We start from the raw sequence: 72,089 nt of genomic DNA, 5'->3' as shown, positions 1-72,089 counted from the left end.
TTTTTTTGGGCCGATTACTTTGTCAAGTACCGTGTCCGGTCGAATCCTTATTCTATCATGTGGATCTAAATCCAGATTCAGATTTTAAGCTTCAAGGGTCTTCAAATTATTATTTTTTTTGTTGGATAATCTAAGGAAAAAACTCTCCCCATCACATTGACTGGCCTCCAATTGGTAAAACCCTTGAGGTCCCCCTAATCATAGGAGAGCATGCTCAGCTTTGACCTTTCAGCGAAAAACGCCACCTGTAGGTTTCGAACTTGTGATGTTCCATCAACTTGGTGACATTTATAAGTCTTCGTTACTAGATGAGCCAAGCCTTTGTAGGCTTCAAGGGTCTTGGATAGGGATGGCAGTGGGGCGGGGCGGGGGACAAGGTCTCCACCCCCACCCCGCCTTAAGATTTTATCCTCCACCCCCGGCGGGGAATGGATTTTATCCTCCATCCCCGCCTTCATCCCCGTTTCATGTCCTCCATCCCCGGTTCAAACAGGGATGAGGCGGGGCGGGGCGGGGATATTGCGGGGAAAAGTGGTCGGGGCGGGGAAAAGTGCACGTCCATCCCCGCCTCCACCCCCGGAAGGGGATGGATTTTAACCTCCGTCCCCGCCTCCATCCCCGTTTCATACCCTTCATCCCCGGTCCAAACGGGGCAAGGCGGGGCGGGGCCCCACTTTCCCCCCGGTCCACTGCCATCCCTAGTCTTGGAAATTGCTGGAGGGCTCTTCTGTTATTTACTTACCCTTATTGTTTTGTTGGCAAAGCCACAGAAAACCCGTACTCATCAGCTGCAAGAACTATATTTTTGGGTATGGTATCGGGACTGAACTAAGGACTAATTAGGTCTACTATAAGAGAAACCATACCTGAATCCTATAAAAACTACATGAACCAGACCCAGACCATACCCAGTAAAATAATATTTTTTTTGTATCATTTTTATATAGAAAAATGAAGAGTTTTAATCAGAACTTGGGTCAGGTCCAAGTCTGGTATAAAATTTCACAAACTATACCCGGGTACATGTATTAATCAAACCTTTGGGTCTGGACCCGGGTTTTAATCGAGTCTTTTTATTTGTCACCATACCTGGACCATATAAGGTTTGGCCCGGGTAAACCAGACCCGTTGACACCCTTACTGATAAAACCCTACAACAAGCACAATGTTACAAATCTTCTTATTGGGCCTTTTTTTCTAAGGCTGGTAAATAAGCTTTATGAGATGATCTTGAATTGTTCAAAGCTTGGCTCATTCTTGTGGCGAGCTAAGCCGAGTTCGACCCAACTTTTTTTCGTAGAAGAAATACATTGTTTTTAAACCAGAAGAAATAAGATTACAAAATAATACATGCAAATTATATCTAAACAATATTTCTTATTACCTAGAGTTTATATGGATTGGGCTAAGCCAAGTACCTATTGTTCATATTCAGCTTGCCGAGCCTATTTTACGAGTTTGAATGAGCGCTTTACGGGCCGAGCCATGATCAGCTTGGCTTCTTTCCCAACCCTACTTGGTAGAATTTTTTTTTGCACCACATTGATTTTTTTTTTGTGTTTTTATAAGACAAATATAGGTAAAAACATCAGCCTATGTTCTATCTGAAACACGTTCAAGAAAAAGTATTGAATTTTATCATTCATAAAAGAGATTTTAAAAAGTGAAAACGTGAAAAATCACGATATGCTAGAAATATCATTCAAATGATCTTGGTTTCATCATGATTTTATCGCTTTATATAAATACCGAGTTGAAATTGAATATTTACAAAATATCGACGATATTTTTAGTATGGGACACGAACTGAGACCAATATGCCATCTTTATTTCTTATAAAAAACCAAACGATAAGAGACATCCGATAAAATTGGAACTCTACACAGAAGATTAGCATGCTGCCCAAGGATGATACTCACACAGACTACTGCATTTCATTTATTTTTGAAAGGCAAGCTGAGGTTAGGCAGACTCCTGCAGTTATACAGCTATACCATTGGGATTTGAACTTGCAACGTTCTAACACAATGTGACGTGCACTAGCTGCTCCTACCAGACAAGCTGAGACCCCTTTAGTTGCACTGCAATTCATTTGTTATAACCAGTCTGAGTTAGGGATGGCAGTGGAGGGGAAAAACGGGCCCGGGTGCGCCTCGCCTCGTTTGGACCGGGAATGGAGGACATGAAATGGGGATGAAGGTTAAAATCAAAACCCGTGTGGGGAGCACTTTTCCCTCCTCAGCTCTGCCCCGTCGCCTCCCGCCCCCTCCCCAATCCCCGTTAGTAAAATAACTAAAATACCTTTAGAGATGGCAATAGACCGGGGAGAAACGGGGTTTCACCCCGCCTCGTCCCGTTTGGACTGAGGATGAAGGACATGAAACAGGGATGAAGCTTGGAAGCCAGGTTGAGGAAAAACCCCATTCCCTTCAACAAGGGTTCCTCGTTTATTTAATAAAAAAACCCAAATTTTAAATCTTTCTAATTGGAACTCACATGGGAAAGTTTCTTTTGACCAAATCTAACTTCATAGATGTGTTCAGCATGATCTAAATACCCAGAATCGACCATTGGATATATCATTAGTTTTTCAATGTAAAAACATGTTTTTTTGAGATTTGAAAATGTGGTTTATTGTTGACCGTTGATTTTTCGACCTTCATAAAATCTGATATATACATCAAAAAAATATGATTCAAAAGTTAGTGGCTATTAAGTTAATAATATGTAGATCACATAAAGGGTTAGATTGAAAAAATTAAAATATTATAAGGAAAAATATTTGTATTCATGTAATTGAAAGTATTGATGAGAGATATCACTCACTACAACTATTTGAACCCAATTCCTGGATAAAAAGATCATTTGTCCATCAATTTGAAGTGAATCCTAATCAGTAATTCACAGTGAACTACTACCGAGGTGGTATCCCATCTGGTAATCGGGTCATGTGTCAAGCTGAAGGCCCAGTATCCAAACCATCTGCCACATGGGGCGGTTGTTGTTTTGGTACGGGTCCGCCAGACCCGAAGCCTGAAGTATTCATTCACAAATGCACACTCCCAAAATAAATGCCAAGATGATTCCTCCGCTCTTGGTAGGGGTGGCAAAACCTGACACGACCCGCCAACCTGACCCGCCAACCCGCCTCTTAGGCAGGTTCGGGTTTGGAAAAAATGAACCCGCTTAATAAACGGGTTGACCCGCCTAACCCGTTTATTAAACGGGTCGAGTTTGTGTTAGGGGTATGCCAATCCGCCAACCCGACCCGCCAACCCGACCCGCCAACCCGACCCGTCAACCCGACCTGCCAACCTGAGAACCCGTTTACCCGACCCAACCCATTTATTAAATGGGTTGGCGGGTCATGTCGGGTTACCCGTTTATTAAACAGGCCGGGTTCGTGTTTGCCACAGTCTACCCGTTTAATAAATGGGTCGGGTTCGGGTTGAAGTATGCTGACCTGCCGACCCGCCAACCCGACACGATTGCCACCCTTAGCTCTTGGTCAGGAGATCCATTGAACGTTCAGTGGGTCTAAGTCTAACCATAGTGATAAATATCGTGAGATTTTTACAAAATCTTGCGAGAAATTACCCAAAAGTTAAAAACGGTAATTTCTCGTGAGTTTATCCTGAAAAAACCATGTCAGTTTTTACAATTTTAATTTATTTTTTATTGCCAAGATTTTGCTAAAAACGCAAGATTTTCAAGCAATTTTCAACTTCTCGAGAGTTTTTGGCTTTTGATATTTTGCCGTTTTTAACTTTTGTCACTATGGGCCATTCGGTAGAATGAGGTAAGGCTGAATTAACCATTATAGTAGAATGCTTCCAACATGGAGCATCAGCTGCATGTATTGGCCTTAGTGAGGACAGATCTTTCATGAGGCTCATCCATTGATGGTGAATGGAGTTGAATTTTCCAACCAAATTGCTGGTTCCAATAAAAATTTGATTTTTTCCTTCCTTGCCTCTAGCAGCTCAATGAAGTACATTTTTTCACTACGGAATTCCTTACAAGGAGAGGATAACAAATATTACTCCATATTATAGTGACAAATATCATGAGAATTATGAAAAAATCTCGCGATAATATAGTAAGAAAGTGCCTGAAAGTATAAAACGGGAATTTATCACGAGATTTTCAAAATATCTTGAGATATATGAAAAAACATAAATATCACATTTTAAACGCAATATTTACATTTTAAATGGCCATTTATCATGAAAAAACAGTATATATTTTTTATTTTTAAATGATTTTTATTAATACTTTTTATAAAAACATATTTTTTATATTTTTTAATTTATTTTTTTATTGCCAAGATTTATGAAAAAATACAAGATTTATGAAAAAAAATTAAATTCTCGCAAATTTTTAAAAAAAATGAGATTTTGCAATTTTTAATGTTTGTCACTATGCGAGGGATAAGGTATATAAGGAGGTTTATGATAAGTTGGATACCAAAGATGGTGAGAAGGATATTTATAGGCTTGCAAAGATGAGAGATAGGAAATCGAGGGATCTGGGTATGGTTAGATGTATCAAAGATGAAACGCAAAGGGTTTTAGTCAAAGATGAGGAGATTAAGGAGATATGAAAAGATTATTTTGATAAACTATTTAATGAAAGTCATGCTCAGTATCTTGGAGACTTTTCAATTCCTTTTCATGAGATAAATTGTGACTTCATGCGCAAGATTCAAAAGAAAGAAATTGCAGAGGCTTTGAAGAAAATGAAATCAAGAAGGGCAGTTGGCCCAAATGGTATACCTATCGAGGCTTGGAAATGCTTGAGAGAGAAAGGTTTAGAATGGTTGACAAATCTTTTTAACAAGATTTGGCGGACAAATAAGATGCCTAATGAGTGGAGGAAGAGTACTTTGGTGCCTCTATATAAGAATAAGGGTGATATACAAGATTGCACAAACTATCGTGGTATAAAACTCATGAGTCATACTATGAAACTTTGAGAGAGGGTGATTGAGTCTAGGTTGAGGAAGATTGTCATGATATCGGAGAATCAATTTGGTTTTATGCCTGAAAGATCAACTATGGAAGCTATACATCTTCTTAGACAACTTATTGAGAGAAATAAAGAGAGGAACAAAGATTTGCATATGGTTTTTATTGATTTGGAGAAGGCTTACGATAGAGTACCTAGGGACGTTCTCTGGTGGACAATGATGAAGAAAGGTGTTTCTCTCAAGTACATTAGTATAATTAAAGATATGTATGAAGGAGTAGTAACCAATGTTCGCACTTGTGGAGGGGTGACAACCAATTTTCCTATAATGGTTGGGTTACATCAAGGATCTGCTTTAAGCCCTTTCCTATTTGTTATAGTGATGGATGAGCTTACGAGATCAATTCAAGAAAATGTGCCATGGTGTATGTTGTTTGCTGACGATATTGTTTTGATTGATGAGTCTAGAGCTGGGGTTAATGCTAAGTTAGAATTATGGAGACAGACATTGGAAGCAAGAGGTTTTAAGTTGAGTAAGAGTAAGACAGAATACATGGAATGTCGATTTAGTAAGCAACGAAGTAGTGATGGGAGTGTAGTGAAGCTTGGTGAGTACGAAATACCGGTGGATGATTCTTTCAAATATTTGGGATCTATCATTCAAAAGTATGGAGAAATTGATGGAGATGTAAATCATAGGATAAAGGTTGGATGGATGAAATAGACGAGTGCAACTGGAGTGTTGTGCGATCGTAGAATGCCATTGCGGTTGAAGGGAAAGTTTTATAGGACGACTATTAGGCCCGCTTTACTATATAGTACGGAATGTTGGGCTGCCAAGAGACATCATATTCAAAAAATGAGTGTAGCTGAGATGCGTATGCTGAGATGGATGTGTGGAAATACAATAAAAGATAAGATTCGGAACGAGGAGATACGTAAGAAGGTAGGCGTTGCACCCATTGAAAATAAGATGAGAGAGAATCGTTTACGGTGGTTTGGACATATTCGACGAAGGCCTAATGATGCTCCAGTTAGAAGGATGGAGAAATGGGAAAATATATTAGTTAAAAGAGGTCGGGGTAGGCCTAGGAAGACATGGATGGAGGTGATAAGAAAGGATATGAATGCTTTGAACCTCACCGAGGACATGGCATTGGATAGAAATGAATGGGGAGAAGGATTCATGTGGAAGACCCATAATGATTTTCTTTGTTGGTTTATATCGCCGACCCCAATTGTTTTGGGATGAAGGCGTAGTTGTTGTTGTTGTTGTCACTATGCTCTCTCTCTCTCTCTCTCTCTCTCTCTCTCTCTCTATATATATATATATATATATATATATATATAGTGAGTGGTAGGTGCATGATCACTTTTGAACACGACCAAAATGAACTTTCGTTGCAAGATGGATGCTCAACGGAAAGGTTTCCATGCTAAGACTTTTAGCGGCGACAAAAAAGTCACCGCTAAAGGTCTTAGACCTTTAGCAACGAATTTTGTCGCTGCTAAAAGTCTCATTACAGCTCTTTTAGTGGCAACAAAAGTCGCCGCTAAAGGTGTTGGTTGGCGGAACCTCGCACGGAGCTACCATTATGCCCGCGATGGACGCTTCATCCGAGTTCGTTTTGGTCATGTTAAAAAAGTGATCATGCAGCTACCACCTTTATATATATGAGTGATTGGTATGTCACGAGCTTATTTTTTTCAATAAGCTAATGTGGCGCGACAGTCCTTCCTTACCGCCGCAAGCCTAATTATCACTCTGTCATGGGCATAGAATGCCTCACAAACCCGTGATGCGCCAAGCTGGCTAGCCTAACGCTCAAAGGACGCGTACCAACACGTTTCCATATGCTAAATCATTTTCATTGTCCCTACGCACTGCCCCGTGCGCAACTGCCTAGCGGAAGCTAATCAAACACATTTTCAAATGCGCATTTCATGTAGTTCATGTCGCTTGGTGCATAGCCGTCTCATACCAGCTATCACTTCTGAAAGAGGCACAAATTTTGCCTTAGCCTTGCGTGTCATAGAGCGTATTGTGGCTCTATACACATAACATAGCAAAAACCTCGTCATTGAGGAAACAAGACCTTGCGGCCCCTAGTCCGAAGACCAGTTGATGATTCAACACCATAGCAAAGAGCACCACCCAGATTCATTCATCAGTGCTTAGGCATTTACTCACCTAGCCCCGAGTCACCATACTCGGTTGGAATCACCTAAGGTGATTCCTGAAGGAATTAGCTCTAACCCACACGCACCCTTGTGCATCCAACCGCTACACTTGAGAAGTATCTTGCAAGCCAAGAGGTTCTTAACCAAATCTCCAAAGGCAACATCCTTTGATCCGCTGACACTGCTTAATCGAATAAGCCTCCACATCTGTATCACCACACAGCGATGCACTAACAACGATATTGATGCATATCGCATGCCATGCTACCATCGCATGTCAACGGTCAACCGAACGCATACCGCGTGTTCCTACACTCGATGCATTTTCTACTCAGTAGAGCTCCGCACTGCACATGCCCCATTCTGAAAGATCGGCCCAGGACATTCTCCCTCACCCAAAACCATTATCGTCATCGACAATGCTGGTGCAAGTAAAAACACAGTCTTCACTGATACGTCAGTTTTCCTTTGTACTTATCTTTGGTTTACTCTTTTTCTTCAACCTACTCAACTTGTTCTGAATTACATCTATCATCACCACAACCTTTAACATGCCAAGTCTCATACCTTTAATGCATCATCGATCACTTAGATAGTTGTCTTCTACTCTATCAACATCGAGCATTCTCTGCTCGTGAGACCCCAGTGTAGTCTCAAACACAAGCGGGTCATCCTCGCCAGCATGCCAAACTTGTTGTCTTTATGATCATGGTTGAGATGCCTTCCAACCCCAGCAAAGGCAAGTCCAAGCCCTTCGTGGTCCTCACAGAGAAAGACGACCACCAATACGTGTCGCAGGGATATCAACTCCCTTAAGCAACAACTTGTAGTTTTCTACTGGTTCAAACTAGTCTTGAAGTGGGGGACGCTTTCTTACGTAACACCCAAATGCGGTCTTTCAAAGTGTCTTCCTGAGTACTCATCCTCACAAGGGCACTTTGCCCCAATGTTGCACTCCCCTCTCGAAGTCAGCACGTTGTACTCTCTTTCAGAGTCAGCAAAACGTTCTCTCAAGAACCAATGAGCCACAAACAATAACTTGGGAGAGTATCTAGAAGTTTAATTGAGTATCCCATACCCAAAGGTGTAAATCCATACAACTGAATTCAACGAGTATTCTCTATATGCATAAGGCAAACATCACGCTCCACCTGTGAGCCTAACGTACAACTGGTAGAAATCTTTGGCTTATGTACGTTCCTTTAGCCAACTGAACATCAATAATAAACTTTTGCTTATCATCGACAAGATGTCGCATACCATTCTGCCAACATTTTGCTTCTATGCTCGGCTAACCACACTTCAGTTGTACAAAATTACGTAACCAAGATAAACCATCATTGTCCTCTTCAGTGGCGTTCACAATGAAGAACAAGGTTTTCGTGAATCTTTCTACTCTGATACCAATTTGTCATAGGCTTACTTTTTTCAATAAGCCAATGCGGCGCAACGGTCCTTCCTTACCACCGCAAGCCTACTTATCGCCATGTCACAAGCATAGAATGCTTCGCAAACCCGTGACACACCAAGTTGCTCAGCCTAACGACCAAAAGACGCGTACCAACACGTTTTCATGTGCTGAATCATTTTTATTGGCCCTATGCACCACTCCGTGCGCAACTGCCTAACGAAAGTTGGTCAAACATATTTTTAAATGCACATTTCATGTAGTTCATGCCGCTTGGTGCATAGTCGCCTCATACCAGCCATCACTTTTGAAAGAGGCATAAACTTTTCCTTAGCCTTGCATGTCATGGAGCGTATTGCGGCTTCATACACACAACATAGCAAAACATCGCCACCGAAGGAACAAGACCTTGTGGCCTCTAGTTCGAAGACCAGTTGATAATTCAATACCATAGCGAAGAGCACCACTCGGACTCATTCACTGACGTGTAGGCATTCACTCGCCTAGCCCTGAGTCACCATACTCGATTAGAATCGCATAAGGTGATTCCTGAGGGAATTAGCCCTAACTCACACGCACCCCGTGCATCCAACCGCTACGCGTGGAAAACATCATCTGATTTGTTGGCATCAAGCGAACGCATACCACGTGTTCCTACACTCGATGCATTTTCCACTCAATAGAGCTCCATACTGTACAGGCCCTATTCTAAAAGATCGGCCTGGGACAAGTAGCTGTAGTTATTAAATCTGTGGTCAAACACATCGATCATCCATCTCGCACGTTGATGGACGGCAAGCACAAAACAAAAATATTTGTGTTTTTGACGAGTTTTTTCGCTAAAGGGGCATTAGCGGCAGCTAATGCTCTGGGCAAAAAAAATGAACATTAGCAACAAAAAAAATTGCTGCTAATGACCTTTAGCGGCAAGACCATTTTGGCAAAAGAATCATCATTTTAACACTTTTTTGTGTGTGACCATTCATCAATGTGCGCAATGGACAACCAGCGCGACTGACCACCGATTTAGTACCTAAGCATTTCACAACAATCAATTTTCCTATATATATATATATATATATATATATATATATATATATATATATATATATATAGAGAGAGAGAGAGAGAGAGAGAGAGATATGCATGTTGATGGAAATGTGAACAACATTCTCACTACATGACGAACTAACAATGTTACAGTGGCATACAAATAACATGGTATTTGCTCAGGGTTACATTCTCTCAGTTTTCCAAACTTGATCAACTAGATAAAAGTACTCCATGACTCCGATTGAAATTCTCACCTATATTAAGCCTTACATGTCAAATACCATTAAACAAAAAATATATCAGTAATCTATCAAACAAAGTTTTGTTGTATTTGAGCCAATATTCTTGAGACATTGAGAAGAAAAAGAATTGAAGGCATCCATACCTCCAAGATGCATGTCTTAGTTTGTGTCCAGAACCTCAAGAACACATCATTAGTGGTCAAGATATTGTCATCTAAAGTACCACCACAAGGGCAACCAGTAGAATGTTTCTTGGTCCACCCTTCTCGTCCAGGCCTTAGGCAATTGCCACTGTACTAGGCTCACAAAAGATATGAGCCATGCAATGTTGTGAAAAGCGCTGAGTTGCTGCGAGACGCTCCATCAAAAATTGAGGTGAGGCGTAGCGTAATGCAAGCCTCAAAATTTTCTTTTAAAGTAAAAAAAAAATTATAAAAATATTTAAAATTATAAATAAAAAAATACTTTATTGATGAAACAACAACCAATAAGAAATAAAAAATCTCAAATAAATACCGAAAAATATAAGATTAACATGTAAAAGTAACATTAATGCAACTATACAACATCTCTTCCCATTGTTCAACTGCAAAAATGAATATAAGAAAATATATATTAACACAAAAAATTATAAAAATTCAAACAGTCACATGACACTCCTAAAAAATTGAGTCAATTCTTCTTCTTAGGTGCACGCCTCATATATGCCTCAGGGCAATTGCACCTCAAGACAAAAAGGCCCTCCCCTTGAGGCGTAATTTTTAACAACACTGGAGCCATGTTTAATCCAACAATCAGAACAGCATTCTTGATTGTCTGTCTTTGTGCATCATGGAAGAATATTGCAAGAAGGTATAAGACTGAACTATGAAGTCAGAAACCAGATGGTTCGTAGAAAGAACAGAAAAAGAAAATATAAGAAAAAAAGTTGCAAGAATAAACTCAGAAGCCTAAAAGAGTATATATATTAAAAAATTAATATGAAAAGAAAATAAAAGACTTGCTAATGTTACCTGTAGAATCAGAATGTTGAGGGGTGACACCAATTCTGACCAATATTGTATAATACCAACAAAGGGATCATGTTGGTCATAGTGAATTAAGTTTCAAATGCAACTTAACTCCAAAATCTAGTTTAAAACCAGCACAAAAAAATAAAATCACCAACCAATGAGTCTTTACTGGAATCTTTCACGATAGTTCCCTTATCTTCATCAGAACTATAGTGACAAACGTTAAAAACGGCAAAATCTTGTTTTTCAAAAACTCTCAAGAATTTTTATAAATCTCGTGATATTTGTCACTATGATCAGAACCATGGCACTGATTGCCCATTCTTAATTTTGACCTAGTGTATATGGGTGACCGTCTTTGCTCATAATTTTGTAGGGAATGTGTTTCCTGTTCTTGTGGACCTCCATGTACTCTAATCTGCCAGAGTTCGGTTTTTTTACTGGCCCAGCTTTTGTGCCAGTAAAAGCGTCACTGGTAAGGGTTTTACTGGCGCAATTTACATTAGCCAGTAAATTACGCATTCACTGTCGCAACGTTTGCGCCAGTAAAACCAGTTTTCACTAGCTTAAAGCGAGAGCCAGTGAAACCTATTTACCGGCGCAATATAAGCGCAGCAAAAACTTTTCTCTGGCGTAGTAAAATCTTGTGCCAGTAAAAGGTTATTTTACTGGCGCAGTTCCTGATTTCGCTAGAAAAACTTGTTTCTTGCGCACTATTTAAGTGCGCCAGAAAAAATTGTTTTTACTGGGGCGACGGTTTAGTAAATTTTTCTTTTCACGGACGCTAAAATAAATAGCGCCAGTGAAAATGTACTTTTACTACGCGCCAGTAAAACCCTATTTTCGTGTAGTGAGACTGAACAAGTTCCTATGAACTGTTCACAGCCGTGACCAGAGAAAAGATAAAACTTGATCACTATTTCAATGTGAGCATAAACATTCCAAATTTTTTTAGCAAACATGACACATGGTATCTTACTTTTCACCATTCAGTCTCTTGACAACAAAAATGGTCCTTTGCCTTTATAGCTGCTAATTCTTAGTAGCCTCATTGATCAAGTGTCATGGTCTTTATGAAAGCTACCTAGGATGGAGTGATCCTGTTGCCTTGATAATTGGTTGTGATTCCTAGATGGCCAAACTTGTAAACAATAGCACAACAGTGAACAGTCCAAGGTCGATACCAAAGGATATCCCAATTTGGTAGCTTTTGCTTTTGCAATAGCAAATGTAAAAGACATCCCAATGGAAAAAATTGCACATACTAAATACATAGAACTGCTCTAGCATGAAAATGGCTTAAAAAGTGATAGCAGTCCCTATGATTTATGCTGCTCTCACTTAGGGAGGACCACAAATTAACCACAGGTTTCACCATTTTCCTGTTGGCCTTATAGTGAGATACTATCACAAACTATATGATAGGATCTGCTGTACTTCTTTCTGAAAGGGGGTGCCATGAGGTGGGGAGTGATCTGATTTTGATATAGGGATGGATGTCAATAGCAGGGTTACCGGAAGCGCCATAGCATGTGGGGAAGCGCATTTCAAAAGCGTGAAACATGACACTTTCAAAACATGCGGGAAAGCGCCCAAAAAAAATTGGGAAGCTTGCTTCCCCTTATTTTAATTTTTTTTTCTTACTTTTTTCGCTTTCCCCTAGCTTCCTAGGTCACTTCTGGTTGATTCATGATTCACTTCTAAGTCATCTTGCGCTTCCAACTTTCTAAAATTTTGAAAGTTCCTCACTTCTCGCTTTCCGCTCCCACTTCCTCGACTGACAACTCTGGTCAATAGTATGTTTGGGTTAGATATTCATTGTTCAGATAAAGTGGCAGCATCATATTTAATCTTGAAATGTAAATTCAATTATATAAACTCATAGTTAATTTGTTTTTAACAAAACCTTAACGGATTCTTGAACATTCAAAAAGTGAGGCGCAAATAGGGAACCAGCTAGAAAATGCACAAATGCAGCTAGACACTTGGGGGTGGAATAAATGATGAAGGAGTGATAACAAATGGCAGAGACAATGGATCTTGAGCTGACCTCCCTAAGCCCAACACAAACCTTATTGACTTAAAAAGCCATTTGAGCCAATTGTCCATCTCTGTCAAAATTGAGCCTCTATTTCCATTATCTTTAAATGAATTTGGTTGTGCCAAAGATAGATCGATAGTAAGAGAATTAGAGAGAGAGAGAGAGAGAGTAATGGATTGGTGCTAAACGGCATGCTAAATAAGGTTTTTGGGACTTTTTAATTTTATTTTTTAAATTCTAACCGTACAGATGTGATCTATGTACTTGATTTTATAGGGATCAGCTCTTGAAAACACATGATTCAGGTGTGAATTCTTTGTAAATCAATCATGCCCAATACATTTATAGTGCTGGAACTGCATAAAATGCACCGGAGAAGCTGAAAAACCCATTTAGCACGCTGTTTAACACCAAATGAGTTTAGCATGGACCCATTCCTCTCTCTCTCTCTCTCTCTCTCTCTCTCTCTCTCTCTATATATATATATATATATATATATATATATATATATATATATATATATATATATATATATATGCACACCAAACCAAAACAAAGGTATGCATACTGTCCAAACCACCATAAAAAAAATCATTCGTAAAAGTGTTTCTGACAAATTAATCACCTCTGTCCAAAGTGTTTCTGACAGAGGTGATTTCTATGGATCAAAAACCAAAATGATAAACTCTTGCATCAGAAATTTCTTATGCATAATTGGGATCTTATGCGGGGCTAAAAGTCAACACTTACAACTGGTAATATTTTTCTGATTCTTAAAATTAATGTTCAGCTAATTGAAATTGAATCACTTCTTTTGCTATATAAGTCTTTCCTAATTATATTTTAGTGTAGATAGGAAATGGGTAGAATCTAAAAATGTTTGAAAAATGTAGAAAGTTTCATGCTCATGTATAAGCCAATTTAGTCCAATCATAATCAGTTCACCATGAAACCATTGAAATGCATATCTGGAAAACTATGGATGTTAGCGGTTGCTCCTTCCTCCATTTTTAAGTGTGCCCTTGAGAGTTTATTCTCTTTTCTTCTGTAATTCTGTTTGGCATAGCTTTATCTAAGCTCTCCAGCTTAATCTGAAGAACTGTGACAACCAGGCCATCATGGTCAACCAGTAAAATCAAAATCTTCCAGCCTAAGGACAAAAAATGCCTAGGCCAATAAATAGAGGAATCCAAAAAAAGGTGATGAGTTTCTAAATTTTAGAGGTATATTGTTTAGAAATAAAAATAGAAAAGATTCCAATCTAAGAGAAATAAATAATTAAATGATCTGATGAAATAATATTATATTATTATGGTTCGAGAGGAAGTGCCAACATCCACTCAGGCTAGTGGAAGTGTGTTGAATCAAGAGCAAACAAGTACCTTTATTATGGTTGTTTCATTTTATCCTCACTTATGAAGGGTCACGCTGATACAATAGGTATCGTGATGCAAAGGGCTTTACTTTGAGAACTAGCTCAAAATCTGATAAGGTACCACATTAATATTTACATCCTGAATTATAGTTCATTACATCCTCAATTATAGAATTCAAGAACTAGTGCAAGTGACATCTACATGGTGAAATGCAATTTGCATTTCAATGGTTTCATAGCTTCTACATGGTGAACTGATCATGGTTGGACTAAATTGGTTATACATGAGCATGAGACTTTCTACATTTTTCAAACATTTTTAGATTCTACTCATTTCCCATCTACACTAAAATATAACTAGGAAAGAATTATATAGCAAAAGAAGTGATTCAATTTCAACTAACCGAACATTAATTTTAGGAATCAGAAAAATATAACTACCAGTTGTAAGTATACAGAGTGTAGTTAAAACAATTACATCCTCAATTATAGAATTCAAGAACTACTGCAAGTGACCCCCCACCCCCAATGAATGTACGAAAAGAGGACTCATGAGATTCCTATCCTTTCACAAGGCTGGCAATTATCTCAACAATGAGGCACATGATCAGAACCATCAGCAGAGCCCAACAAGCAAACTCCCAGTTTCTGCAGTTATCCTTCTGGCATTTCTTTGCAGTTGTGAGATGGTTGGCACCGTCACTGATGTACACGCCGGCATGAACCACATTATGTTCAATGTCGTCCATCTTCTCCCCCTGAACCTCCACCAGAACAGCCATGTCCATAAATATCTGATGCAATTCCATCATATGCTTCTGTACTTCTTTTACAGCATCATGCCTCTCCTTCAATTCCTGATTCTGGTTGAATCTGACGGACGACGACTCAAATTTTCTGGCAGAAAGTATATTCTCGATCACTTCTTCGGTTGTGTGTTCTCCGGTGATGCTAAAGTACTTCCTCTTGATCACTTCCTTATGTTCTGAAACAATTTTCTCCCGAAGAGACTGAAAATCCACCATCAATTCCCTGAGTTTCACCCTCAAACCCCTGGTTACTGAAGCCGTGGTCCGATCAACTGGCCCACCTTCTATGTACATTTGCAACTTCCTGTTCATGGCATTCGACTCCTCGAGGGCCTCAAGCATTTCCTTGATGAATCTTGCTTTCTTGAGCACAGTTATGATATCTGCATCCATGGTGTCTTGAAGATGCTTCAGAACAAGTGAGTCATGTGCAGACCTTGCAGCTTCATTCGATTCTTGGAGGCTTTGGAAGAGGTGGGCAATGACCTCCATCTCGAATTTAATGGTGCCCACTTCCTCGAAGAATTGGGAGAGGTGTTCTTCATCGGCGTGGCTGAGTTGAGCCTTTTCAAGATCTTGGTCTGCTTCCAAATCCTTCAGGGCATGCTTCTTCAATTCCACATAACTCAGAAAGGATCTTGTCATCAAATCATTCATCTTGAACGGTTCTTGAAGAACAAATCAACAAAGGAAAAACGAGTAACAACGAAGATGGTTATTCAAAAACTCAGATTTAGGAAGGTAAACACAAATTCTGATAAAATCTGAACAAAATCTTTTGAGAGAGAGAGAGAGAGGAATTGCAAGATTTGTGTAACGAGCAAAAGGCGACCCTTAGGTTTTACAGTTGAACTCGTTTCTTCTGCCCTTTTCAAATTCAAAAAATTGTGACCGTTGGCCTTTTCACCGGCTTTCACTCCAACGTTCATCTCAGAAAGCCATGAACCGAACCTACTCAACCGATTCGTAATGAGCCGTATCAATCCGAATCACGGGTGCCAAAAGATCCAGGTTTATCGACTCACCACCGTTCGTAGCGACACAACCTATTTCTCAAACAAGGGTCCAAAGCCGTCCCCGGTCCCTGTGGAACAATCGCTCAGTGGGCCATCTCCTATGGCTGTTGAACCGCCAAGAACCTGTCCCAATCGAATCGGAAAAGGAATCTGAGGCACAGTGGCAAAGATTTAAAACGGAGATATAGCAGCAGCCAAATTCCCACGAGAAATTGAAATTTTTCATATTTTTCACGCATTATAATCTGAAAAATATGGACAAAAAATTTAAATTATTAGAAGAAAAATATGAAATATATAAAAAAACTAAAATGACTTTTTCTTAAGAAATAGCCCATAAGAAACTAAATGTCTCGTTCTCTGCATAATCTCGACGACCAGATATCTCGAAATATTTTGAAAAATATGGTTTTTTGTGGTAAAACCTAGAAAATATACTAGCATATACCAAATATAAAAATACACACAAACACATCATGATAAAACAAATTAAAAAATATATAAAGTTAACCAAATAGTGCTTTTAAGATGACAGCAAGATATTTTAAACATGTGATGTTTTGGGGGTACTAGTATTACATCGCACATTGAAAATACCGTGATAAAATCGCGACATTTTCAAAATATCGTGATAAAATCGCGACATTTTCAAAATATCGGCTTCATTTGGGGAACATAACCCCAAACAGAACCCTAACCACCGCGTCGTCCCCCACCACACCTCAGTCTGAACCAGTGAACATCATCATCATGAGAGAGAGAGAGAGGTTTTGTTTGGTACCCAAAAAATTAGACGGCTCATATCAAGTGTAACTTATAGGATTCTCGCATTGTGGGGCATGGGAACTGCCATCAGAAGAAGAAGATACCAAAAGCCCCAAAGTAAGCAATGGGGGGCACCCTCAGCCCTTCAGAGGCAATCCACAAGCAACCCACTTGAGCCCTCTCTCTTTCTAATCACAGCCAATCTTTCATGATCTATTCCAAAAACATAAAATGCCTAAACTCTACTTAGTTGAGCAGATGGGAATTATCAAGATGTAGTGATGGAAGAAAAACAAAAAAGGAAGCATTCGAAAAATAGGAATCAAGATGGGGGTAAAAAAACTCAGGGAAGGAAGAGAACTCCACAGCTTTAGTTTTGGTTGGGTTTGTGGGAAGGTCTTCCGCCTCCCTTTGGAGGCCCCCGCACTGAGCCCCCCGCCACCATCAACACGTCGACGCAGCCACCAGGAGGCTGGGTCAGGCTCAGCCGGCGATTGTGGTTGAGTATAGCCATAGTCGGCCAAAGCCAGCCCCAAGTTGGCTGTTTCGCTGCCGGCGGGTGACCGTGGACGACGGCAGCAGACCATCGCCGTCGGCGTTGGAGGTCGGCCGCGGGTGGCGGCTGTTGCCTGCAGGTGGAGGGGGGCAAGACCCCATCAGTAATCAGTTTTTCAACCGCCGTATCCCCCCTATGGATGACCTAGCCTCCCAGTGGCGCGTTTGAAGGGTTTTTATAGGGTTTTGATGTTTGAGGGTTTAGGGTTTTTGGTCCTGCTCGTAATTTCAACTAGTGGAGATGAAAACGGGTCGGGTATGGGTAGCTTTATGATTCTTTTTTGTTCCCTTTTCATGAGGAATTTTTGTAAGCATGTGTTAAAGTAGGGCTGTCAGCAGGTCAGGGTTGTATCGGGTACCCAACCCGAATTTCCAGCTTGCTGACCCGAACCTTACCCGAGCAATATGCGGGCCGGGTTTGGGTCACGATTTTTGTTGAATACCTATCCTGACCCTGATTTTTTTGCGACCTGACCAGAGTATTTTTTATATATTTTTAATAAAACTATAAAAGATTATGTGGGTTTAGTTTTAAAATTCTATTTTTGTGATCCGACAAAACCTGAATCCTGTTATTAGTTGTATAGGCAGGTTCAGGTCAACCCTGACCCGACCCATTGACAGTCCTATGTAAATGGGTCGGACTCAGGTCAGATCTAGGCAATACCAAATCCAATCTAATCGGCTTCCGAGTTGAATAGGATCAGCTAGAACATAGTCCAAATCCAATATTTACATGTATTTGAATTCATGTTCTAGTCCGATTCAGATCTAGGCAATACCAAGTTCGATCTAATCTGCTTGGGAGTTGAATAGGATCAACTAGAACATAGTCCAAATCCAATATTTACAAGTATTTGAATTCATATTCTAGTACGATTCAGATCTAGACAATACCAAGTCCGATCTAATCGGCTTCCTAGTTGAATAAGGTTAGCTAGAACATAATCCAAATCCTACATTTAGATGTATTTGAATCAATACTGTAGTAGGATTCAGATCTAGGGATCTATAGATGTCAACGGACTTCATATATCCAATATCTGACCTGAGTACTGATTGAATCAGTCGGATTTAGTTTAAAAAATGGATTCAGTTTAAGGATTTCATCATTAAACCTGATGGATATCTTCCTACTCAGATTTGGTATTAGCTTTTTTTCTTTCCATCTAAATCTGAATTCAAATCCAAGTCCTATTAGCTAATATCTAAGTAATTGGATTTGGTATTGGCTATATCTAAGGGTGTCAATGAGTCAGGTTTGACCCAGACCAGACATGTACCAAACCCTATAGGCCCAGGATTTAGTGATCAATAAAAAAGTCCGATTAGAATTCAAGTCAGATACGAAATGTCTGATTAATATATAGAGCCTGGTATGGTTTGTGAAATTTTATTCCAAACCCAGAACCTACCTGAGTTCCAACAAAGATCCACTACTTTTCAATGTAAACAGGCTAAAAAGACTTTATTTTACTAGCTATGGTTTGGGTTTGGTTCATGTAATCCTTATAGGATCTGGTTATGGTTTCTATTATGATGGGTCCAATTCAACTTGAGTCCAGACCCGATATCACCGTTTCAAATCAGGTTTGGGTTCTATTTGAGTCCAAACCAAACCCGGCCTGTTGACACCCCTAGCTATATCTGACCCCAAGTTGAATTATTTACATTCCTATACAGGTCTTAATAAGAGGACATGGAAAACAAGGTTGTTAAATGCGATGAGGCGAAGCGAGGCGTTGAGCCTGCTCTTCGCCTCTGAGGCATACGCCTCTCACAACTGGAATGGAAGTGAAGCGGTGGGAGGGGAGGCAGTAAGAGAAGGACCACCCGCCCAGCTGGTACGGAAGCGAGGGATATGCCAGTTGTTCGGTGGTCGGAGAAGACTGAGCAGCAGCTGCAGCATAGCAACTCCGGTGGTCGGTGGTCACAACTGGTCGGAGGTTGATGAGGGGCGCATCACAGCAACGCCTCAGTACCTTGAGCGTGTGCCTCGTCTCTGAGGCGTACGCTTCAGGTACTGAGGCGTACGCCTCTCACAACACTGATGGAAAAGATTAAGGTTGATCAGATGCAGCGGATCAGCAACACACCAATGCAATCACATTGCACATAGGGTAGGGATGGCAATAGACTTGGGGGATGGAGGTGGGGATGGAGGCGGGGATGAACTTATGCTTTTCCCCATCCTGTCCCGTCCCCGATCCCCACCTTTTCTCGCCCCGTCCCTAATCCTTCTAAGAGATGGCAATGAGTCGAGGGGAAATGGGACCCCATCCCGGGTCGCCCCATTTGGACTGAGGATAGAGGACATGAAAAGGGAATGTAGGTGGTGATGGAGATTAAAATCCAAACCCTTGCAGGGATGGATGTCCAGATTTTGAGACAGGGCAGGGGTGAAGACCTTGTCCCCGGCCCGGTCCACTGCCATCCCTAATTGCACATGATCTTCTATCAAGCCATTCCGCGTCAAATGATGAGATCCCTACTCTCTCAAAGGCCGCTTTGATGTTGATTGGTAGTTGATTACTAAGGGTCGACAACGGGCTGGGCGGCCCGTGGGTAGCCCGGCAATGAATGGGTTGAGCTTGGACCTAGTTTTTGAAAGAAAGCCTGTCTCGACAAGATAGCAGGTCAGGCTGGGCTATTCTAAAGGCTCTCACGGCTGGCCCGTGGGCTGCTTATATATTTCTTATATATGTATTTAACTTGAGTTTCAATTTTTTTTTTTTTTACTAAAAAATTGTATGCATTGAAGAAAATGAATTTTGAATATTTGAATACAAGATAACTTGCAACCCTAATTAGGCCCATGGGTCAAACTGATGGGCTATGAAATTTGTATTAGACAGGCCAAACCCGAACTGGGACTAAGCCCGAACCAGTTGGTCAACAGGTTGGGCATGACCAGGTCCGGCCCACTAACCGGGCTTGCCCAGACCTACTGATTACCATGGATGGGATGCTTGTGTTCAAGATGGGCCCCACTGAACTCCTCACACCCATTCATGCTTCAGATGAACGGCATTTGAAGCATATAAAACAGACGGCTGAAAACATCTGGAAACATCATGGTCAAATTTTCAAGGACAAAAAAGCCGGACCCCCTCGTGGTCGTACGTTTTTTCAAGGACAAATTTTCCCTCCCCAAGTCGACCCACTTTCTTCTCCCTCTCGCGCGCTCGACTAACTGTTCCTCTCTCCGGCGTCCTCCGTTCCGCAGCTGACCTTGTCCGATCTCCCCCAAAAAAGGGGGGACACTTTGTGGTCGTGCGTTTTCCAAGGACAAATGTTCCCTCTCTTTTTTGGGCACCACGGCATCGAGACATTAAAGTCAACCCACTGTCCTCTCCCTCTCGCGCCCTCGCCTCACTGCTCCTCCTCTCCGGCGTCCTCCGCTCCGACTCTCCGGCGCTGCTCTCTGAGGTGGGGAGAGCCACTGCAACGTCGAGGAGGACGGGTGGGTGGACAAGCGCACGTAGCAGCATTGCTCCGTCGACGTCGAGGAGGACGGAAGCCATTTTTCGGGCGAGCCAAGTGGTGGATTTTCCGGCGAGGTCGAGGGACGAGTAACCATGCACAGACATTTCTTGGCAGTGCAAACATAGGACGAAAAGTTCTACAAGACTTTTTGCCTCAAACTTCTTTGGTTCTTGCGTCATTTTCAATCTACATTTCGCTCACCTACTCGTACATCACCTTGCCTTATTTTGAGAGAGAGAGAGAGAGTCCATGGCCGACGACATGTGCAATCCCAATGCAACAGTCATCAGCAACGGGTTGTGGTTAGGGGATAACCCTCTCCACTCTACCTTCTCTCTCTTGAGTTTGCAGCTCTTGGTTGTGACCATCACCAGCCGTGCCTTGCAATTACTTCTCAAACCCTTCAAGCTGTCCCGAGTTTCTTTAGACATCATGGTGTGCAACTCTCTCTCTCTCTCTCTCTCTCTCTCTCTCTCTCTATATATATATATATATATATATATATATATATATATATATATATATATATATATATATATATATATATATATATATATATATATATAACGAAAATCCGTAACAGTGAACTGGTTTTCCTCAAACGAGCGTTCGCATTGATTGCTCACAAAAAAAAAGTAATTAGCAGAAAAAATAGACTTTAGAAGCGGTCAAGGGTCGCAGCTACAGCCTACTTTTTGGCCGCTGATTGTGCAGGAGACAATCTGCCGGTCCACTGTTATCTCTCTCTGTATATAAACATTTTGGAAGTGTTTTTTTGGTAAACCTGACATACATGTGATCTCTATGGTAGAAAACTAAAGAATAGGCCCCTTAGATCAAATTTTTTTTTTTGAATAAATAAGATTTTTACATTATAAAATTTTTCAAAAAAAATTCAAGGTGTTGACTTTTAGTACTCCATAAGATCCCATTTATGCATAAGAAATATCTGATGCAAGAGCTTAGCATTTTGGTTTTTGACCATAGAAATCACCTCTGTCATATTTTGTCAGAAACACTTTTACAAATGATTTTTTATGGTGGTTTGGACAGTATGCATACCTTTGTTTTGGTTTGGTGTGCATATATATATATATATAAAGAGAGAGAGAGAGAGAGGAATGGGTCCATGCTAAACTCATTTGGTGCTAAACAGCGTGCTAAATGGGTTTTTCAGCTTCTCCGGTGCATTTTATGCAGTTCCAGCACTATAAATGTATTGGGCATGATTGATTTACAAAGAATTCACACCTGAATCATGTGTTTTCAAGAGCTGATCCTTATAAAATCAAGTACATAGATCACATCTGTACGGTCAGAATTTAAAAATGAAATGAAAAAAACCCCAAAAAACCTATTTAGCATGCCGTTTAGCACCAATCCATTACTCTCTCTCTCTCTCTCTCTCTCTCTCTCTCTCTCTCTCTCTATATATATATATATATATATATATATATATATATATATATATCTATATATATATATATATCTATATATATATATATAAAGGCCTGTACAATAAATTTAACTTCTAAAAGTTGGTGATCAGTACTAACAATAATACGTGAATTATTGTGGGCAGGGTAGCCTGGTTCTTGGTCCTACATTTCTTGGTCGTGTCGCACCACATGCGATGCACGATCTCTTCCCACGGCAAAGTTTTTATATGATGTCAGCACTAGGAAATATTGGTCTCATATATTGGTTCTTCCTCTTGGGGATACAACTAAACATTGGGTCGTTGATGAAGAGGATAGAAAGCAAATGCATGGTGTTGTCAGTGGCCGGTGTTGGCGTTCCTTATCTACTAGTATATGGGAGCATTCCTGCAATCAACAAGGTTGTTCCGGAGAGCATGAAATTGGAAGCCAATCCCTTATTCATAGGCACATACTTTGCGATTCCTGCAATTACTGTGTTGGCAAGCACAGTGGTGCAGCACAAGCTCCTGCAAACATCATTCGCAAAGCTCGCCATGACCACAGCTGTCTGTACCCAGATCCTATTGATTTTGGTGCTGAATGCCATTTTTGCATCCAAACCAGCTCCAGGACAGCCAATGGCTCCCTTGTACAAAGGGATATCTAGTATTCTACTCCCCTTATTTACTTTTTACTTATTTTAAGCCATGGATGCATCATATGCATGAGAATGTAAAACCATTATCAATTTTTTTTCTCAAATCTGACTATACGGACGTGTTTTATATACTTCTTTTTTTTGGATTTATAACCAGAAGAAACTGCACCCGGCATGAAGACCTAGTCGCACTGGCTCAGCCTGTCATACCTATGGGCAGCGTAAAACTCTGAGGCTAAAATCCGTGCCCCCGGGGCCTATGTGTTTTACATACTTGATTTTATAAGAATGGACTCTTGAACCATCCAATTCTGACACATGGGTAGGCTTTTATAAGATTTGAAAATCTATAGTTTGAAATTTTCATAAATATTTAAGATTAAATATTCACGTTTTCTCTAATTCAAAAAACATTATCCAAGCATTGTTTTCTAGCAAATCGATCATGTGGAATGCATTTGCAGGGTCAGATTTTCAAAAAACACCCCCAAAAAACCTTGTTTGCTCATAGTGTCTCTCTCTCTCTCTCTCTCTCTCTCTCTCTCTCTCTCTCTCTCTCTCTCTCTCTCTCTATATATATATATATATATATATATATATATATATATATATATATATATATATTGCAGTTGTTTGTACATGGAATCCTGTAGAAAACACCATTTTTCACATTTTTACCTTTTTTTCTTGTAAATAAACCTTATAGATATGATCTATATAGTTTATTTAATAGAAAAAATGTTTAAATTGAACATGTAAGTTGGTTTTCCAAGGGCTTCTAAAATCAACAGCCCACTATATACCAAAATTTCATGCCATAAAAAAATCACATTTTTACATTAAAAATATTATTGAAAATGCATTCACTGGCACTTTTAGGTCAGATTGAGTGGATACAACTAAATTGTATATATACTAGAGAATAGCACGCCCACACACACACACACACACACGTATATATATATATATATATATATATATATATATATATATATATATATATATATATATATATATATATATATATATATATATATATATATATAATACATTTGTGCTAAATGGGCTTTTGGGGTCTTTTTTCATTTTATTTTTAAATTTTGATTGTACATATGTGATCTATATACTTGATTTTATAAGGATCAGCTCTTGAAGCATTCGATTCTGATACATGAGTGAGTTTTTATAATGTTCAAAAAATAAATGTTCCAAAATCTTTGTAATTTTTTTAGCCTCCAGATATCATTTTTTATCGAAACACATGATCCAGGTATGAATTCTTAGTAATACGACCATGCCCAACACATTTAAAGGTCGGAACCATAAAAATAAATAAAGAAAAGGCCAAAAAAACTATTTAACATGTTTCATATAGCACAAATGTATTACCCTATATATATATATATATATATATATATAGAGAGAGAGAGAGAGAGAGAGATTTATGCTTTTTCTTTTCTGAATATTTTTCTGAACTTGTCATAACACCAAACTAACATTACATTTTCATTGTATTGTCTTTCTCTTCCAGCAATCATCTTGGTAGTTCTGATGTTTGCCTTTTCCCGCCTTATCCTTTCGCGAATCAGAAACGAAGCAAACGAGTTGTACAGTAGCTTGATCCTAGTTGGGGTGGCATTGATCTCCACATGCGCAGACGCCATCGGTATGCACACGACGACAGGTGCTTTATTCTGTGGTATTCTCATGCCGGACGGCCTGCTTGCAGCTTCATTCGTCAAGAAGATGGAGGATATGGTCGCATTGTTGGTGCCGCTGATCCTTGCTTTGATTGCGCAAGACATCGACTTGGCCAGCATGTTCAACCAGCCATCTGGTTGGACCCTAGTGCTCGTCATGTTAATTGCTTATCTTGGGAAGGTGATGGTCGTTGGATTGATAGCACACTTCTACAACGAGCCACTCATTGATGGCTTCCTGACTGGTGCTCTCTTGACCTCCAAGGGCGTTATTGATGCTATAATGTTGGGCTGGGCTGCAAGCAATACGGTTAGTGTTACTACCAACAACTGGTTTATCACTACTACTTTGGGATGTAAATGGTTCAGATTCGGGTATGATGTGGCCAATACCCGATACGACTAATCGGATGTTGGCTAAATGGATTTGGATTTGGATTTGGATGGTGAAAAGCTCATACTAAATCTGACTTTTTTGGTATAATCAGATTCAGATATCCATCAAATCCAGATATCCATGAGATTTGATAACAAAAAATCAAAACCATATCCGATGTAGTCTTTGTTTCCTAAGGAAAATATAAAAAAAAAAGATATATTTAGAATATTTTTAAATATAAGTGAATTAAAAAGATTCTAGAAAAACTATTTTAGTAAGATCATTATAAAAATGTGATATTTTCAAATTTGGAGATAATTTTTAAAAGATCATGATAAAGCCACACTATTTTCAAAATATCAGTGATATTTGGCATGGTGTTAGTTGGGTGCAGCCCTCATAAGCAGGTGGCCATGTGTTTTTTATGAGGAAAGAGGAAATTCTTAGGATATCTGAAACTGATGTATTTCAAATTTTAAGTTGCTATTAACACCTTAATGTGGAAGCACAGAATTTAGGAGTCTTTTATAGTTTTGGAGAATGCACAAAAAGAAATAACAGTATATTTTCCACAAATTCTCAGCCCATTTTTCTTGGGTCACACAGTAATTTTTTCTGCAATATTCCATCCCAACTTTCCCATATCATGTAAACAAAGGATTTCTTATAAAGGTCCAATTTTCATATGAAAATTTTTGTATTTGAAAATTTTTCTTTTGATATGGAGCATTTTCCACTTCCAAATGTGCCTTTAGATTTACATCCAGTGGTTAGAACTGGTCTTTATGCTTGATCTTGCCTAGATGGATCCATTACATGAACTCTAATTATATAAAATTTAATTAAAGAAACAATGTTAAGAGCATTTTGATTACAGTGAAGGCAGCATTTAAAAAACATTTTTTTAGGGAAATTTTCTTCCATGAGACGGAGAAAATTTTCATATCAAAATCAGAGCAAAAAAAAAAATCCTTTTTAAAACATTTCCATTGTTTAGAACGAATTGAAAAGCCACATTTTCATTTTCTGACTTGCATTTCCTCCCAGCATTTTCCCACTTCCAAACAAGCATCTTCATGGAAAATACGTGGTGGGGCCCATGTAACAAATGCAAAAAAAAAAAACTTCTTTCCTATCAAAATGTGTCGCACCTCCCTTGAAACATTTTTCCCAGCTGTCCCTTTCATGAGAAAGTGACTTTTTTTCTTGAGGTATATATGTGCATAGCAAATGCCCCATTAGTTTTTTTTTTATATTTACACGAATAAACCACCTCCAGGATCATAGACATAGTCGCATTGGCTCTGCCTGCTGTACTTACGATCATAGTGACAAACATTTTTATCGGCAATTTCTCAAATTGAAAAAAATCCATAAATCTCGCATTTTTTTTCCGGCAAAATCTCGGCAATAAAAAAATAAATTAAAAAATATAAAAATTATTTTTTATAAAAAAATATTAATAAAAAATATTTAAAAAGTAAAAATACACGATTTTTTTTGCAATAAATAGCCGTTTAAAACATAAATATCGCGTTTAAATCAGGGTATTTATGTTTTTTTAATAAATCTCGCGATATTTTGAAAATCTCGAGAGAAATTGCCGTTTTAAACTTTCAGGCAAAATATTTCTCGCGAGATTTTCGTAAATCTCGCGATATTTGTCACACTGCTTACGATAGCTGTCTCGACATCATAAAACTCTGTTTGGCTTAGCACTAACAATTGTGAACAAATGCGATATATGGTCATCGGTTCGACTCCCATAACCGGCTTCTTTCTATCGATTTTTTTATCCATGATTGATTTCAGGGTGATAATAAGATGGAACAACAAGTGCTCACGATCATGATGTCCGGGATCGTGGTGCTTAATGGCGTGGTCAGTCTCACCATAGGTTGGCTCTACAAGCCCACTTCCACAACATCTCACACCAGCTCCCAGGCAGTCCAGCACGTAAGATCAGACACCCCGTTCCATGTGCTCGCTTGCCTACACGACCCCGAAATGATCCCTACTCTCATCAGCCTTCTAGAGGCTACTTACGCCACCCCGAAGTCCCCTATCAAGCTCTCCGCCCTCCGCCTCATCCACACCACCACCCGTCACGCCACCATGGTCCACGGCCCGACCCTCTGCGTCAATGCCTTCGCCGACAATGCAGACTTGAACGACTCCATCCGCCTTGCATTGAGAAGCCATCAGTGGGTGAACGAGAGCGTTATTGTAGAACACTTCATGAGAATGTCACCTTACTCCACCATGCATGAAGATGTGAACGCCCTCGCCGTGGATAACTCCATTGCCTTCATCATCATTCCATTCCAGAAGCCACTCACTGAAATCGCAGAATCGAGCAGCAAGTTCCTCCGCGGCGTCAACCAAAACATACTTGCCAGCGCTCCCTGCTCGGTAGGCATCCTTGTCAACCAAGGCCTGATGCGAACCTGCACCAATGCGTTCCAACATGTGGCCGTCTTGTTCTTCGGCGGGCCAGATGATAGGGAGGCACTCGCTTGTGCGGTGAGGATGGCGAAGCAAGATGGCGTCAACCTCACGATAGTGCGCTTCCTGTCCATTGCACAAGTCAAGCCCACGACACCAACTGCTACCATCCGCACCAAGCTGATAGGTGATCACATAATCCCTCGCGGAAACCAAAATGATAGAGAGAAAGTGGTTGATGACTACTGCATTGGCCTCTTCGAAATGGAGATGGCTGGGAAGACATCAGTATCATACGTGGAGAAAGAGGTTTGCAATGGGGCGGAAACAGTTACTACCATACAGTCAATGAGTCAAGATCATGACCTCTTCATAGTAGGGAGAAAGCAGCAGACCGGCGATTCTACAATGATGGCAGGAATGGAAGTTTGGAATGAGTATCCAGAGTTGGGATTGATAGGAGATTTCTTGGCGTCGCCTGATTTTGCAGCAACATCAGTGTTGGTGGTGCAGCAGCACGTTTGGAGAAGGGAAGGGTATGATCAAGCTTACAACTCACAGGTAGAGAAAAAGCAATATAACAGTGTCATCCTTCAGGACTCGTTACAAAGTAGCAGACCAACTTCCAAGCAAGCTGCAACCCACAAGGACCCTGACTGGCAGTGGAACCTACGTAATGCTTTTTGACAGAAGCTAAGCCTTTTGGGACATGGTAGAGGAAGAAGACTTTATTTTATTTCTTGGTTTTCTGCTTTTCTATGAAAAGCAATACCCGTAGAACGTCTAGTTGTTTGAATTTTTTTTACAAAACTAAGATGGAAAATAGAGGTCTTTTGTTAATTTTTAAAGACTAGCAAGCTCGGACTCATGTAACAAGCTAGTTTGATTTGGTTGAAAGGATAAAATTAGTCACTCATGAATTAATTATACAATTCATCGAGTATACAACCATCAGGATGTCAATGGATTGGATATCCGAACCCATACGAATCTTTTTAGTTAGATTTAGTAAACTAAATTAATGGCACTCAAATACTAATTGGATTGGGATTCTGAATCTGAGCTGAGTCCAAATATGACAGATAATACAATCTGCTTACAAGATATATCTGATTAACTAATTGTCAGCAGATTCATCAATGGGGGCTCTGTCTGTTTTGGTAGGAGCAGTTTGTGCAAGTCATGTGATGGGACGTTGCAAGTTTCAACCCCACTGGTGTGGGTGGATGAATAACTGCCTGGTTGCATAGCCACCAGTAACGCTTGTCAACTGGAAAGGAGTGGAGCCTTAATCCCCTGGTTTGATCATAAAAAAAAAAACTAATTGGACATAGTTGCATCCATGTGCACAGCCAGAACCAGGAACCTGCCCATTATAACTTAGTAAACATGAAAAAGAATAATAATCAGTACAAGAAAAAGAAAATGTTGAATATGGTGAAGATTATGATCAGTGAAAAAAAGTTTAGAGTTGTATTGTGTCTTTTTTTAGAACTAAGTTCTCTGCCGAAGTGGTTTATCTCTGGGTGGGGTCACCAAAAAAAATGTGTAGTGTTTGAATCTGTGATTCTTTTTGAAAGTGACCGAATCCGATCACTGTTTCAAATCCATGCTGAAATGGTATTTCTTTTTTTTTGTCTGTTTCCTGTTACATACGCGTTTTGTTATGGTGTAGATTCAAAAAAATAAAAGAAAAAAAATGTGTTGTGATTCTGCATTTTTATAGATGATAAAAAAAAACTGACCCACATACAAGGCCTGCAATTTTTCTGTTTCGGTATTGGAACTTTCGAAAATGTAACAGAAAAAAAATGTGTTGAGCATTGAATCTGAGTTTTTGTTTGTGTGACTTGAAAATGTATATATATGGGAATGAATCCGAGTTTTGCTTGATTGTATTAGAACAATTTTTTTATTTGTGACTTGTTATAAATCTGCGTTTTACATGTTATATAAAAAAAATTGGCTCAAATTTTGAGAGTTTGACATTTTGGTATCGCCTTATCGAACCCACCAGTGAAAGCACCTGCACACTGACTGCGAGTTGAACTTGAGAAAGAAGGAATCAGATCCTTCTCCCCAGTCCTGCTACCATCGGGCGAGAGTTGTATATGTCAGCCAAATCATTCTAATTGCCTAAGTCCATTCCTTTGTTTAATGCTTAGAGTCTCGTAGATTTGATGCAGCCCAACTAAGAAATATGGCCAGAAATAACTAAAAATTAAGAATGTATTATATGAAAAGCTTGGGAATAAATAACTAGAAACAGTAATCGTTGGAAATCATTCCATAAAAAGTAAGTCTACTCCTTACAAACCTCTAACCTATTTATAAGTGCGAGAAGTCCTGATTTTGGATAGGCTTCCTAATTTTGGTAAGCTTAATTTCTAAATTTGAATTCAGTTCACAGAGGAAAATTGGGTTCCACCCTATGTCACATAGGTGTGGGTGCGGGTGCGGGTGCGGGTGCGGGTGCGGGTGTGACACGAATGCAGCACAATTTCAAAAATTTTGGACATGGGGACACGGCTATATATATATATATATATATATATATATATATATATATATATCCAGTGTGTGCATATATGTAGATATTGTCCTCTAAAGTTTGGCACCAGCATGAGTGTTTTTACAAACTTTGCAAATTGTACTTTTGCCCTTGCAGAAAGGGGGTCCGGGGGCTCCCCCGGTGCGGGCGGGGTCCAGGGGGCAACGCCCCTCGGAATTTTTTTTTCTGGGGCTTATGTTTGAAACTCATGCTATATATATATATATATATATATATATATATATATATATATATATATATATATATATATATATATATAGAGAGAGAGAGAGAGAGGGATCATTTTTTTTTTGTTTTTTGCTCTAAAAATGAACATTTTTGGACTCAGTCAACGTTGACCGAGTCCAAAACGAGAACGAACTCAGCCTCAATTCGTTGACCGATTCCGACTCGTCGTTGACCTAGTCCGGGCCGTGTCCTAAGCCGCACCCGTGTCGGGGTGTGTCGACTCGGGTGCAGCGCCTCCCTAGCCGATTCCGTGTGACTTAGGTTCCACCTAACTGTCCATAAGATTGGGACAGTGCTGATTTTTTGTGTTTGACGTCATGTTTGGTAATCTGACCCTTGAATGAAACATTTATTAGAAATCAGCTGTTAGATTATGTTTTTTTAACCCAAAAAAATATGATTTTACAAGTGTTTAAACATGTAAAAGTTCAAATTCGTTGATTATAAAGCCTTACAGAAACTTGCACACGTGATAATCGGATGATTCAAAAGCCATCTTACTAAATAAACCATGTGGTTCACATCTATAAGGTTAAATTCTGAAAAAGAGAACTAAAAGTCGAAAAAATAAAGACTGTCCTCACCTTCCTATTGTTAGGAGAAACCAATCACTCCAATATCTAAATTCAATTTAAAAATAAAAATAAAAATAAAAATTCAAATACCCAAGATGGATATGAATGCTCCTACGACAGAAACAAAGGATTGCACTGACAAAGGGGATATTTCAAAGGTATTGCAGGATCTTCATAATGAGGCCGACCTTTATAAAAAGATGGCTGAATCTTCTAAATGTGACGCCTTAAGAACTATGCTAGATATCGAACTGGCAAAGGCCAGTATTAAGACGGTGGAAATCAGGTGGCATGCAGCAAAGAAATTGGAAGATGCTGCACATGCTTCCGAATTAGCCTTGCTTGCAGAGGTAGCACTTCAAAAGAGTGGAAATCCTGAGGTCGGTTTCATCCAAATGCAACAGCACTCAGGGCTGACGCTTTCTTTTGAAGAGTATAGCAATTTAGTTGGCAGAGCACGACGCAAAGAAGAGAATCGAAGCTGCAATGCTTAGCATAGATGAAGCTAATGCCTCCAAGTTGGAGGTTTTAAAGGAAGATCTGCAGAAGATGTCAAAGTCTGCAGGAAGGCACTTATAAAAGTAGAGACTGCTAATAATGCAAAGCTTGCTGTTGAAGAGTCCCTACGAAGATGGAGAGCAGAGCACAGTCAACAGCGTCGATCAGTTGGTTCCATGGAGTTCAAGAACTCTAACCCTTCCCACAGACGTCAGCGTAGCAGAAATTCTGTGATATTAGATGTTAATGGTGTGAGTTTGATTGAAGCCAACTTTGTCAATTGGCCAAATTTTGAGTAGGAAGCTGATGTCAGCAGAAGGTTTCGAGATTAGAATGGAACCTGATGAACTGAAAGTGTCCTTGGGTCAGATGTTGAGCAGAAGACATGGAATTATTTCACCTCATAAGGCTGAGGAAGAAGCTATGAGAAGGCAGTTCTCTGTGAAAAGGAAAAAGATAGAGCTGCCACATTTTTCGCTACGTTTAGTGAAGGGAAAGAAAAAGAAGCAACGGTTATAAATCGTCATTGATGGTTAATCGTGTTTTCAATTGTAAGACCCTAACAGTTACTCAAATTGCCTTTGTTCTTATCGCTTGTTCTTGACCTCATTTTCTAGATTCAGAACTGACATTGTTTTCTAGATTTGCTCCTTTTGGGGATATAAACACAATCATTGCTTTCTTGGTTTGCCTGGCCAGACGCCATGGGATTGAAAGAATAGTACGAAGTGACTCACAAATTAGCCTATGATATGAGTGAAGTAGTTCTCTCTCTCTCTCTCTCTCTCTCTCTCTCTCTCTCTCTCTCTCTCATATACTAGGGTGTGTTCTACTGTAGTTCTGAAAAGCTCTAACTTATGGTGGCGTCCAGTCCCAAAGGGGTTTGGTGCAGTACGAAGTTACTCACAAATTAGCCTATGATATGACTGAAGTAGTTGTTTCGGCTCTCTCTCTCTCTCTCTCTCTCTCATATACTAGGGTGTGTTCTACTGTAGTTCTGAACCGCTCTAACTTATGGTGGCGTCCAGTCCCAAAGGGGTTTGGTGCGGTGGAAGGGGGCCTAGACCTCTAGCCCAACGGTCGAGGTTCCATTCCCATGGGGATCACACCCCTTGCATTAGCCGAAGCAATATGCTACTGGGTCTGCAACCGTACTTACAGAAGGCTAAGTCCAGCCCAGTGGTGGTTTCTCCGCAGGCTAAATAAAAAAACAAAAAAAAAGAAAGAAAGAAAGGAAACTGATGTAAAAAACAAAAACAAAAAAAGGAAACTGATGCTGGCATCTTCTTGATTTACTTAGATCTGATCTTCAGATCATGCTTAGCACGTTGGGCTAGAGGTCTAGGCTCCCTTCCAGACTTCCAGTGCACCAAACCCCTTTGGGACTGGACGCCACCATAAGTTAGATCGGTTCAGAACTACAGTAGAACACACCCTAGTATATGAGAGAGAGATGGGAACATGCACAAATATGCAAAATGGATTGGGATATGCAATATGTGTTTGACATGCTTGATTTGCTAGGAATTGACATGGATCATTTTTTTCAATGAGAAATATGAATTTTTGAGTCATAGTTTTCCAACCATATAAAAACCTACTGGCATGTTGAAATCACATGAACGGGGCTGATCCTTATGAAACAAGCATGTAGATCATTTGTACGGTCAAAATTAAAAAAACTTAAAAAAGCATATATATATATATATATATATATATATATATATATATATATATATATATATATATATATATATATATATACAACAACAACAACAACTACGCCTTCAAGTTTTATCCCAAAATAATTGGGGTCGGCGATATGAACCAACAAAGAAAATCATTCTGGGTCTTCCACATGAATCATTCTCCATTCATTTCTATCCAATGCCATGTCCTCGGTGAGGTTCAAAGCATTCATATCCTTTCCTATCACCTCCATCCATGTCTTCTTAGGCCTACCCCGACCTCTTTTAACTAATATATTTTTCCATTTCTCCATCTTTCTAACTGGAGCATCATTAGGCCTTCGTCGAATATGTTCAAACCACCGTAAACGATTCTCTCTCATCTTATTTTCAATGGGTGCAACGCCTACCTTCTTACGTATCTCCTCGTTCTGAATCTTATCTTTTATTGTATTTTCACACATCCATCTCAGCATACGCATCTCAGCTACACTCATTTTTTGAATATGATGTCTCTTGGCAGCCCAACATTCTGTAACATATAGTAAAGCGGGCCTAATAGTCGTCCTATAAAACTTTCCCTTCAACCGCAATGGCATTCTACGATCGCACAACACTCCAGTTGCACTCTTCCATTTCATCCACCCAACCTTTATCCTATGATTTACATCTCCATCAATTTCTCCGTACTTTTGAATGATAGATCCCAAATATTTGAAAGAATCATCCACCGGTATTTCTTTCTCACCAAGCTTCACTACACTCCCATCTCTATTTCGTTGCTTACTAAATCGACATTCCATGTATTCTGTTTTACTCTTACTCAACTTAAAACCTCTTGCTTGCAATGTCTCTCCATAATTCCAACTTAGCATTAACCCCAGCTCTAGACTCATCAATCAAAACAATATCATCAGCAAACAACATACACCACGGCACAGTTTCTTGAGATCCACCAGCATTCCATCCGTTCTGATACAAATAAGAAAATTATTATTTCAAGGCAGCTGTTTGTGTAACATATACATTACAATATGCCAATTCCGGACTAACAATTACAGTTTTAAGCAAAGGCAAAGCAGTAATCAATACATTAAATTGTCCGGATAGCATCTGAGAATCGTGGCAGACAGTTTTTGTAACCAATGCCATAAAACTTTGCCCATGTTAACAGGCTTGTTCCCTTACATAACTCCATTAAGAGCTTCAGTGGGCAAGGTGAGCCCAATTGCAGAAAATGCAGGTGCAGATGTCTTGCACGCACGAATAGTTTTACATACATCTCTGGTCTCAAGAAATTTCTCAGCATTCAGCATGATTAAAGGACCATATTCAAGAACCAGCCTCTTGCACTACAAACAGAAAAAACAAAAGGTCGTTATCATATAATTCTTTCCAGGTACAAGGAAACTGGTTCATTACTTGGACCTTACTTCTTTCACGTGGTTCTCCACCTTCTCACACCCCTTGAGAAGTATCTCGACTACTTCCAACTATAAAGGAAAAACCTGTTAGAATGCCAGTAGTAACAGGGAAAGAACATATTGCTGCTTGACTGGCTTGAATAAGAGATAATGGTTTGTTTTTTTTTCCTTTTTAAAATGAAAAATGGCCATATCACCCCCCCCCCCCCTCCCCCCAAACAAAAAAAAAAAAGAAAAAAGGCAACTTGAACATAATCAAGTAATATAACTGCATCCAGAAATCATAAGAAAAACGTTATCAACATATCTAGATTGAAGAAATGGAAGTTAGGCAGTTTGAAAAACATTTGATCCCTATAAGAAAGATCCACAATTACCCATTTACAATAAAATAGAAAGTCACAACCTGAGTGTCAGGGTCTTTCAGCTTCAGAAGAATTTCAGCTACAGCTTGGTGGCAGATCTCACAGCCATCTTGTTTCTGTTTAGTAACCAAAAAAGCACTCGCACAGAGATTCACCTTCGTACAGAACTCCTCTGGACTTACCATGGCAATATCTATGAAAAAGAGAGGAGCGTAATAGTCGACCAGTGCCATACACTGCCAAAATGTAGCTTTAACGTTAGATGAAGCATGGACTAGGGTAAGAGGATCAAATCTATAGATGACGGGCTCACAAAATACCCTCTCTCTCCCCCTCTGTCTGGTATTGACACTTTGGCAGAGGGTGCTCAGTCGGTGATCCCTCCTCCTGCCTCTAAGGAAAAAAAAGAAGAAAAAAGGCACCACAAAAGGGGTTGCTGGCAAACAACCCCTCCTGCTGCTCTCATGAAAAATAACAGAAGGGGTCCCCGCTAGGACCCCTTCATTGTCTTTCAAACGAAAAAAGAAAAGAAAAGGGATCACCGGCTAGCAACCCCCACCCTACTTTTTCAAACATGAAGCAGGAGGGGTCACTGATTGGTAAACCCCTTCCCCATCTCTTGAATAAAACAATGTGTGGCTTTTTCTTTTCTTTTTCATTTTTGCATTTTATTTTTTGTCATTTTTACATACTTTTTAAAAAAAATAGCCAAGATTTTTCTGAAATTCTCTTTAGAAAAACATTTTTTTCAAAATCTCTCAAGATTTTTCCTTGCCAAGAAATTCCCAAGAACGAGATTTGTAACTATGATCATTCTTAATCTAAAGCACATAGAACACAAATATATCATATCAAGTGCAAATTCTTGAATAGTACTTCTAGATCACTGACTAAAAACATCAAATAATAAAACTAAGTTCAAATTGAAGTGCAACATAATTGATAAATTTTAAAAGAAAAAGAACACAATACAAAATAAGTGATCAAGATTATAAAAGGAAATAGGTAAAGTAAATGAAAATTTGTTCATGACATCTTACACTTATTTGACTGCATCCATGAAGTATCTTGGTGTGTCCAAGTGTCATATCTTGTCAACACGGGATATGCATGTCATGTGAAGTGTATGTGTGACATAGGATGCAAACTATAATACATGCTACCCTTGTTATTGCAATGTTTGGCTTGAATATACAAGCAGTGAAGGAAAGCTGATGGTATCTTGAATAAAGTGCCACAAGTCATGAGTCTGGGGATGTGGGTAAGTTCTCTAGATTGGTTCCTTATTGATGAATAAGGAATGTCATAACTAGCGATGGAAAATCATACACCATTACCCATTTTGGAGATGTGTCGCTACTTTCTGTTGGTTCTCTCACTTTACTCAATACCTTTCTTGTTCATAAATTCAAGTAGAATTTTATTTGAATACCACAACTTACTGACCAAACCAAGTTTCATGTCCTTTTCTCACTTACATATGTTCTCATGTAGGATCCTCGCATGAGGAAGATGAACACTGAAAGAACATGGTACGGGATTCTCTACCTTCTGAAAGAGACTTTGAAGTATCCTAGCCTTGGTCCTAGTTCTAGTCAAGTCCTTGTTTCTAGTGTTAATTGTTCTAGTCTAAATAAAAAATCTTATGGTAATTGGCACAAGCATCTTGGTTATTATAGCACTAGCAAGTCCGATAAGCTAATATCTAATGGTCATATTCACATTAAAAAGTCAAACCCTCAAGGATCCCTATGCACGAGCTGTCAAGTTTGCAAGTCATGTATTACTTTTCCTAGTTCATAATAATCCCTTTTTCTTTCAAATTTGTGCATTTTGATGTGTGGAGGCCAACCCCACCAGCTGACATTCCGAATTCCAAATATCACGTCATATTTTAGACAATTATAGCAGATACACGTGGATTTATTCTCTAAAAATTAAATATGATGTATTTAATATTCTTTCATTTCAAAAGCCTTCATTGAAAACCATTTCTCTCATAGAATCCTAAATCTTAGAACTGATGGTGCTGGTGAGTGTGGTTCTAATAACCTTTTCAGGCTGCTTCTCCAAAACAGCCCACATATTACAGCAAAAAATGCAATCGCTGAGAGAAAGCACAGACACATAATTGAAACTGCTTTGTCTATGATGAATTCTTGTGAATTACAGGTTGATTTAATGTTTTGACTGTACAAAGCCATGTTATTCATCAAAATGAACTAAATCAAATGTTTTCCTCATATGAGTGGAGCAATTCCAAGTTTGCAAACAAGTGGATTAAGATTGAAATAGTAAAGGCAGTATTCTTTGCAAAGTTCTTGAAGGAGTTTTGAAGATAACTGTGCCACTTGTAAAAGTGTTGAGGAAAGTGGATAGCGATGAGAAGCCATCTTTGCCCCATTTGTATGCTGATATGGACAAGGCAAAAGAATATATTGCAAACAACTTCAAGGGCAAGGAAAAATATTATGAACCAATTTAGAAGATAATTGACATGAGATGGATGCTTCATCAAGATATTCATGTTGTTGCCTATTTAAACCCCTCCATCAGGTTCTCCCTCACATATGTAGAGGATAAAGAAGGAAGTGTAATATCTCATAATTTTTCCTCTGTTTTAAATTTTTTTAAAATATAATTTTTATTTAATAATTATATTTTTATGTCTGAAATTAAAAATATTATAAAGAAATATATATACATTAATGTATATGGATTGACATCAATATGGGTTTGGGCAAGGTCTAGGACCCATTGACGATATATATATATATATATAGGGGTTGACGTCAATATGGATTTGGACATGGTCTAGGATCCATATTGACTAATACCTATGAAAATATGTATACATATATAAGGGACGAAATCTAAATGGATCTAGACATAGGTCATGGGTCCAGCCATAAGCTTTTAAAATAAAGAAGAATTTAAAACTTTAACTAAAAGGAATATATATATATATATTAAAAGAGAATAAGTTAGGGAAGAGTTCTATGTTTAATAGAACTCTATCCCAAAACATTTAGGTGTGTGTGTGTGTGTGTGGGGGGGGGGGGGGGGGGGTGTCACCTCCTAAAGAGGAGCCCCTCTTGTGTTATAAGAGAAAGGCTAAGCCTCTCGCTCATAAAAACGCCAGAGAAGAGAGAGAGAGAAAGAGAGAGAGGGGCATCACCTTCTTCTTCTTCTTCTAATATTTTTTGCGTATTTGTAGGAAAAGGTATGGGTTCTTCTCTTTTTCTGACAGAATGAGGGTTTAACATGGCTTAAATCGCACGAGTTTAAAGGAAAATCAAATCTTGGATTTTTTGCATGTATAGAATATGTATTTTCAGCGTTCTTGATGCTTGAATCTGATTTTCTGCAATAAAAGAACATGCCTGCAATTTTTTGCACTTATAGAATATGTATTTTCAGCGTTCTTGATGCTTAAGCCTAATTTTCTGCGTACCTGAACATGTCTGCAATTTTTTGCATCTATAAAACATGTATTTTCAGCATTCTTGATACTTGAATATGATTTTCTGCGTACATGAATATAAATTCCACGAATTTTTGATATTTTTACGAGGAATAAAGGTGAATTTAATGCTAAATATCATTTGAACTTAAGATGAGATTTAATTATAATTTGAGCTTAAATTGGATTTGATATGAATCTCAAACTAGGAATTTATTTTGAATTGTTTTGAATTTTAACCGGAATTAATCGAGAGTTAAGTTGGACTTAATTGAAATTTAATGAACATCAATTTAATTGGGGATTTGAATTGAGCGCGCATTTGAATTTGGAGTCTCATTGAATTTCGATTTCAATTTATGGAATTTAAATTCGGATTTGGATTTTATTCGAATTTTAATATAAACTATAATTAAATTGAATGTCAATTCAAAATTTGAATTATACAATAATTTGAATCTTTGTTGAAATTGAACTTGAAATTTAAATCGAATTTGGATGTAACAACTATAATTTTTTAAAGCATTTTAATGAATAAAATAATATTAATGATGATTTTTACGAGAAAGAAATGTAAAAATACAAATTAGCCCAAGATGAATGATAAGAAATATCTTATGAAAAATTAAAGTTGATTCTAGATGATTTTAGTGAAATTCACATTCAAAATCGAATTTATAAAAAATTAAAATTTTAGTGGAATAATTGACAAATTTCGTCGAAACAAAGTCGAATGTGATTTCAGATGAATTTAGGTTAATTTGATATGTATGTGATGTAATTTCATCAAATCAGAATTGGGTTTATATAGATTTGAAATCTATAATCTAAAATAATACAAATTATTAAATATAGATTTTAAGGAATGGAAAACTTGAATTAATTAAATTTTATAAAATGGTAGAGGTCCTTAGGGTGGGGCATCCCCCTATGTGGCAACCTCATAGAGGAATTTAATTTAAAGTTAGAATTTAAAACCCTTAGTTAAAATGTGTTTTTTAAAGTTTCTAAAAAACAAAACAAGAAAAATAAGAGAAAAGGGTTAATTTTAAACTTGCCAAAAACCAACTTCTTGTGTTGACTTTTGGACTAAGAGAGGACCTCCTCTAGGATGGGACGTCCCATCCTACAAGGATTGCATGTTTGAGTGTTAGACAAGGAATAAATATATAATAAGTATATAGTAAGTATGATAAGGAAGAAGATAGAAAAAATTAACAAAAGCCAATACTTGCCAATCAAGCGAGAGTGCTTGCTTTAAAAATTAGTAAGCTAGCAACCAAGTGATTTAAAAATGGTATAGAACACCATATTTGAGTCAACTTTAGCATATGAAAACAACAAATAAAGCATGTTAAACATGATCCAACGGTTAAATTTTGCTTTTGGAGCCTAGATCTATGTAAATCAAGTGTGCCACCATAAGTTATGGTGGTACCAATGTTGTGAAAAGCATTGAGGCGTAGCATACCACTCCACCAAAAACTGAAGCGAGGCGTAAAGCGTAAGCCTCAATTTAAAAAAAAAAAACTTTAAAAGTATCTATAAATAAAAATAAATAAAAGAAATGCTTATTAATGAAGCGACAACCAATAAGAAATAGAAAATCTCAAATAAATACAAAAAAATATGAGATTAACATGCAAATTCATATATTTTTCAATCCTTGTATTTCCAGCACAACTAACATAAAAAAAACTGAGGTTTTTTAGCACTTGTCGGCAGAGAGAGAGAGAGAAGAGTTCTTCTTGGAGACGAGACACAAAAGACAAGGAGAGGTGAGAAACGAGAGAGAAGAGGGAGAGTCAAGTTACGAGAGAAGAAGAGGAGAGTTGAGATGCAGATAGAGAGAGGGAGAGTCGAGAGACAAGAGACGGTTGAGAGACAAGAGACAAGATAAAGAAGAGGGAGAGTCGAGAGACGAGAGAGAAGAGGAGAGTCGAGAGACGAGAGAAGAAGAGGGAGAGGTGAGAAAGAGGGAGGGGCAACAGCCCGACCCTAATTAGGGTCGGGCTTGAGCCCCAAATAATGGTCAAATGGGGATCATGCCTCACGTTAAGGCACGCCTCGCCCCAAGGTGCATGCCTCATAACCCATGAGGCGTGCGCCTTACCCCCCTTGCGCTTTTTGCATGCACCTCAAGAAACAAAGGGCCGCGCCTTGGGGAGAGGTGCGCCTTGGGGAGAGGCGCGCCTTGGGGCACATTTTTAATAACATTGGGTGGTACAGTACTACCATAAAAGCGTGTTATTAAGTCTCTAGGTGTGGATGTTCATACAGTATCAATGAGTCGAAGAAGGCAATATCTTATTGCTTGTGCTTTTTTAGGTGAATTATATATATATATATATATATATATATATATATATATATATATATATATATGTATATATATATATATGTATATATATATATATTAAGTTTTTAGTGTGGATGTGCATTAGTTATCAATGAGTCAAAGAGAGCAACAGCTTATTGCTTATGTTTTTTTAAGTGAATCTGGCCTTACAGTTATGATCTACATGGTCTGTTTGGGGGGGATCAACTCCCGAAGCACTACAATCTGGTATTTGTGCAGGTTTCTTCAGTGATTCAAAAATCAGCGGCCATAAATGCACCAAATTTTTGCAATTTAAGAAACGGTACTTTTTGGTAAAAACAAATGATCCAGAGGTTGATCTCTAACAAATTGACTATTGAACACATCTACAGGATCATATCAAGTCAAAACAACTTGCACCTATGAGTTTCAACTCATTGATACTGTATGAACACACACACACATATACATATATATAGAGAGAGAGAGAAGGGGGTAGCTGCCTACATCCCTAAGGGACAATGCTGGCCAACACAGGCGAAGGACGGCATTGAAGTGTAATGAAGTGCCGGAAGTGATATCTCCAAAGGCAATCAAGAAAGCACGCACATACACAAGTGGCCACTAATGGGCAAGATTACACCAAACCACAAAATTGGCAAAACACACAAAAGAAAAGGAAAAAATATATTCCACTCAAGAGAGGCTTCAAAGAAGCATACATTACATGGGGGAGAACCCCTTTATTTATAGGCAAAAGAGAGGGCCCTTGGAAGGGCTCCTAAGGGACGTTGAAGCCCTTCCAACGGTCATAAATGTGACCATTGGAGGCTCCCCTAAGGGGGCCTTCCCAAGGTGAAAAGGAAAAAGAAAAAAAGGAAAAAGGAAAAAAAGAAAAAGAAGAAAAGAAAGAAAAAATGAGAACAATGTGCGTCAAATAGTAAAATGACTATTTTACCCCTAGTGGATTTACAAAGGAAATATATAGATTATGACACATAGACATATATATGTAAAATATGTATGTGTCATAGTCGATATATATATATATATATATATATATATATATATATATATCACCCTGTGCGCAATGCTGACGCAAAAATAGTCTTTTAGCGGCAGGTGCTAACTGCCTCTAACAGTCATTTTAATGACTTTGACGTGTGCACATTGGCCCATGTAGGCACGAGAGGGTGTAGGCAGCTACTCCTCACCTCTTGAATAAGAGGATGTGCGATTAGCCAAACAATTTGGTGATATTGAAGACACAAAACTATTAAGCTGAAAATCACAGGTTCGCTTTATCAACTCAATCCTAAGATACATGGCACTTTGGGTGAGAGTTACCATAAACGCATATGCATAAGGGGAAGCGCGCTTCCCCGAGACGCGCTTCGGGAGCGCGAAACGCGGCACTTACGAAACGCACAAGGAAGCACACGTAAAAAAGAAGTGTGTCCCCCTTTAAAGGGAAGTGTGTCCCCCCTTTAAAGGGGGACGCGTTTACGAAATATCAATTTTACCCTTTTTCAAAACGAAATTGACACGTGAAAAACAAGAAACTAAAAAAAAATTTTGAATAAGGGCAAAATAGACATTTTAAAAAAATCGTGAAAACTTAAGAACGAAAGGCCCAGGGTTTTGCTTTTTCTCTCTCTCTCTCTCTCTCTCTCTCTCTCTCTCTCTCTCTCTCTCTCTCTCTCTCTCTCTCATTTTCGGCCACCGACGACCGACGACGACCGACGACCTCCAACGATCGGCGACCTCCGTCGATCTGCTACCTCCGACGATCGGCGACCTCCTCCTTTGTTGACATCCGAAGACCTCGATCGACGTTGGCAATGTCTCTGTTCAGGTATGTTCCTCTCTCTTCCACTGACGTTCGGCGACCTCTCTCTTTCGATTCGCTCGAGGTCTCATCCACTATTCATTCTTGTGTTCAGACTGTTGATCCATCAAAGTGATAGTGATATTCATACCTCTGTGAATGGTTTGTTTCGTGAGTAGCAAGTTGTAGGGATTCAGTGCAGTGGCGTAGCTAGGATTCATGTGGGAGGGGGGGGGGGGCAAACAGTGGTGTAGCAAAAAAAAAATTTTGTGTGAGTTGGGGGTTCGAGGCAAGGTTGTTAAATGCGATGAGGCGAAGCGAGGCATTGAGCCTGCGCTTCGCCTCTGAGGCGTACGCCTCTCACAACACTGGTTCGGGGGCAGCGTCCCCAATTTTTTTTTTTTGACATAAAATAAAAAATGGCTACAATTATTAATAAAAATCTATTTCATATGGACAAATCGAACTATTTGTTGCAGTCAGGGCTGGGTAGGACTGGGCTGGGCTACAAAAATGGATAAAAATCTATTTCATATGGAATCAGGGCTGGGCTAGCCGACTACGACTGGGCTTTAAAAAAAAATAATTGTTACAGTAGCCTCCCGAAACAGTTATTTATTTTTTATTTTTTAAAAGCCCAGTCCTAGCCCAGCCCTGATTCCATATGAAATAGATTTTTATCCATTTTTGTAGCCCAGCCCAATACCCAGCCCTGACTGCAGCAAATAGTTCGATTTGTCCATATGAAATAGATTTTTATTAATAATTGTAGCCATTTTTTATTTTATCTCAAAAAAAAAATTTGGCTGATTCACAAATTTTGCTATATGCATTGAGTCTTGGACTCTTGGCTGATTCATGTACTGATTCGTTAAATTTGATTTGATAGGCATATTTTGATAAGAATAAATAGAACTAGTCTGCAGTTCTTTTTAGATTGGATTTATCAAGCTTCTACCTATTTGTGATTTCCTGGGTTAAATTAAATATGTGGTGTTTCAAGTTTCAATTGTCATGTTTGTTTGAGATTTAGTTTGATTAAACTTGAATTTTAAGGCTTGATGCTTTCCTCTGTATTCATTACGGGTGTTAATGCTATTAGAAAAAGGAAATCTGATTGGTTTCATAGTTCTGCAATTTAGATTGTGACTGCGAAGCTGTGTGTGATACATATTGTCTGGATTATTTTAAGAAATGAGCATGATTAGTTTATGTGCGCTGACACTGAAGTTGTTTAGTAAACCCCATGGTATTTTACAGGAATTCGATTGTAAAGGGCGTTCATGGTTCACTTTGAGTCTTTTTTTTTCCTTTTGTTTTCGCATTCCACTCTCCGTCTTTTGCTGTTAATAATAGTTTTTTTAAAGTGTTTTAAAATGATTCTTATACTTTTATGATGCAGGTATATTTGCCTGTTCTTTGCTTCATTAATGACCATCACAAGTTATGATCACGATAATTATGATGACGATGATGATTCTTTGTACAATTTGGAGCATGAATCGTCTAGTGGTGTCGGGAAGGACAATGCAAGAAAGGGCAAGACCAAGAGGTCTTCTGATTGGCCATATGAGTTTGAGGACAGAAATGAAAATTGTTTTGATGAGGAAGATGAAGAAGAATATGACTACTATTCTGAAGATGACCAAAATGATGAACCACCTAGCATGCATAAAACAACAGTGCTATGGCATCATGTATTGAAACAAAAGAAGAGTGGGCAAGGAAAGCAAGGTGGAACCCAGGTTTTTATGTGCAGGCACTGCAAAAATATTTATCATGGGTCATATACTCGAGTTTTTGCACATCTCATGGGATATTTAAAGGGATAAAGTGTTGGGATTGTCTTTTGCCCTGTAGTTGCAAAAAATGCAGAATTGGCAAAAAAAATTAAGAGACAAGTTCGCAGAGTGGAGGTTTCATCAAGTGCATTTGAGTTGAGGAGATCAAGAATTGATAATCCGAAGAAGCCTATTAGTATGACTACATCATCTAGTGGAAGCCGAAAAACAGTTGATATTCGTGATACCTTTAAAAAGGTAGAAAGAGATGATGTAGATCACAAAATTATCAGATTTTTGTGTGCAAATGGCATACCTTTCAATGTGCTTCGATCACCATATTGGGAAGAGATGATATCTGCAGTTAGTAAAGTGCCTGGATATAAACCCCCATCATATGAAAAAGCACGAACAATGTTGTTTGACAATGAGAAAGAGTGTTCACGGAGAGTTAAATGGATTTCGAGAAAAGTTTGAGGAGTTTGGAGTTTCCATTGTCTCAGATGGTTGGACAAATATCAAGAACAAACACTTGATAAATATACTTGTCTCAAACTGTTTTAGCTCTATGTTTTTATATGCAAGCGATTTTTCTAATGTGCAACAGTCAGCTGCAAACATTGCCGACTTTTTGAAGACGGGATTTAGACTTGTGGGGCCTTCTAATGTAGTGCAAGTGATTACAGACAATGCAGCAAATTGCAAGTTAGCAGGTGAAGAGTTAAAACAAACGTATAAGTATATTTTTTTGTCACCTTGTGTTGTGCACACACTTAATTTGATCTTTAAGGATTTGGCACATGAGTTTCATTGGTTGGGGAAAACATATTTGCAGAGTAAAGAAATTGTGAAGTATATTACAAATCATTCAAAGGCACTAGCAATCTTTAGAAGCAATGAAAAATTAGAGTTAATAAAGATTGCAAAAACAAGGTTTGCTTCACATTATACTACTTTGAAGCGCTTGCTTGATGTGAGGGAGAGCTTGAGGCTCACAGTAATTTCAGATAGATGGAGTGAGTGGAAGCAGTCATGCACGGATGAAACTATGGAAAAAAAAGGTTGTTATAACAGAAACAACTGTTCTTGACAAAGAATATTGGGATTCTGTACGTTTAGCATTATTGATTACAAAACCCATATATAAGATTATTAAATTTTGTGATCAGGAAGGCCCTATAATTGGTGAAGTGTATGAAGGCATGGACAACATGTTGGGGGAAATCAAAGACAATCTAAAAGGACAACCAGATTTGTATGAAAAGATTCATAAGATTGTCTCAAATAGATGGGATAGAATGAATGTGCCTCTCCATAGTCTAGCCCACATGCTTACTCCAAAATATTACGAGTCGGAGTATCTTAAGATCCTAACAGCAGAAGGGGTCAAACGAGTTTCTCCTGGTAAAAATTTTATTCTATCTATTTAATAAAGTTTAAAGTTTAACGATTTAATTATTTTATTATTTTATTTGCATTTTCTTGTTATAGTTATTAAACATTTTTTTTTGCAGAAAAGGATAATGATATCTTAGACGGTGCAATGCTCGTGCTTGAAGCAAGGTTTTAAAACCCGTGACTCGAAACTCGACTCGTTCTTTATTGACTCGTGACTCGGCGGGTCAACTCGGTGACTCAGACTGGGTTTTGTTAACTTTTGATTTTAAAAGAAAAACAATATATAATTTGTCTAAAACCATGTTTTTGAGTAAACATAGTCTCCAAATGTCTGTAAGAATATAAAAACAACTGCAAAGAGCTATAGAGGTTTGCTTGAATAATTGAATTTGATATCTATACAAGCACTTTGACTAATTCATGACTTGAATTAGAGGATGTGGTCACCATGAGTTCAGTCTGCTACTACCTAAGGTTCCTAAAATGGCCAATCATATATGCTAGCTTGTTTTAAAAGTTTTAATTCCCTCTCTAACCAATCCATAAATGTAAAATAGGGATATATGTGCATATTGAAAGTTTACAGAATGCCCAATATCAACATAAATAAGCAATTTTCTCATGTATGAAAACTATGTAGGAAATATATTAATGGCACAACTATAAAAAGACTACTAATATTTGAATTTGTACAATGCTTGTTCACATAACAAATGGATGATGAAACCTAAATGTGACTTCCCATAGGCACATTTGACCCTCCATGTATAGTAAGAATCATTTCTTTAAAATATTTTGCTAGAATAAGTTGATAGCACAGGGTGAACAGTAGTTTGAACAACATGGCAATTTTATTCTATGGATTTAAATGATTTTTTATCTTTAAATGATTTTTATTTTCTTTTTTATACAAAATCTGGGGGTAACCCTTGTTAAAATATATGTACTTATGTATTTCGAAACTGTAATTTGAAACTCAAAAAACAAATTTCAAACATCCCAGAACTCGCCCGAGTCATGCCGAGTCAGGCCGAGTCAAGCCCGAGTTTTGGCAAACTGAGTTTGCCTTGCCGGGTTGACTCGCTGGAGGGCCGAGCCGAGCCGAGTCAGCCGAGTCAACAAGTTGACTCGACGAGTTTTAAAACACTAGCTTGAAGTGATATCTGTTGGAAATGAAGAGCTATCTACACTTTATAGGTCGCAACTTATGGATTTTGCATCAAAAAGTAGAAGATTTAGCCGAAATGCAGCAAGAATAGATGCATTGAATCCTACAATGTCGGTGCTTAATTGGTGGCGTTTTTATGGTGGTGACACCTGAGTTGAGAGCATTAGCCATTAAGGTTTTATCTCAACCTATTAGCACATCTTTTGCAGAAAGAGTGTGGAGCACCTATAGTTATATTCACAATGTTAAAAAAAATATGCTCAATGAAGATCGTGTTGATACCTTAGTGTATATTCATTTCAATCTTCGATTGATTGACAGGTATGATTAAATTATGTTGTACTTTTGTTTTGGCATTTTTTTTCTTTTTTTCTATCATTGATTATTTATTATCATTCATATTTTGTATTCTTGTTATAAAAAGGTGCAACAATCGCTACAAAGAAGGTCCTAGTCGAAAATGGGATATCAATCCAGAACTTCCTATTGTAGAAGAAAATACGTTGAGATTGGATGACATGCGTTGGAGAGATTTGGATGATAGTGCACAACAATCAAGCAGTATTTCCAAATCCAAACTCAAAGATGCACAAACAAGAGCTCAATTACCTCCAATAATCATACGTACAAATGAAGTTGAAGATGATACAAATCAATCCAACAGAGCTAATATAACTGCAGATATACAAGAGCGACCATCAGTTCGTCATGATCGGATTGATCGTTTCTTTAGCAGGAGACCTAGGCAAGGTATGTTGATATTGTGTTTTTTATATTTTAAATTATGATTTTTGAACATTTTAATTTTTTAACGTATTCATTATAGGAAATGAAGGAAGGAGCAGAAGACATGGTCGTGGAGGACAAGACACACGTGATGATGCAGAAAGTTCGCGATCTATTGCTGACTTGAAGGGAAAGAGAAAGATGATAGATTAATGAACTCTTGAATTATTAATTCTTTTTTTGATGATGTAGTTGGAGTAATCTAACTTAAAAACTTTTATGTTACTTTTTTGTCATGGTCTTGTAATATTTTGTTGGTTTGATATGTACTTTTATTTTGAATCTTGCATGATCAAGTGAAGTAGTGGATTATGTTAATTTTAATTTTAGAGTTTAAAACTTTGTAGCTTATAATTTACAGTTTAGAAATTTATAGATTAAAAATTTAACCATATCTCTATGTAATCTTTGAGTTTATTGATTTCTCATTTTCTATGTTGCAGAGATGACAAGATTTACAACAATCACAACATCAAATAACAAGTCATTTGATTCTTTCGTTAAAAAATGTACACTTTTTATCAAATTTAATTGTTTTCTTAATGCATTATTTAGTGCTTGCATGCATTTGTTAAATGGTTGCAACAAGAATGTGAATTATGATCTTCTCTTGACGTATGATTTTTTAAATGTTTGACAGTTGCAATATGATGCATTTGTTAGATAATTACAACTTATATTATTTATTGTCTTAGATACATGTTTTATTTTGTTAATGATGACATAAATCTTATTTTTTGATAAAATAAAAATATATAATATTATAATTATATTTTCACTTCCCTTTCGATTCTTATTCGCTTCCCTTTCGCTTCTCACTCGTATCATATGTCGTTTTCTTCTTCGCTTCCTAGGTCGCTTCCGAGACGCTTCATGATTCACTCTTAAGTTGTCCCGCGCTTCCCGCTTCCTAAAATTTTAGAAGTGCCTCGCTTCCCGCTTCCGCTTCCCGTATCGCTTCCCGCTCCCGCTTCCTCGACTGACAACTCTGCTTTGGGTGGTATACCCATGTCGACACGGGTACGGGTACCGGACACGCCATTTTGCATGTCTTACATTATATTATATTATATTATATATTTTTAATATATGATATATATTTTAGATACATAATATATATTTTCAGTATATATTTTAGATATATAATATATATTTTTCAGTATATATTTAGCCGTGTCCCGTACCCACATTTTTCAGAATTGTCATGTCATACCCTCGGTAGCCGCACCTGCACCTGTACCCAAGTGACAGATTCAATCTAACCACATGGATGTGTTCAGCATGGATTGTTTGCTGAGGATCAAACCTTGGGTCGTGTTATTTCGGTCTTAAAATATGATTTTTTGAGTCATGAAATTTTAGTGCATTGTAAACCGTTGATTTTTTAAGCTCTTAAAAAAACTGCTTACATGTCACAATCACATGATTCAAAACTCATTTTCTACTAAACAAATCTTGTAGATCACATATATAAGGTTCAAACTACCAAAAAACCTCAAAATTATGAAAAACAAGTAATTTGTACTCAACAGTTCTGTGCCTTCAATAGCACCAAATATTAACCTTATATATAGTGATAATATTTGCTACAGTCATCTATATGTACAAATGTCTTTTTTTTCATTTTTTTAGTTGTCTTTCATGAAACTAACCTTACAAATGTGATGTACATGCTTTGCTTAGTGGGAATCAACACTTGGACCGTCTGATTGTAACACATAGGCAGGGCTTTATAAGGCCTGAAAAATCAATGGTTTACCATGTGCAAATTTTTCACACTTAAAATCACGTTTTTAGGTTGAAAGAACATGATCCAAATGTCAATTCCTAGCATTTGGATCATGCTGAATTCATCTATGGGGTCCAATTGGATCAAAACAGCCTGTGCCATGGTGATCCATAAGTGTTTGTACATACAAACATTTATAGAAAATATTATCTCATATATAATGTTATAATAATACATAAATGAAAAAATATATAATTTATAAGTGAAAATGTTATATTATGTTGTTTTATAATATAACAACTAGAAATTTATAAGTAAAAATTTGAGAAAACTGACTTGAGAAGGGAAAAAAACTTAAGAAAATGGTTCTGGGTATCAGATTTGGATAGCGTACTACCCTACCAATACCCACTCATGTCAATACAGGTACTTGAGTGTTCCATCCATACCCATATGACATAGTATAAAGGTATGCAGGCATTCTGTTTATTAAAAATGCAAGACTTTGAAATATTATAAGACCAAATCAGAAAAACCTGAGATACCACAAGGAACAAACACAATAACAGAGGGATCCGACAAAAGCTGGATGGAAGAGTAAATGCATCATCCTAACCCAAAGGACACATGCAGGTGAATATGGCAAAACAAATTATAAACAGAACCTGCTGACTGAAGGAATGCAGTTGTGAACATGCTCCGTGCAAGTTGTTGATTATTTCTGTTTGAGTCTTGTTTTCACCAAGATAATATATTGCCTGGGAAGCAAACTGCTCACACAATGTACACACTCTTTCGTTCTGCACATCTTCAGAAGCTATACTTTCAGTTCCAGGATTGAGGTAGTTCATCTGTGACACTAAAACAAACGAAAAGGTGACTGTCAACATTTTGCAAGACAAGACAATTTCCACAATCAAAAGCATTTCTTCTACAAAAATATAAGATAAAATAAAAATACAATTTCAAGCACCATGCCCCCTGGAGATTATCATATCGCTCAGTTGAAAATACTGTTAGGAACAGCTGTATCATCCAAAAAAGGATGATTTCTTTGTGATATCTGCACAAGCAGTAAAGTAACCAGGTGGGCTGGATGCATGACAACCTGTTGATGACAGCTTGCAGAGGCCATATCTGGCAATTGTTAGCTTCAATCATGGTTGTACTTTGCAATAATTTTGGGTTTTAAATTTTTTGCTTTATGTTTCGGGGCATAACTTGAATTCTTTTACTTTGCTTTCCATACTTCAAAAAGCATGAAAACAGTCTCTCACACAGACACTTCACTTAGCATGTGTATCCTGTGTCAACATGACAACAAACACACCACCACACTTCATGAACACAACCAAACCAGTGTCGGATACAAATACAATCAACACTGTCCTTTATCTATTTCTTTTTATGATCATGATTGTTTATTTTATATTTACTTGTGTTCTTTTACTTTTAAAAATTATTTTCAATTTAGTTTTATTATTTGACGTTTTTAATCATAATGATCTCTTCTTCAAGAATTTGCATTTAATATGATAATTCATGCTTTGTATAACTTTAGATTAAGAATTCTGAATGTTTATAATCATATCTACATATTTTGTGCATACATGTAAATTTGTGTCTATATATAATATATATATGAGAACTACCGTGTGAACCGCAATTCATGGATTTTTGTTTCTTTTCTCTTGAATCTAACCGTACGGATGTGATCTACATGCTTGGTTTTATAAGGACCGGCTCTTGAATCGTCTGATTATGATGCATAAACAAGACCTTTTAAGGCTTTAAAATCAATGGCTCATAATCTTCATAAACATTCAAGCATCCAAAAAACGCATTTTTTTCATCGAAAATACACATTCCAACAGTTGACTCCTAGCAAATTCACCATGCCAAACACATCTACATGGTTGGATTTGCAAAAAAAAAAAACATTGGAAATGCCCAGTTCACATGGTAGTTCTCGCAGTTCTCATATTTCTAGTGATTGCTTGAATATTTATAAAGACTATCAGCCGTTGATTTCAAAGCCTTAAAAATCTTTGTTTATAAGTCGATTGCACATACAATCTACTGTAGCAAATATATTCCTTATATACATATATATATCATTCAACATATTTCTCGGCGAGGGTATTTCTCGAATAGATTTTCATAAGTTGGTTTTCCTTGGGAAAATCTCGGCAGTATAAAATGTTGAAAAAAATCTAAATAATAAGAAAAAAGATAATAAAATAATAGTCTTGCGTGAGTTTTCTTGCAAAAATATAAAGAAACAAGTTTTAGATGGCTATAAAATATAAAAGAAACAAAAAATAGAAAATGTATGCTTAAAATATTAAAAAATCAGTTTTTCCCAAAAATATCATGATATTGTCGTGATAATATCATGATATTTTCAAAATATCAGTGACACTATATATATATATATATATATATAGCATTGTCATGTCCCCATACCCTAGTTTTACAAAACTGTCACACCAAGCATATCCATGTCGTGTCCCATACCAGTGCCTATCTATGTGACAGAAAGCAATTTAAACTGAAAAGAAAAGGAACAAATATGTTCTTAACAATCAAAGGTGTCGTGAATTTCTCAGATCAACGCATCATTTCAGTGTAACACAACATAAAGGTTGCATTCAAAATCATACTTAACTAAGCATGTTAAATCATTTACCACATCTGTTTATTGCACCAAAGAGAAAAATGCAAAAAAGTTCTTCAGATGGATTTAGATAGACACATTAATTAAGACAAATATGCTGCTTGTATCCTACAAGAATTAGTCAGAACTGGAATTTTCTTAGAACATCAACTGTCTGTACTATTTCAAACTGATAAAACAGCTTGGTGTTTGTCCACTGACACCTAAATTGAAAAAAGAATTTCAGGATGCTCAAATATTTATCCATCCTAATATACCATTTCCTATCCTTAGCAAAAAAATCAACGAACTGTATAAAGGTATATATTTCTTTTTTTTAGGAGGGCAAAAGGTATATTATTCTTTATGGTTGGTAAAAAAAATATTAAGAAAAACACCAGCAGGATAGGAAATACTTCACTGCTGGATAAATATAAAAATAAATAAACAGGAAGAATCTAGTTCTGCATCCATCATGTTGATAATTCTAAAACTGCAGCAAATGCTCAGGAATTGATGTCTTAGATCATGATCATTGTGAAGGATAAGAAAAGCATGCATAACGAGTCTCACTAGCATAGGCAAGGATTTGCTTTGTAACTATGTTCCCATACTTAGGCCCTGTTTGGATGACATTTTTCAAAAACTGATTTTGTGTAAAATGTGTTTTTAACCTCATTTATTATAAATTAATTTTTCAAAATTCATTTTGACACATACATAATTCAAATGTTGTTTGGATGACTAAGAAGATAGTTGGCTGACATAAAAGCACACCCGACCACATGTCAAATCAAGATACATCTTATAATATCAACGATCCATAACAAAGAAATTCCTTGAGCAACAGAAAATCTCCATCACCTTTCTGGCCATCTGTGTTTCCAAACAGATGTCAAAAATCAAACACTCTCCTCCCCAACAAAAGATGTTCTTGCTCTCTCCTTGCGCAATAAAAAAAACCACTAATGATTTCTTTTGCATTTTTCTTGTCCTGAGAGCGAGTAACTGACTGAAGGAACAAAGAGGAACATCCAAAAGATTAAACAATTCAGGAATCTTCACTGGTTGATCTTAAACGATAATTCAATCATGAGGCTGCCAATTTCTTTGAGCACATTTTCAAGCAGGTCATGAACAAGCACCCCTTGTAGCACCCTGTTCCCGACAAGGTCCTATCAAGGTCATTCAGTGAGCTCAGTCCACGCAGAAATTTCTTGGATGATGATTCAAGCATTTGGTTGTGACTCTAGATGGCAATTTAAGGATGAGGAGTGAGGCCACCATGTAGTTTTGATGGGAGACGGGTAAGGAACTATGTCACAGGGATACTCCAACTTACCTCCGTGTTGTGTCCTCTTACATACCATTTTTAATAGAAAATCATGCAAAAATGGCATGTCTCATGTCCCTTTGGTCGTGTCCTTGTGACATAGTTAAGGAAGAGACAAGGGGGAGGGGTGCACATGGCATTGCAAAGAGGGTCAATGAAGGTGGGTTTTAGAAAAGGATGGTGAGAGACAGGCCCAATAATCAAGCCGTCTCAAAAAATTGATTTCAATAAATAGCTTTTCAATATTTTTCTGAAACTTCATTTTTGAGATCAAATGTGTTTCCAAAATATTTTTTAGCCAAACAATTTCAAAAATCATGTTATGAGAAAAAACACTTCCCAAAACTTCATTATGGGCATCATGTAAATGGACCCTTAAGCTCTTTGCTGTTTATATTCGTACTTGTGGCTACATTGTAATCTTTACTATAGCCTATTCTGTCTACATATTTGATTCAATCTCAAACTATCAATATGTAACAAAGAGTTCAGAGTCTTCAGACAGTAGAATTTGCATGTCAATCAATACAAGTCAAACCACCATCCAACCATACTGATTCAAGCAGAATAAATTAAAAAAAAAAAATGACATAAGGTTGACAAAGTGCATTTTGTGATTATCTTATTTCTTTATCAAAAGATTTCTTTTTTCTTTTATTTTCTCTTTTCTCTTTTCTCTATTACAATGTCGTACGCTTATCTTTTTCTCTTCCTTTTTCTATTGCACTATCTTTTCTTCATGATATATTGAATCTGTTAAAATATGATGTGTATATATATATATAGATTACGACACATACACATATATATTATCATATATATGTCTATGTGTCTATCTACATATATAAATATATATATTTATTTTGTAATACCCGTAGGGTTAATTCTGTCATTTCACATGTACACGCATATTCTAGATATGCTTTCTTTTTCTTTTTCCCTTTATTCTTTTTTCTTTTTTTACCTTTTTTGTTTTTCTTTTTTATTGTTTGAGAGGGGTCCACATAGAGTCGTTGGACCCCTCCAACGGTCATAAATATGACCGTTGGAGGGGCTCCAACGACTCTATGGGAGCCCCTCTTTGGGTCCCTTGCTGTGTATAAATAAGGGGCATGACCCCATGTATTCTTCAAGCTTCTTATGAAGCATTTTATAAGTGAAATATATTTTTTTACCTCTTTGTGTGTTTGACCACTTTTTGTGGTTTATTTTGCCCATTTGTGGCCTCTTGTGTATGTGCGTGCTTCCGTGCTTTCTCTTGGAGATTTCACCTCTCTCATTTGGCACTTCATTACATGGTATCAGAGCCTTGGTTGAAGAAGGCTTCATCGGATTCTCTCTTGACAAGTAATATCTCTCCTCTCTCTTGTCTCAATACTCTTTTTCTATAAATGGCCAACAAAGATGCAAAAATTGATCTTTCATTCAAATTGGATGGGACCAATTACCGTATGTGAGCGGCCGCTATGGAAAATAATCTCAAAGGTAAAAAACTTTGGGGTTACGTATGTGGAACCATTCCGGAACCACAATTGAAGCTAACCAAGTTTGAAGGAGACGAAGAAAAAGCATTGAATGAAGAAGAAAAAGAAAAAGCTATTCTTGATTACTCTTCAAAAATGGAAGATTGGGAAAGTGAGCATGCTAAAATCTTAGCATGGTTCATGAATAATGTCGAATTGAAGATTTGTGCAAATCTTGCAAAATTCAAGAAGGCTAATGAAGCTTGGTTTTTTATGAAATGAATGTACACCCAAAGAGACCTTGCTAGGCACTTTTTTATACAAGAAAAGGTAAGAGCTACCAAGCAAGGTGATATGAGTATTAGAGACTACTATAGTGCTCTATCCTCTTTATGGGATGAGCTTGTTCTTCTCGAACCGCAATGGGAAGGAAGTGCTATTGCCATGAGACAAGAGCAAATGGAAAAAGAGAGGTTCTTTCAATTTATTCATGGGCTTCGTCTCGAATTTGAGCAACTTAGAGGATCTCTTCTTCATAGGGCCTCTACTCCTCTACGTGACATTTTGGCCGACTTATGTCAAGAAGAAACCCGTTTGGCCTTAAAAAGAGATGTTGATGAAGTACATGCCGTGTCTAGACCCGGCAACAATGTTATATCATATAAACCACCACATTTTTGGAAGAATAATGGTGGTGGAGGAAGAAAAATCATTTGTCATAATTGTAATGAACCGCGCCATATTCGTCCGGATTGCCCTAAATTCAAAAAGAAGGTGGCTTCCGTGGGTGAAATTCCTCTAATCATCAATGAAGATTCAAAGAAGGATGGTGACATAAAGGAGTCCATCGCTCATCTAACCGAAACTCTTCAACAATTTATAAAGATGAACTCCTCTACATCATCCTCTTCACCTTCCACTTTCGGTGCCGCCATCTCCTCCTTTCCAGGTATGACTTCTTGGATTCTTGACTCGGGTGCCTCTTTCCATATGACTCCAAATGCATCACTTTTGTCAAAACCAAGTCTCAATAAATTCAAATCATATGTATCCACCGCCGATGGAACATCCTTGAATGTTGAAGGCATAGGAAATCTTGAGAAAACTTATGACCAAAACAAAGAATTTTTTGTTCCCAAAATCCGAATTATTCCAAAACTTAATCTAAATCTTTTTTTCATTTCTCAAATTACCGATTTTGAGTGTAATGTCTCTTTTTCACCAACTCATTGCTATGTGCAGGATCTCCGGTCCGGGAAGCGGATTGGGCAAGGCCATAGAAGAGGGGACCTTTATTATATGGATTTTTTGTCTTTGTCATCCAAATCATTTTGTAATCATGTTCAATCTAAAGATATTGAGACTAGGCATAAAAGACTTGGACACCCTAGTATTTCCAAGTTGTACCTTTTTCCGTTTTTGAAAAAAAATTGTAATACAACTACATTTACATGCAATGATTGTATTCTTGGGAAAATTCACTCTCTTCCATATTCACATAGTAATTTCGTGTCAAAAAGACCTTTTGAACTTATGCATTCCGATGTATGGGGACCGGCACCCGTTATGTCCAAAGGGGGTTATTCTTACTATGTTTCTTTTATTGATGACTTTACTAGATACACATGGGTTTACATTATTAAGAATAAATTTGATGTCTTCACTAATTTTAAAGAATTTCACGTTCTTGTTCAAAATCAATTTCAACACAATATAGCCATATTTAGATCTGACTCGGGAGGTGAGTACATGTCTAAAGATTTTCAAAATTATTTTAAAAGAAATGGAATTTTGCACCAACGAACTTGTCCTAAAACTCCGCAACAAAATGGTCTTGCGGAAAGGAAATATAGACATTTAATTGAAACCACAAGAACTCTTCTTATGTCTAAAAATGTTCCTAAAAACTTTTGGGTCGAAGCTCTTCTTACTGTAACATATCTTATAAATCGTATGCCCTCTTCTTCTTTAAAAAATGTTTCACCTTTTGAAAAATTATTTAAAATTACTCCATATTTTAATAGACTAAGAATCTTTGGATGCAAATGTTTTGTACTTAGTCAAGGACAAGATAAATTGTCACCTAAAGCTCTTGAATGTGTGTTCATTAGCTATGGTGAGAATAAAAAAGGCTATAGATGCTATGATATTCGAAACAACAAACTGTATGTGTCGAGAAATGTAAACTTTATTGAAGAACAAAATGGTTTCGATATCCACACATCTAGGGAAGACATCGATTATTCTTTTCTATTTGACTTAGCTCCTAGAATTGAGTCCCCTGAAGCAATTATTTGTGATACTACTTGTGATGGCATCTTACATTATAATGATATACCACAACATGATAATGTTTCCCAAACTGAAAACCTTAATGATATAAATGTATATACCCGGCGGTTAGGAAATGAACATCAACCTGCTATTGATAGATACTCTCAAGACTTCTCTTTAGAAGAATCTATTGACAACAATCCACCTAAGAGATCTTCTCGTACTAGTAGGCCACCACAAAAATTTGTGTCTTATGAATCCTTTTCTCCGAATTATAGGACTTGTCTCATGTTAATACATTTGTATCATGAGCCTACCTCATTCAAGGAAGTTAAAGATCATCCACATTGGATTGAAGCTATGAAAATCGAATTAGAGGCTCTTAACAAAGCCCAAACCTGGAGCATTATTCCTCAACCTTTAGGAAAAAAGGAAATTGGTTGTAGATGGGTATATAAAGTCAAAACCAAATGTGATGGGTCTCTAGAAAGATACAAAACTCGCTTGGTTGCAAAAGGCTACGCCCAAGAATATGGAATTGATTATGAAGAAACCTTTGCTCCTGTAGCCAGAATGACTAGTGTACGAACCTTAATTGCTTTAGCCTCCATCAAGCAATGGCCGATATATCAACTTGATGTTAAAAATGTGTTCCTAAATGGAACTCTGTGTGAAGTTCTTATGGACCCTCCGCCGGGTCTTGAAATTGGGAAAAAAAATATTCTAAAATTGAACAAAGCTCTCTATGGTCTTAAACAAGCACCAAAAGCTTGGTATGATCTTTTTAGCAAAGTAGTTCTTGATAATGGTTTTTCCTCATGTTACACAGATACTGCTTTGTTTGTTAAATCTTCTAATGAATATATAACAATTTTGTTGTTATATGTTGACGACATGATTATCACATGTAATGATAAGAAAGGTATTGACCTTATTAAAAATATTCTTAAGAAAATTTTTGATATGTCTGACTTGGGTTTTCTAAGGTATTTCTTAGGAATTGAAGTTGCATACTCCCCCAAGGGGTATGTCCTATCTCAGATGAAGCTTGCCTCTGACATTATTGCTAGGTCTGGGCTGACAGATGACAAAAGGGTGGAGACTCTAGAAGTGATCAATGCCAAGATGAGAGTCAGTGATGGCACTCCTTTAGCAGACCCCACGCCTTACGGTCAATTGATTGGATGTCTAACATATTTATCTATCACCAGGCCTGACATTTCACATGCAGTTCATAGTGCAAGCCAATTTCAGACTGCTCCTTCTACTATTCACATGGCAGCAGTAATGCGGATTATCAGATACTTAAAAAATTCCATAACTAAGAGAGTATTATTATTCTCTTCTTAACCTCTTACTTTACTTGCGTATACTGACTCTGATTGGGGGTAACCCTGATGATCGTATTTCTACCACAGGTTATTGTGTGTTTCTTGGTGAGTCACTTATCTCCTGGAGGTGTAAGAAGCAGCATAAAGTCTCTCTCTCGTCTACCGAAGCAGAATATTGGGTGATGGCCACTACCACAACTGAGATTGTATGGTTAAGAAGCTTACTTAAAGATATGGGTGTCTCATTCTCAACTCCTTCAAAGTTGTGTTGCGACAACAAGAGCTCTATCTATATTGCTAGCAATCACACCTTTCATGAACGAACAAAGCACATTGAGATGGACTGTCATTATGTTCGTGATGAGTTCTTACGGGGCACCATTCAACTCCCATATGTTCCTACCGAATATCAGTTGGCGGACTTCTTCACCAAATCTTTGTCATCGCCTCGCTTCTACTTCCTCCTTAGCAAACTCTCGGTGATTTCACCTTGTGTTTGAGCGGGGGTGTTAAAATATGATATATATATATATATATAGATAGATAGATAGATAGATTACGACACATACACATATATATTATCATATATATGTCTATGTGTCTATCTATATATATAAATATATATATATTTATTTTGTAATACCCGATAGGGGTAATTCTATCATTTCACATATACACGCATATTCTAGATATGCTTTCTTTTTCTTTTTCCCTTTATTCTTTTTTCTTTTTTTACCTTTTTTGTTTTTCTTTTTTTATTGTTTGAGAGGGGTCCACATAGAGTCGTTGGACCCCTCCAACGGTCATAAATATGATCGTTGGAGGGGCTCCAACGACTCTATGGGAGCCCCTCCTTGGGTCCCTTGCTGTGTATAAATAAGGGGCATGACCCCATGTATTCTTCAAGCTTCTTATGAAGCATTTTATGAGTGAAATATATTTTTTTACCTCTTTGTGTGTTTGACCACTTTTTGTGGTTTATTTTGCCCATTTGTGGCCTCTTGTGTATGTGCGTGCTTCTGTGCTTTCTCTTGGAGATTTCACCTCTCTCATTTGGCACTTCATTACAGAATCCTATCTGGCTCATATATTTTTTTTTTAGGTTATGATGTTCATCCATAAAGTAAATTTTCCCTAGCAGGGACAAAATGAGGTAGCAAGATGGTAAGGTCGCACTATCATGACTTCATGTCCAAGTTCGAACCACACAAGGGCTACCCTTAGCATGACTATTTAAAATAAAAACAAAATAAAAAAATAATGCAACTAATACAGATTAAGCCTCCTAAAAGTTGGAAAAATATTTTAAATTTTATTATTTACTTGGCGACGAAGGAATTTAAGGAAGTAAAACATTTGGTTAAGTCAAAAACGATAAATCAAAAGTACATATTTTTCCTCAAGATAGTTTCTAAAATTTAACTCTGCCTATTTAGTTATACACTGCCGGTCCCAAGCCCGGATAAAGGAAGAGGGTTGCGGTAGGCCAGTGACAGCCAACATAAAAACTTAGTCATACCCTATGAATATGAACCAATATAAGAATTTCGTTGGGGCGTTCCCTACTGAGCGACGCGTTGTACTCTCTCTCTCTCTCTCTCTCTCTCTCTCTCTCTCTCTCTCTATATATATATATATATATATATATATATATATATGTGTGTGTGTGTGTATACATACATAAGTATGTATACACATATATAATACACAAGAAATATATACAATTTAGCAAAATCGTCATGTTTTTTATCAAAAAAACATGATCCAAGTGTTGTTCCCTAATAAATTGACCATGTCAAACACATCTGCATGGTCAAATTTAAGAAAAACATGGAAAAAATCCTTCAAAAGCCTGGTTAGCTAGAAAAGTGGTTAGCAGCTCTCTCTCTATCTATCTATATATAGAGAGAGAAAAAAAAATGGGTCCATGCTAAATAAAATATGCTAAATGGGTTTTTCTGCTCTTTCGGTGTTTTTTCACAGTTCCAACCCCATAAATGTGTTGGGCATGGTCGATTACGAGGAATCCACACCTGGATCATGTGCTTTCGATGAAAAATATGATATTTGGAGTCTCGAAAATTTACAAAGATTTTGGACCATTGATTTTTTGAACGTTATAAAAACCCACCCAATTGAACACTTCAAGAGCTGATCACTATAAAATCAAGTACATAGATCACATCTGTACTGTCAGAATTTAAAAATAAAGCGAAAAATCCTGAAAAACTCATTTAACATGTTTCATTTAGCATATTTCATTTAGCACAGACCATTACTATATATATATATAACCTAGACAATATTAGAATAAGTCAATGTTAATTGAGTTTGAAAATTGGACAACATTGACTATCTAAAAAGTGGACAGATCTGGCTAGTGCTTGTTGACTACACTTGATGAATCCTAAAAGTCCAAGAAACTTGGGACAAAATTGTCTAAGGACAAAATGACCAAAACTAAAAATGGACAAAATTGATACCGTCAATGTTGACCACATCCAAAGACTACACAAATTTGGTTGGGTGCTTGTTGACCACACCCGACTCTTTGCTGATTGACCCAGCCGCACCCACAAACGGATTCACTGTGCCAATATGGGCATTTGGGTCTTCCAGATGTATTCATGTTACATAGTTTCGGGGCAACTTTTTTTGGAATTATTTTTCTATGTTGGATATTAAGCAAACAACTTGGCTCCCACATACTTTTTGACCATCCCATGCAATAAAAAAGGCCTGATGAGCCACCCAATTGTTAAATTCACATTCTGTAACATTTCGAAGAAAACTTTCAAACCTTCCACATCAAAGCAACACTCCTCTACCTAATTTTGGTGTCTAGCCAATCTAAAAGGTGAAGAAGAGTTTGCAGACAAAGAACAACTATACACCAACAGAAAAGAGCTAATCCAATTTTGCCTGGACTGTTTCTTTAAAATCCTCTAAATCATTAATCACTCCTATTCACCGAAACCAGCTCTATGTTTAGTCAACACTTCCAAATTCCATATCCATTCTTTAATTTCACATCTTTGCACAAGTAAACTAGTTAAGAATCCATCCACAAGAAAATAGATTACAACAATTAAGAAGCAAAGCGCTTCTCGCAAACCAATCATTCTAGTTTCCTACCTCTTAGAATCTAATGGCATAGTGACCAGCTTACATGATTCCTACTGACATTGTGACTATCTTACATGATACAATCAACATCCCCTTAGATTCCTACTGCCTCTGCGCAGGAATGAATGTGAAGTCCTAATCAATCTTCCCTCCCACTACCCACTTTTTTTTCTCTTTTCTTTTAGGTTATGAAGTAATTGAATATATGTATAAGATATGAAAGGATGCCTGCCAACACGTGTTTAGAAAAAATGACCCTAACTTCTCATCATAAATATTTTGACATCACTTCAAAATCTCCTTCACAACGTTATGATCAATTGTCAACTAGAGAAATCCTTCCAGCATGATTTAGCTAACTCTTTTATCACATCAAAGCATCTCCTTCACTTAATTGTATTTCTTGAGGCAAAATCAAACTACTCAAACAGATGAACACGCTATCACCTATACTCATAGTGACAAAAGTTCAAAACGGCAAGTCATCGCCAAGATTTTTCTCATGAGATTTTGAAAAAAAATTATTTATCTCGAGTTTTTTCAGAAAAAATCGGCTAAAAATCAATTAATTAATATTTGATAAATATGGGGCAAAATAAAAAATTTAGAAAATGATATGGGTTGAAGGTCTTGTTCAAAATTGAAACTTCTAAATAAAATCATTTAAAACTTCAAAATGTGGGTTTGATTTACAAGTTGGACTTTAGAAGACCTTTCCTATTCTCAACGCATTTAAAGCTTTTAATTTCCAAGATAGATTTTAGGAAACCGTTTTCTATTATCAACACTTTCCAAAGTTGCCATGTTGAGAAACTTGTTTTATGTTTTTCGTGGATGAGAGGAAATTTTATTACTATTAAATGAGAGAGAGATGAATTAAAAGATAGTTTAATGAGAATGTATTCACTTGAAAATAATGTCGTTCAATGCATTTTAAATAAATTTAAAGCAAGGGTCTCTTTTTTATTTTAAATCTTGTGATAAAAAATGTAAATATCGTGACATAAACATGATTTAGGTTTTGCCGAAAATATCTCAATACTTTTATCGCGAGAATTTAAAGTTTAAAATGGTAAATTAACATATTGTGTTATTTTCGCGATATTTTCAAAATATGCCAATATTTGTCACTATGCCTATACTACAACCACAACTAATTGATCACATTAAAGCATCTTCATCACGGCTTCACCTAATTATATTATTTCTATGAGGTAAAATCAAACCCCTATACACACTCACATGCACATGTAAGCACACAAACATGTGCATATGGACACACACATGCACATGCACCCACATCTTAACTTTCCAAAAGTTTAATGTTCTTCTATGTCTCTATATTTGTGTTCTTGTAAAAAGATGGTTATCAACAATTTTTTGAGATAAATATGGATTTTTTCCAGCATTGGCAAACTATTCTAGGTTAATTGCAATTTAATATATAGGTTCACAGATATGGATTCTAAATTTTTATTATAAGTAGAAATGCAATTAAGAGAATTTTGTTTTCCTATAAATATGATTTTGGATAAACTGTATTTATTGTAATTTTTTGTTTCTTACCATTTAAACAAAATTATGCAAAAAGGAGAAAATCCAGGTTAATCTGACTAGGACCGTATAGCATCACCTCAAGAACAGCTGTATATCAGATAAGTTGTTGGGCCTTAAGAATTAATTCGAGTTGGTCTGTTCTATTCAAATGAAAGATAATAAGCCAAGTCAAATAAGAACTATCAAGGAGTTAAAGCATTATAAAGCCAACAAGAAGCTTAGTGTTTACTTACCAAAGTCTTCAGAGGTTACCAAACTTCTAGCATTGGCATCCAAACAGTTGGTTACCAATATAAGAACAAACAAGACTTGTCCTCTCACACCCATTAGACCTGTTAAAAAAATCAGCAAAAACGAAAAATCTTTTTAGCCTTTTTTAGACAACATAATCACCTTTCAAGAGGAAATAGAATCAAAGCAAATTATTTTCTGCTATATTAAGCAAGTAATCATAAAAAATGTACAACTACATTAAATCACAAGTATCTAACGTAAGTCCCAGAGGAAAATTACTTTGGGGTTGATGTCCAGAGTATCTTTCTCTATGCTTTAAATCCTTAATATTGTGCAGTCAATTGATACATTTGTAATGTTTAGGATATGATCCTAGCAACTGTTTATGTTACATAAAATATCTTTCATACAAAGATTGGTAAAGGACAAGAATAAATAAATAAACATTAAAGGAATAAAGGCTATTCTAATAAAGAATTGGTTTGACTTCCAGTTATGGGACTCAAGTAGTTGAGATAAGTGGTTTGGCTTTCACCATGCCATTAGTTAAGAAAAATCAATCAACCACTTTGCAATGCCCTGAAGATGTTGCACATATACCCGTCATCTAAAGATGCTCTGAATCCTCTCCACATCATCTATGGCTATTTAGCTTGTATCTACTTCATGGTATCTTCATCATGTTACATCATCAGTTGGGTGCCTATATGTGTTTAAACAATGACCACTTTCATTTACTAGTTACTAATCTTCCATTGCAAGTCATGTTAGCACCAGGTATTTCAGCATCTCTTTCAAAGAGTTATTTGCAAATGCTTCGACTACTTTTCAGGTATGAAGCTACGATGACATGCTGGCTCCATGACTGGCTTCAGATACAGATTTTAATCCATTTGCAAAACTGATGTACAAAACCAAATGGATAGGCAGCACGAGTGTGAAAGTCAAATTTCAAATATTTTTGTATGCGTCCATTTTAGGAAAGTATTTGATCTTATATCACCTGAAACAGGTTCACATTTTCTTTCCCTCAATGGCAAGGAATTAGAATCCAGTTCTCACACAAAAAACAATATCTCTACAAATTATTGCCATTTTCTATTTCAGATATTATATCTATGTTTCAAGTTTCAACCTCATCCAGCAAACTCTATATTTTGAAATTCGTTCCACTGATAATGTCATTAGTGCCATGACAAAAGTAACTGACACTGCAAGGAGCTATAACTGACGACCCCAAAACAAATATGTATGTAACTGACACAGAAGGCACGGGTGAAACAGGGTGTGGCAACACAAATAACCGATCACAACCAAAAGAAAATTGAATAAAATAGGCAAGAAATATACTTCAAGAAGTTCCAACCACAAAACTGGATCTGCCTTTTTTTCGAATTAGTGCAGCAGCAACAAACTATTTGAGTGACTTGGAAAGAGGGAGTGAAAGTTCAGATTATGATAGCCGACCTATGTCAGTCATAAGCAGCCCAAATATCAGGTTTCAAGGCTAACCCAAATAAAAACTTTTGCAAGTTGAGACGTATATATGTATACTGTGCAGCCCAAGACTGAAAATTAATGAGAATATGACAGAAATCAACATGAAGCAGCAGCAGCACCTGCTGCTGCTGCTGCTTAGAAGATATGATGTGAGAAAATCCAAAGCAGTATTTCAAGATTAGACCATAAACATATAGGACAACATATAAGTTTGTGAAGGAAAAGAGAGAAGATGAAAGAATCTCAGCAATAGAATAGAGATCCAATGAAAACTTGATTGAGATTTCAAGAGAGGAAAGAGAATATGACAAAAGAAAAGAGAACAAAAGAATAGAGAAAGGGAGAAAGAAGAAGAGGAGATTAGAGGCCAAGATGCTTAGGCATACCTAAGTAAAACAATCTGTAGTCACGCGCTCTAATACCATAATAGATTTAGGTATCCATTGTAAAATATATATTCTTCATGAATATATATATATATTTTTCTTGTGTATTATATATATATATATACACATTTATATGTATAATATATATATATATATATATATATATATATATATATTCTTTCTTCTTAGAATGTACTTTAGGAAAATCATGTATTTTCTTTTTTGTTTTTATTTATTTTTGTTTTATGACAGAAATGCCATCAAGAGCAGTTATGTCATTCTTGTCAACTAGCCGTTGGACCAGCCCAATGGCTAGTTGAGTCTCTCCTTTTCTCCCCTTTTGTGTATATTTAGGGGCTACTCCCCTCTTGTGATTTATGCCTCTTAAGCATTTTTAAGATAAATAAAATTTATTTTTTATATTGTTTGTGCACTTGTGCTTGTCCTTACTGGCTCATGATTTGCCCTTGGTGGTTTTTTGTATTTGCCTGTAGTGGCTTGCGCTCTTTAGCATTAGTGGCCCTTGTACTTGTGTGCTCTTGATTCCACTACATCTATGTCACAGGGACTCGTCCAACCGGGTGCCGCACCCACGGCGACGCGACGTGGGTGCGGTCAACCGGACCCTGGGTGCAGTCATTTGTGTCCAAATTTTGGACAAAAAAAAGGCCCGATAAAAAAGGCTGAGGGGAGGAGGATTAGGGCACCCAATTTTTCCTCCTGAAGTCGACGCCGATGCCGACGCTCTCCGATGACTCCTTCCGACCCCTCCTCCTCAGGTACTCGCTGCCTCTCTTCTCTCTGTCTCTCTCACTCGCTGCCTCTCTTCTCTCTGTCTCTCTCACTCGCTCTCTGTCTCTCACTCTCACCGCCTCTCTTCTCTCTATCTCTCTCACTCGCTCTCAGTCATGAGCATGTAGATCGAGTCTGTATGGTGAGATTTAAAAAAAATAATAAAAAAACTACAAAAGTCTTGGGTTTATGCTCTGTTAAACATATTTTTAGTAAACTTATTGGTGTCGTTTCTTTTTTCTTAATGAATGGAGACTTAGAATTTTGCACTCAATATTATAAATGACGGATAAATCTTGATTGTGTGTATAATTGATTGATTTTAATATAAGTTATAACTTTTTTTGTGTTTTCAGGAACTTTTTTTTATATTGTGATAATTGTTTTTTATTTCATTAGTGTTAATGTTGTTAATTGTTAAAACTTAAAAATTATATATATATAATATATATATATATATATAATTTTTCTTTTGCCGCAACCCCGCACCCAATTTTTTTGAAAGTGATGCACCCCTGCACCCGCACCCATGTGACATAGCACTACATGGTATCAGAGCCAATAGGATTTTTTATCTTATTTGTTTGAAGGATTTCATCTCTTGGTGGTTGCTCGTATTTTCATCTTCTCGGGTCGCATGAAGAATCCTCATGTCATCACCACCATGGCTGAAGGAGAATCAAAGATCGAACTTTCTTTCAAGATGAACGGCTTCAACTACTTAATGTGGCTCGTGGCAATGGAAAACCATCTCAAGGGCAAAAAGTCGTGGGGATACATAAGTAGTCAAACCCCAACTCAAGCTCACAAAGGTTGAAGGTGATCAAGTCAAGGCTCTTAAGGGCAATGAAAGAGAGAAGATGATTCAAGAATATCAAAGAACGATGGAATATTGGAAGAGCGAGCATGCTATGATTTTAGCATGGTTCATGAGCAACATAGAATTAAAAATTTGTGCTAATATTGCCAGATTCAAGAAGGCAAACAAAGCATGGGTCTTCTTGAAAGGAATGTATACCCAAAATGACCTAGCTCGCCAATACTTTCTACAAACAAAAGTTTGTTCTACGAAGCAAGGAGATATGAGTGTGTGGGATTATTATAGTGTTCTCTCCCCTTTGTGGGATAGACTTGCACTCCTTGAACCTAAATGGTAAGGACCCACCATTGAACTTAGAGCTAAACAAACGAATGAGCACTTTTTCCAATTTCTCCATGGACTTCACCCAGAATTTGAGCAAGTCCGGTTTTCTCTCCTTCATCAATCATCTTCACCACCTCTTAATGAGGCTATGGTGGAAATTTGCCGAGAGGAGACACGCCTTGGCTTGTCTGAAGAAGGAGATGAGATGCATGTCATGTCGAAACTGGGAAACAACATAAAAGCTTACGCTCCACACTTCGGAAAGCAAAATTATAGAGGATCGAGGAGGGTCATGTGCCACATTTGCAACGAACCGGGGCACATCAAACCGAATTGCCCAAAGCTAAAGAAAAATGTGGCTTCCGTTGGAGAAAAATCCACCAAAGTGAATGATGATGCAGGCAAAGGTGGAAACCTCAAAGATCTATCTATTGCTCAATTGGAAGAGGCTCTCCAACAATTTTTTAAAATCAAGCAATCCTTCAACATCAACCACCAGTGTCATGGTTCCATCTTCTTCACCTCTAGGTATTGTTAGAAGTCTTTCTGTAGTAACAGGGATATTTTTGTCTTTTCTCACTGTTGTATTTTATTAATTGTATCAAGGTCAATATTGTAATCTCAGTTATTGGCATGTTATATTAAAAAAGGAGAGGATGTCCCTTCATGGGTATCGCCCTCTATTCTCTCCCATATCCTTTTCCTCTCTCTTATCTTCCTCAAGTTGCAGGGCACGCTTTCCGAGGGTTGCAGATTCGCATGGAATTAGAGCAGATTCCCGGTAAGTCACATTAGGTCGTGATTCTTCTCTTATTGTCTCCCTTATTCTCTGAAATTTTTTTCCTCCTCGTTTCTTGTATTCCTTTTATTGTTTTTTGGCTTGCTCTGCTTCCTTGAGTCAAATCTGATTTTATTTCTTTTCTTTCATCTTTCATCTTTCTCTTTCTATTAAATGTATAAATGGCTTTGTATTTATTCTAACAGGTATAAACATGAGATATAGTGGGTTTCTTTTGGACTTTGGTTCAGGTTTAGATATTCGTGTGTGACATATAATTCAATGATTTTTTTTCGATGTTTCAATTTCGATCCAAATTTTTTCATGGGATTAAAAGTAGCTAAAACTAAACATATAGCACTTTTCTCACTTAAAACAGGCAAGAAATATCTTTTAATGCTCTAATTCTAAAATTTGGATTTATTATTAATAAATGTTAAAGTTACAAATAATTTTGTGATATATAGCCAATATCTAGGCGATATCTGATATTGATAGCAAATGATAATTTGCCTATATGTTGCTTGTGACAATAGTAGAAGCAATCTCCATCCCATGATTAGGTCAAAACTTCTTCACCCCCCTCGTCCATTTCTGTCTTTTATTCCCAAATGGTTATATGTGAGGCAAGATAATCAACCAATGGCCAATTAAACAAACCACATAACAACCCAAAGCTTGCACTCAGCCCAAACTAACCCAGCAACCCAATCATACATCCAGTCCCACGATGTAGTGCTCCAATTTTCGCCCCCAACTTAATACTAAGGCTCTTTAATTCAACATAGGTTCCTTAATGCAACTAACATGGGTTAATCGAGTCCTTGATGGGGTAACCACTTGTTCTAACCACTATATTGACATTTTTTAATGAAGAAGATAGCAGCAGTTGAATTGGAGGTCCAGATCTCATCGAACTGAGCCACCTTTTTTGTTTTCCTTTTTTTCACTTCTTCCACAATAGCTCGAGGAGGCTGGTATATGGACATGAACAACATTATAAAAGCTCTGAGCTAATTATTGTTTGATTTATGCAATGTTTTTGCAAATATTTTACAGCATATCTAGCGCAAATAGTTATGCTAGTGTTGGTCAATATTTAAAGAGACTGGTAGGATAAAACGGGCCGGCTGTCCTTTTCGTTACAAGACGGCATGGGAAGGTCTGTGAATATCAAGAAGTCTGTGAAATGAAAATTTCGACTGATTAAATACAGGAATCTCACTGGTATTAATTACTGTTTCTACAAAAAAAGCCGAAAAGCCCCTCGTTTTCTGTTGTTTCCCTATTAAAGGAAGGGGTGAGGGGGAATCGTCTCCCTGAAATTCGAATAAAGCCCAATACCAAGTCGGGAGAGATACAGAGAGGTGTAGCCTAAAACGAGGAAACGCCCTTCGATTTAATCATTTTTTTTTAATAGAAGACGAAAAAGGAAGGACGTACCTAGTTCTGCAGCCGGTTGGATGATTTCGGCCGAGTCAAATCGGAGTCGCCGGCGATCTGCAGCAAAGTCGTCGGAGGGTGGTGAGTGAGATGTATCCCTTCCCCCGTTTTTTGCTCCAACTGCCCCCGCTCTCCCCACCTTCCGTCTCTTGTGGATTTCCTGTTGCGTGTAATATTTGCTTTTCTTCCAATCTAGACTCTCTCTCTCTCTCTCTCTCTCTTCAGATGTTTTGAGCAATGTTATCCGTATCGGTATCGGCCTTGAATCGTTTGGCCAACGATTCAGGTGAATCGGCCGATACTGATTCTCAAAGGAATCGTTCTTAATCGGTTAAAAATAATTACAAAATATTTCATGTCAATCATGACACGTGTTAAAACCATTACAATAATATTTAATACTTTTAAACATTTTTTTATTTATTAAAAATAACTGATTCAGGTTAGTATCGTATTGATTTTCTGCCAATACGCACTTGAAAACATTGTTTCTCAGGAATTATTACATTATACTACACGTGCCCCACTCACATTAGGCTGATATAGCGTGTAGGGTTAGGGCTCCTTAATGTGTAGCGTAGGCCTTTGGGGCAGAGGTCTTAGGTATGCCAGGCTGAGCCAGGGCAACCAGGTCTTTGTGTTAGGTGTGGTTTCTTCCATAGTGACAAATATCGCGAGATTTATGAAAATCCCGCGATAATATCGCAAGAAATTGCCTGAGTTTAAAACGGCAATTTCTTGCAAGATTTTCAAAATATCGTGAGATTTATGAAAAAAACATAAATACCGTGATTTAAATGTGATATTTATGTTTTAAACGACTATTTATCGTAAAAAATCATGTATTTTTTTTATAATTTGTATTAATATTGTCTTATAAAAAATAAATTTTATATTTATTTTTTTTTTTTATTCCTGAGATTTTCACAAAAAATGCAAGATTTATGAATTTTTTTCAATTTCTCCCGAGTTTTAAAAAAACGAGAAATTGCCGATAAAAACATTTGTCACTATGGTTTCTTCAGGATATAAATTTTAAAAAAAGGTTAGGGCTCTTTTTTTTTTTTAAGAGAAAGCTGGGGTTAGATAGACCCCTGCCCATTTTACAATCGTACCATTGGGATTCAAACTAGCAATGTCTCAACACAAGGTAACGACTTGATCCCCATTTTGTCATAAAAGGACCTTCATTTGTGTGGGCAAAGAGAGTGAAGACGGATCAGGTGATTTGACAAAGGGCGAAGTTTTTGTGTTTTGAAATCATCATTCTCCATGCCTTTGAATCGTCACCATTGATTGGGAAAATGATGCATCAACAATTTTGATGCATCAACACTTTTGATGGGCCCTACTCAGTGTGACAAGTCTCTTGAGATTTATGAAAAATGTCAAAATATCACGAGAAATTACCTGAAAGTTAGGAACGATAATTTCTCACAAGTTTTTCATCAAATACATAAATGTCATGTTTTAAAACATTATTTATGTCGGTTATTTATCATAAAAAAAACTGTAGTTTTATTTTTTAGCATTTTATTTATATTTTCTTATATAAAAATAAATAAAAGAAAGGAGAATGGTACTCAAACAGTAGACCATCTTTAGTTGCCAAAAATGGATAATAAGGGTGTGAATGCCTATCCTGAAAATAATAGCAAGTCTGGGAGTGTGACACAATCTCTTATGCGTCTTCTTGAAGATCCTGATTCAAAGGGGCCTGGGATTCACGGTTCTAAAATAAATATTAATGCTAAAGATGATATTGGCACAAACAAATTCATCGGAGGGAACAATGAAAATCTAGAAGAAGATGTTGATTCCTCTTTTGATTTATTGCGAAAAGGTGATGGAGAGCAAGCTGATAACTACAACTATGACTATCATGATTATGTTGATGACTCAATGTGGGGTATGGAGGAGTGGACATAGAAGAAACATGAAGAGAAAGAAAATTTTGTAAAGATAGATTCCCACATTTTGTGCACTCTGGTAATAGCCAATATCAATGATGAGGGAATCCCATTTATCGGTGCACATTTGCCAGTTGGAGATATGGTCATTGGTAAATTTGCAGAGTCAGGAGCAAATCACAATTTTAAATGGAAGCGCCTAACTTCGGTTTGTCTGATCTATATGCTTATTGAGGAGAAGATCAGTCGCCGGAGCCGACTACTTCCCAACCCGGGGAGAATGATGCAGGGCAGGCCCAGAACATCCCAGGCGTCACAAACCCAACAACACGCAAACATTGTTTCGGGTTCGGGTTCAGGTCCGGACCCGATACCCGAATCCGACTGAAGCCTTTAAAACCTGTCTAGGGTTGCGTGCGTAGGGCAGAGAAGCTTCAGAAATCACAGCCGCAACTTTCCTTTCTTCAACAGTTTTCTTTTCCCGACCTTTTTATTGATTTCCTTTACAGTCTGACGCCCTTTGGCGTTTTCCTTTTGTTTGCAGCAGCCTTTACTTTTTTTGGCTTCTTTCGGTTGGCTCATTGCAACCGTAGGTTTCTTTCATGTTGGTTGCCTTTATTTCTTTACATTCAGCAAAAGCTTTGTTGTCATTTTTGCTTCAGCCGCACATTATTATTGTTTGTTTATTTCTTTATTCCTCTTTTTTTGAATCAGTCTATTTAATTTCTAACAATCTTTGTCTGTCTTGTCTTCTTTTGTTGTTAGTATCCTCAGTTTGCAGACGTTACTAGTTTTTTTTAATGCATTGTGGGTCGAATACATTG

The 72,089-nt window shown here is 37.4% G+C and overlaps 2 protein-coding genes and 2 pseudogenes across 2 annotated transcripts; 2 read left to right on the top strand and 2 right to left on the bottom strand.

The window, feature by feature from the left end:
- The first annotated feature begins 1,849 nt into the window (after positions 1-1,849).
- On the top strand, positions 1,850-1,944 carry LOC149823294 (U6 spliceosomal RNA; annotated as a pseudogene).
- Positions 1,945-14,841: 12,897 nt separating this feature from the next.
- Positions 14,842-15,747, bottom strand: LOC149823293 (syntaxin-112 pseudogene; annotated as a pseudogene).
- A 5,414-nt stretch (positions 15,748-21,161) lies between these two features.
- Positions 21,162-28,202, top strand: LOC149823292 (cation/H(+) antiporter 15-like). The gene is made up of 4 exons (XM_090019914.1): positions 21,162-21,347; positions 22,495-22,903; positions 24,523-25,001; positions 26,883-28,202. Exons 1-4 carry the CDS (start codon positions 21,162-21,164, stop codon positions 28,200-28,202), a joined length of 2,394 nt encoding a protein of 797 aa, XP_089876040.1.
- Positions 28,203-34,059: 5,857 nt separating this feature from the next.
- Positions 34,060-69,540, bottom strand: LOC149823291 (uncharacterized). Its single transcript, XM_090018764.1, has 6 exons — positions 69,356-69,540; positions 63,312-63,410; positions 50,004-50,197; positions 34,907-35,101; positions 34,510-34,569; positions 34,060-34,428 (listed from the first exon to the last, which is right to left on the bottom strand). Exons 2-6 carry the CDS (start codon positions 63,403-63,405, stop codon positions 34,261-34,263), a joined length of 711 nt encoding a protein of 236 aa, XP_089874890.1. The 5' UTR covers positions 63,406-63,410; positions 69,356-69,540; the 3' UTR covers positions 34,060-34,260.
- Between the last annotated feature and the right edge of the window lie 2,549 nt (positions 69,541-72,089).

Source organism: Nuphar pumila, chromosome 10, assembly GCF_984573655.1.
Source record: "Nuphar pumila chromosome 10, dmNupPumi1.hap1.1, whole genome shotgun sequence".
In the NCBI taxonomy this organism is placed as follows: Eukaryota; Viridiplantae; Streptophyta; class Magnoliopsida; order Nymphaeales; family Nymphaeaceae; genus Nuphar; species Nuphar pumila.
Note: the sequence above shows the minus strand (reverse complement) of the source record. Positions and strands in the feature narration are given on the sequence as shown.

What these genes read in the sequence shown, in the direction of transcription:
- LOC149823292 (XM_090019914.1), top strand. Translation starts at nt 21,162, where the DNA reads ATGGCCGACGACATGTGCAATCCCAATGCAACAGTCATCAGCAACGGG. An exon ending in GAGTTTCTTTAGACATCATG is followed by an intron (nt 21,348 to 22,494) that starts GTGTGCAACTCT and finishes TATTGTGGGCAG; the next exon opens with GGTAGCCTGGTTCTTGGTCC. An exon ending in CGCCATGACCACAGCTGTCT is followed by an intron (nt 22,904 to 24,522) that starts GTACCCAGATCC and finishes TTTCTCTTCCAG; the next exon opens with CAATCATCTTGGTAGTTCTG.
- LOC149823291 (XM_090018764.1), bottom strand. Translation starts at nt 63,405, where the DNA reads ATGGGTGTGAGAGGACAAGTCTTGTTTGTTCTTATATTGGTAACCAAC. An exon ending in TGAAAGACCCTGACACTCAG is followed by an intron (nt 34,570 to 34,906) that starts GTTGTGACTTTC and finishes TTTCCTTTATAG; the next exon opens with TTGGAAGTAGTCGAGATACT. An exon ending in TGGAGAACCACGTGAAAGAA is followed by an intron (nt 34,429 to 34,509) that starts GTAAGGTCCAAG and finishes TTCTGTTTGTAG; the next exon opens with TGCAAGAGGCTGGTTCTTGA.